Source organism: Colletotrichum jinshuiense, chromosome 5, assembly GCF_051148585.1.
Source record: "Colletotrichum jinshuiense chromosome 5, complete sequence".
NCBI lineage: Eukaryota > Fungi > Ascomycota > Sordariomycetes > Glomerellales > Glomerellaceae > Colletotrichum > Colletotrichum jinshuiense.
The window spans coordinates 4193893-4252924 of record NC_139312.1 but is presented as its reverse complement, the minus strand read 5'-3'; the positions used below and the strand labels follow the sequence as shown (position 1 = coordinate 4252924).

At 51.8% G+C, this 59032-nt stretch overlaps 15 protein-coding genes across 15 annotated transcripts; 8 read left to right on the top strand and 7 right to left on the bottom strand.

The window, feature by feature from the left end:
* Nucleotides 1–3431: 3431 nt before the first annotated feature.
* EsH8_V_001020 (quinone oxidoreductase family protein) lies at nucleotides 3432–4947 on the bottom strand (the record flags this gene model as incomplete). Its single annotated transcript, XM_083273536.1, has 3 exons — nucleotides 3432–4501; nucleotides 4781–4848; nucleotides 4910–4947. The coding sequence occupies 3 exons, from the start codon at nucleotides 4945–4947 to the stop codon at nucleotides 3432–3434; spliced, it is 1176 nt and encodes a 391-aa protein (XP_083126251.1).
* Nucleotides 4948–5942: 995 nt separating this feature from the next.
* Nucleotides 5943–7076, top strand: EsH8_V_001019 (uncharacterized protein; the record flags this gene model as incomplete). Its single annotated transcript, XM_083273535.1, has 1 exon — nucleotides 5943–7076. One exon carries the CDS (start codon nucleotides 5943–5945, stop codon nucleotides 7074–7076), a length of 1134 nt encoding a protein of 377 aa, XP_083126250.1.
* A 777-nt stretch (nucleotides 7077–7853) lies between these two features.
* Nucleotides 7854–9407, bottom strand: EsH8_V_001018 (tyrosinase family protein; the record flags this gene model as incomplete). Its single annotated transcript, XM_083273534.1, has 1 exon — nucleotides 7854–9407. The coding sequence occupies one exon, from the start codon at nucleotides 9405–9407 to the stop codon at nucleotides 7854–7856; it is 1554 nt and encodes a 517-aa protein (XP_083126249.1).
* Nucleotides 9408–10505: 1098 nt separating this feature from the next.
* EsH8_V_001017 (uncharacterized protein) lies at nucleotides 10506–14417 on the bottom strand (the record flags this gene model as incomplete). Its single annotated transcript, XM_083273533.1, has 3 exons — nucleotides 10506–12680; nucleotides 12743–14283; nucleotides 14339–14417. The coding sequence occupies 3 exons, from the start codon at nucleotides 14415–14417 to the stop codon at nucleotides 10506–10508; spliced, it is 3795 nt and encodes a 1264-aa protein (XP_083126248.1).
* A 776-nt stretch (nucleotides 14418–15193) lies between these two features.
* On the bottom strand, nucleotides 15194–16165 carry EsH8_V_001016 (uncharacterized protein; the record flags this gene model as incomplete). The annotated part of the gene is made up of 1 exon (XM_083273532.1): nucleotides 15194–16165. One exon carries the CDS (start codon nucleotides 16163–16165, stop codon nucleotides 15194–15196), a length of 972 nt encoding a protein of 323 aa, XP_083126247.1.
* Nucleotides 16166–17266: 1101 nt separating this feature from the next.
* Nucleotides 17267–21030, top strand: EsH8_V_001015 (uncharacterized protein; the record flags this gene model as incomplete). Its single annotated transcript, XM_083273531.1, has 3 exons — nucleotides 17267–17471; nucleotides 17520–19054; nucleotides 19108–21030. The coding sequence occupies 3 exons, from the start codon at nucleotides 17267–17269 to the stop codon at nucleotides 21028–21030; spliced, it is 3663 nt and encodes a 1220-aa protein (XP_083126246.1).
* Nucleotides 21031–21788: 758 nt separating this feature from the next.
* On the top strand, nucleotides 21789–22779 carry EsH8_V_001014 (uncharacterized protein; the record flags this gene model as incomplete). Its single annotated transcript, XM_083273530.1, has 3 exons — nucleotides 21789–22027; nucleotides 22185–22410; nucleotides 22516–22779. The coding sequence occupies 3 exons, from the start codon at nucleotides 21789–21791 to the stop codon at nucleotides 22777–22779; spliced, it is 729 nt and encodes a 242-aa protein (XP_083126245.1).
* An 810-nt stretch (nucleotides 22780–23589) lies between these two features.
* On the top strand, nucleotides 23590–25196 carry EsH8_V_001013 (cytochrome P450; the record flags this gene model as incomplete). The annotated part of the gene is made up of 3 exons (XM_083273529.1): nucleotides 23590–24001; nucleotides 24066–24128; nucleotides 24181–25196. The coding sequence occupies 3 exons, from the start codon at nucleotides 23590–23592 to the stop codon at nucleotides 25194–25196; spliced, it is 1491 nt and encodes a 496-aa protein (XP_083126244.1).
* Nucleotides 25197–25976: 780 nt separating this feature from the next.
* EsH8_V_001012 (uncharacterized protein) lies at nucleotides 25977–29298 on the bottom strand (the record flags this gene model as incomplete). Its single annotated transcript, XM_083273528.1, has 3 exons — nucleotides 25977–27756; nucleotides 27809–28893; nucleotides 28969–29298. 3 exons carry the CDS (start codon nucleotides 29296–29298, stop codon nucleotides 25977–25979), a joined length of 3195 nt encoding a protein of 1064 aa, XP_083126243.1.
* A 912-nt stretch (nucleotides 29299–30210) lies between these two features.
* On the top strand, nucleotides 30211–34515 carry EsH8_V_001011 (tetratricopeptide repeat protein; the record flags this gene model as incomplete). Its single annotated transcript, XM_083273527.1, has 4 exons — nucleotides 30211–30499; nucleotides 30587–32981; nucleotides 33043–34095; nucleotides 34200–34515. 4 exons carry the CDS (start codon nucleotides 30211–30213, stop codon nucleotides 34513–34515), a joined length of 4053 nt encoding a protein of 1350 aa, XP_083126242.1.
* A 586-nt stretch (nucleotides 34516–35101) lies between these two features.
* Nucleotides 35102–35437, bottom strand: EsH8_V_001010 (uncharacterized protein; the record flags this gene model as incomplete). The annotated part of the gene is made up of 1 exon (XM_083273526.1): nucleotides 35102–35437. The coding sequence occupies one exon, from the start codon at nucleotides 35435–35437 to the stop codon at nucleotides 35102–35104; it is 336 nt and encodes a 111-aa protein (XP_083126241.1).
* A 346-nt stretch (nucleotides 35438–35783) lies between these two features.
* On the top strand, nucleotides 35784–36970 carry EsH8_V_001009 (uncharacterized protein; the record flags this gene model as incomplete). The annotated part of the gene is made up of 5 exons (XM_083273525.1): nucleotides 35784–36149; nucleotides 36215–36311; nucleotides 36379–36469; nucleotides 36537–36772; nucleotides 36840–36970. The coding sequence occupies 5 exons, from the start codon at nucleotides 35784–35786 to the stop codon at nucleotides 36968–36970; spliced, it is 921 nt and encodes a 306-aa protein (XP_083126240.1).
* Nucleotides 36971–43113: 6143 nt separating this feature from the next.
* Nucleotides 43114–46455, bottom strand: EsH8_V_001008 (uncharacterized protein; the record flags this gene model as incomplete). Its single annotated transcript, XM_083273524.1, has 5 exons — nucleotides 43114–43224; nucleotides 43286–44800; nucleotides 44852–44913; nucleotides 45751–45948; nucleotides 45999–46455. 5 exons carry the CDS (start codon nucleotides 46453–46455, stop codon nucleotides 43114–43116), a joined length of 2343 nt encoding a protein of 780 aa, XP_083126239.1.
* Nucleotides 46456–49904: 3449 nt separating this feature from the next.
* EsH8_V_001007 (uncharacterized protein) lies at nucleotides 49905–50498 on the top strand (the record flags this gene model as incomplete). Its single annotated transcript, XM_083273523.1, has 2 exons — nucleotides 49905–49981; nucleotides 50036–50498. 2 exons carry the CDS (start codon nucleotides 49905–49907, stop codon nucleotides 50496–50498), a joined length of 540 nt encoding a protein of 179 aa, XP_083126238.1.
* Nucleotides 50499–54341: 3843 nt separating this feature from the next.
* Nucleotides 54342–55064, top strand: EsH8_V_001006 (uncharacterized protein; the record flags this gene model as incomplete). Its single annotated transcript, XM_083273522.1, has 1 exon — nucleotides 54342–55064. One exon carries the CDS (start codon nucleotides 54342–54344, stop codon nucleotides 55062–55064), a length of 723 nt encoding a protein of 240 aa, XP_083126237.1.
* Nucleotides 55065–59032: the final 3968 nt, after the last annotated feature.

Here is a 59032-nt window from a genome sequence, read left to right as displayed (position 1 = left end):
GTGATCTGACCCCATTCGTATCCGACCAGATATTCATAAAAGAGCCTCGCAACTTGAGCCGAGGTATCATCGTCGGCCGACCACAACGACCCTATCACGTGTCCGAACCCAGCCACCTGGAAGGCGCTGACAATGTGGAGGGCTTCGTCGGCGAATGGCCCGGCCCTGACCTCTGCTGTTGAGCAAGCCGAAAGGTAGGCAATCCGCGCATTTCCAAGATACTGAGTATCGGAGACTTCTTGGAGTGTCAGCCTGTCCACAGCTAAGCCTGAAGGGGTCGCCGTTTGGAGTAGGAGATGACTGTTGGAGGGGTCTGCGCGATCCGACGAGCCGTGGCAGGCAAAGTGGACAATATCAGACTGGCTCATTTTCCCCATCACCTGCTCTACCGATGATTGTATGAGCTGGTTGGCGGAAAAAGACATCCCCAACAGTCCGCCGAATGGACTCCATTTCCGCGGCTACCCCGGGCAGCGATGTTTGGCCAGGCGTCTCCGAAGACCCAGAGAGCTCCAAACCGAGACCTGCGAGGATTGGTTTCACACAGCTCATCCAGAGCCACGACAAGAACGCGGTGCTGTACTTTGTCGTTGCCTCCGTCTCGCTCGAAACGTCGCGGACTTGCTTCCCGTCATGCTCTAGAGTGCTGACGCCGAGGTCAGTGATGGGGCAAGTCCGAGATATTTCGGCCCGGACTTCGGCATCCGTTTGGGACGCACGAGGGGAAGTTGCCTTACTAGGTAGCCGCGAGCGCGGTAAGCACCCTGGGGGAAGCTGAACCGCGGCTGCCCGATCCATTGGCCGCGAGCACAGCTGGACCCAAGGTAGCTTACTGCCAAGGTCCTACGATGCTTGCCACACACGAGAGATCGGACTGGCGAAACGATTAAAGCCCGCCCCACTGCCCCGCCTGCCACCAGAAGGCCGTGGGACCTGTCACTCAAGGTAGGTACCTAGGTACATACCTTACAGCACTGACCCACTCTTCTCACTTCTTTCCGCCTCTTCTACCTGAGTGTAGACCAACGTTTCCTTCTTCTTCTTCTTCTTCTTCTTCTTCTTTAACAACCCGAAAAATGGACAGCAGCACTCCTGCCGCCTTCTTCACCCAGCCTTGGCCAGTAGGCTGGACGTGTCGCCTCAGTGCTTGGCGCATCCCGATATCACGGCCAGATGACGCCAATCTAGGTGGAAGGGACGTCCGTCTGCGAGCTGATCACCTTTGATCCGTTGAACGTACGGTAGGCAAGGTGCGATTTCTTTCACTTTCCCACCTCCCGCGGGAGTTCTATCTGGTTTTCTTCTTTCCTTCAGTTTCTGTTTCAGTGTGTGTGTTGGCTCTGCCTGATTCGCTTCCAAGGCAGGAGCGGTGCGGCGAGGTCGCGCCAGTCCAGTCCTGTCACGTTTTCCTTCCTTTCTGTCTGCCTGCTCAGTGCATCTGGCGGGCAGATGACTTCATACGGGCGATGATGGTTTTCCAGCACAAAGTCGATGGAGACTCCATTGGGGTCACGCCACGGCTGCTCATGGACATGGCTGAGCCTGGGATCGCTGGGGCACATTTCACAAGGGGGTCCAGGTTTGGGACTGGGGGTTTCACTGGCATTGGGCATCACCTGGAAATTGGGACGGGAAAATGTACCAAACAACTCTGTGCGTGGAAGGCAATCGGGTCACGACGGTACCATGCTGCCAACCACATATCCATCTCATCAAGGACCACCGGTAGTTTAAAGCGGGGACACATGGAAAGACGGCGAGCGATTGAGATCGATCTGCCCCCCATTGGTACCAGACAACCATGGGTAGGGTTGCTCGTAGACATGAGGGGCTCTGGGGCGTTCGAGACTGTGATGAAGACCGACTCCTGCAAGTCAATGATCTGAGTCTCGGGGAACGGGAATAAATATGCTGGGGGTACATGAGCGAATGCATGATGGGACACATGAAGGATGGGAACAGGGCATGACAGGCATACATGAAATGGGAAACAGGATGCAGGAGGAAGAATGGAGATGCAGAGTGATGTCGATGAAGAGAAGAAATGGAGGTGGAGGGTCGAGGGGGGGGCTTTTATAGTCGACGGCCCAGGGGGGGATGGGGTCGCCAACGTTCCGCCTAAGGAAGGAAAGGAACACTGTGAGGGCAGATCCGACATCACGGCTACCTACCTAAGAGCAGGTGCAGTTAGGTTCCTTCTCCAAGGAGGTGGGTTTCTTGAAGCAGTAGGAAGGAAGTCTCCGGGCCAGAGCAGGTGCGGGCGCACAGGTCGGGGCAGCTACACAGGTCGGAAGGAGGCTCTGGGATTAGGTCACGGTAGATGATGGAATTGAACGTCATCGACATTGGAGACATATTGATCAAAGTGATAGTGCGACATGTCACGATTCCGGTCCGTCTGTATCGAATCTTGGCATCTTTTCTGTGTCTGTACCGCGCCTGGACTAATGGGATGGGCCCTTCGCAGTGTCCATGCAGCCAGAACCAGCAACGCCGTTGCTTCGTACGCCTTCTTTCCTTGAGCCTCCATGTGAATCTGTGCCAAGACCAAGACCTTGACCTCTTCGCTTCTTCCACCTAGGAAGATGGAAGAGCGTATTCCATGTGTGCCTGCCTGATCTTAAGGCATCCCCGTCAACGGGCCGTGCTTGCGGAAGGAAGTTGCGACATCCGCCCCTGGTCACTGGCGCGAGGCACCTTGCATTTACATTAGAGAGAGCGTTCTCAGATTTCGTGACTAGGTCCCTGCTAAAAGAACACTTTGAGAAATTCTACGCAACTGGCCATGTTGATATTTGGGAGATGCACATGTGCATTATGGAAGTGGCATCTGTGCGTGTCTTGGTACAAACCGGTGCTCTCGGCCTCTGAAACCAGATGGTTGTGATATTCTTCAATCCCAGCCATGATAGAAATAAAACTCGGTCCAGTCCCATAACATATCCATGTTGAGTTACTCACAAAAAGGGTATTTACTACGATATGTGCAAGGGCCAACTGTTGGAGAGGGCTATGGGCCGAGGCGGAAAGGCTCGCCCGGCCGGGCTCTTCACCACTGCGCCGCGAGAGGTTGAGAGTTCGTCCGTCGACGACATCACCCATAAGAAGACGGACGTGTCATGGTGTCGGCTGAATGTGATTTTCCATTCTGTTCAATGGTCCTTCATCTTCGAGGTCCTGTCAGGTACCGGGAAAACGACAACTGATCGAAAGGTGGGACGGCTATACTACGACATGGGCCTACTGCCAACGGGCAAGATTGTGACCTGCTTGGTTACTGATCTCGTTGGAGATTACCTGCAATCACCAACACTCTCGAGAATGACTTGGGAAAAGTCCTCTGCTTTGCGGCTCTCCGCGAGCCGGAGGAAAGTACAAGGACGGTATTCCAGCGGGACTATTAGCAGTATAATATGCTCTAATTAGTTTATTCAAAAGTCCTTGGCAACCTGAGCGGCCAATTCTTCATCCACAATAAACAGCATCTTACCCTTGACGTTTTCCCCCGACACCAGATCCCGATGTGCTTCCACAGCTTCGCTAAGCCGGAACAGCTTCGCAATAACTGGCTGCAGCTTTCCGCTCCGAACAAGTTCCAGGATGGTGTTGAAATCGGGAAGAAAAGCGCCTGGCGCCCATTTGCCGTCTTGGTAATGATCCTGACCAACAGCAAAGAATCTCGTACGCTCTTTAAGCCGCAGTGCAAGCGTTTCTTCCACGCTGCGTGCGATTCCGCTACCGTCTGCCGCGATTTCTGACATGATGCCAATCACGACAACCTGCCCGACGTCTGCCTTTGTCGCAGCGAGACTCTTTTGGATGCTCTCCTTACTGCATACGGCATCATATGCGACGTCCACGCCTTGACCGTTCGTGAGCGCCCTGACCTGCTCCACGAGATCGGGAGCGTTGCGGTCGATTGGCGTTACGTTTAGGGACCTGACGTAGTCGAACTTGGAGGGAGAGCAGGTTCCAATCATCGTAAGCCCCATTTCGAGGGACGTGGCCAGCTGCGCAACAGCGGTGCCGACGCCGCCGCTCACGGAGCCGATTAGGATGGTCGAACCGGGGGTGAGTTGCACACCACTTTGCATGAGCATACCGTATGCCGTCAGGTAGTTGAGGGGAAGAGCGGCCACCTTGACTGGGTCATCGGTAGGTTCCAGAGGAAGTAGCTCCGTGTGCGATAGAATGGCATGAGTGGCATGCGATCGGGTGACGCATAGGGCGGCAACAAGATCCCCGACCTTTACATGACTCTCTTGCTGCACCGCATCGCCGAGCGCTACAACTTCGCCGACGCAGTCATAGCCCGGTGTAAAGCCTGGTTTCAGTGTTTGGGGAACGGGGTAGCCGCCTGTTCGTTGGATGTTGTCTGCGCCGGCGAGGCCGGCGACGATGATGCGGATCAGAACGCTGTCGTTGGAAAGCTCGGCGGCCGGGTCCCAGGTCTCCCACTTCAACACAGAGGGGGCGCCAAATTCAGTGACAACCCAGCGACCTGGTTTACGAGGTGTGCTGCTGGTATTGTGGGTTGACGTGGCGAAAGCCATGGTTAGGGTTCAAAATTGCACGATGTACAAGACTCTAAGCTGAGTAAAATGACCAAGGCTTACAGAAAGAGTTTGTATGAGGCCAACGGAGGTATAATGTGTTGAATTCTTTGCCAACATTTGGGACCAAGATCAGCTGTTATATAAGTCGGGAACTTGTCGTGCTTGCCACAATTACAAAGCACATCATGACCAATCTTTTGCCTGCTCTGTTTAAGGCACCTTACCGGACAATTCGGCTTGCTCCAAGAGAGTATCCACTCCAATAGAAGCAGGGTAGTTGACACTAGATGGGCTGTCGTCTCGTTAGAATCAGCGTGAATGATTCTACTGTGCCTGCTGTGTGTTTAACTTACCGCTCCCTCCTGGTCATGCAAGTGTCATCAAGTTGCATTAGTATAAAGTCGCTACATTTCTCAAGAGAGGTGATTGGATGTTGACCCCAGATGTATGGGGCCGAACGTGCCGAACGCCTTGCAACTAAATTCAAGCAGCAACAATTCATATGGCAGTGCAAGGTTAAGGTCGGAAGATATTAGACTAACTAGTCATCATGCCATGTGAGAGAACAAAGTATCTTTGCAGTTTCATCAGGTTGTAGGGGATATGATTGGGCATTGTTGGCGATTGATTGTCCCGAATGAAGTGGAGATCAAATGCATCGTTTCATCCCCGGATTCGAAGAAGCTTCTACAAAGGTCAAAACGGCAAGACTGCGAAGATTGAGGCATGGAGCATAGACCAATTGACATAATCCTTCTCCTGTGCCATATTCTTCATCGTGTGTGTCTCTTTCTCGACTCGTGTGCAAGCTGTGTTTTGTCTACAAATTGCCGTTGCCTCCTGCCGGGTCCTCTAATGGTCGTGTGTTTCTTTCTAGGAGGCTTCGTTATGTTTAACTCACAAAAACCACCTTTTTGTTCGAGCATCTTGGGGGCCAGACATAGGTGAATGAGTTTGGTTGTATTTCGTCTGCTAACCACAACCAATAGCCCGCCTGCAAGGACGATATCTATGCCAATTGGCTATCTGAGCCTTGGCCCCACACTATTCTGAACAATCAAAAGTCCTGAAGTTTACCCCCACGCTGCGCTACACCCCCCTGTCAGCTTTTAGTGCAAGGGGACCGCTGCTGCACGCTATTCACTGCATTTTTAACCCACCCAAAGGGTAAGCACATATAGTACGTAAGCGTACATTTTAATTTCACGGCCCGAACCCACCATTGAGTGATAGTTGTACGAATCCTAGATCTTCACGATAGCGAAAACTGTCGTTGACCACTGGACGGGCTCGCTGCCAATCAAACCCATCGCCAGTTCTTCCCTTGTCTCCACCCCGTATCTTTAAGAACAAAAAGCACTCAATCAATTCCCAAACAATTTCAAAATGGGCGCAGATCCAGCGCAATGCGGCTTAAAGAATCTTATACAAGACCTGGACCCAGAACGGGTGCCATCGGCCGAGCCGCAAGCCCAGCGCAAAAGGCTCGTCATCGTGGGCGACGTCCACGGACGCCTCGCGCAGCTCCAGAAGCTCCTGCAAAAGATCAACTTCGACCGCAGCGCCGGGGACCACCTCGTCTTCACGGGTGATCTCGTCAACAAGGGACCCGACATTCCCGGCGTCGTGCAGCTGGCCATCGACCTCGGCGCCAGCGCCGTGAGGGGGAACAACGAGGACCGCGTGCTGGCCGCGCACGGGTTCCTCAAGAGCGGCCGCGTCTCCGCCGCCGTCGACGACAATGGAGGCCCCGGCTTCGAAGACAGCAGCAAGAAAATGCCGGAAGATATCCCCTTTGCGATATCGAGCGACTATATCACCGCGACTCAGCTCTCGGACGAGCACATCTCATGGCTGTCGTCTCTGCCGTTGATCCTGCGCCTAGGGTCGCTGAAAGGGGCTACCAGCCCGCCATGGAACGCGGGATCAATCGTCGTCGCCCACGGCGGCCTTGTCCCCTTGGTGCCGCTGGAGGAGCAAGATCCATGGGCGGTCATGAACATGCGCAGCCTCGTATACCCGTCCGAAGATCCTCGCCCAGAGGCCATCCAGAAGGCGCTGGCCAAGAGGACTCGGGTCCGCCTGTGTCGGCGTGCGGCGTTCCGGGGCACTAAAGACGAGGAACTCGATGCCGAACTGTCGCGAGTCCTGGGCCTCCCGGACGATGATCAGACCTTTGAGATTCCTCAAGATAATAAGAATGTCCCTGTTCCGATAGAAGCCAAGGACGGCAAGCTCTGGAGGGATGCCTGGAACGAAGCCCAGAACTTGATCGAGGCGCCAGAGCAACGTACGGTTGCGGTGTACGGGCATGACGCCCGGGCGGGGCTGCAGGTGCAAATGGAGGTGGAAATCCCGGATAGACTGAAGGAAACGGGGGTCAAAGGTACATGGACGAGGTATGCCTTTGGTATGGATTCTGGCGCCACCTACGGAAACGAGCTGTCTGCAATGGTCATCGAGCCCAGCCCCGACATGAAGGATATCGTGCATAGAATAGAGCAAGTAAAGGAGACATGAGTTAAGGCAGAACAGTACAATTTAGAGATTTCTTAGGAGTGTTGGTTTAACTCAACTAGAAACAACACGACGGCATTCGACAACCTTGGTAAAATGGTCATGATAGCAGCAAGAATCGCTTTACTTTATTGATTCGTCATTCAAACAACACAGCGGCCATAAATTAAATAACGAATACGCCAACTGACAGGCTAAGCCTGACATCTTTAGGCCCTTTGAAAACCAACAACTCAATTAGCCCTTGACAGTCTAGAACGCCCCATGTTTTGTTGTGGCAAATGAGAGAAGAGGGAAGAAATAGAAACTGGAAATAGTAAGTTGTCTCAGCCGTAGGTTTTTATCTTATCTGTTAGTTATGATCGTAGAGCTGAGTATGATATAAACTCATTCTGTCGAAGCTGATAACCAGAGGTGTTGATTTTACTTAATGGCGGCTAGGACCCATTGACAGCCAGTCAACAGGCTCAGAATGAATGCATCATGCCAGGGTTCCACCACAGTATACGCAACTACTTCTTTGGCCATTCCAACACCACTCGTCGGGTCTCAGCTAATTGTCCCTCTCTGGTTATTCATTCCTCAAGAGTCAGATTTAATATGCCCAGCTAGAGCACCATTTCGCACAGGACATTGCCAACTCCTAGAATCTGAATAACATTAAGCTATGTTTGGGAACCTAAAATTGGGAACCTATTTAGAAGTGAAGAAGACAAATGAAATAACTTTTGAGCAGTGTGGTAACCGGAAACCAGAAGGCCATCATCGGTTGGAATTAAATCATCGCAGATGATCGGTCTCGAGCTTGAAGGTAGGCTTCTGAGCCCCCAGCTGCGGGCCGTCCTTGAGGCCGCCCTTAGCGTCGCGCGTGTGCAACCCAATCTCGAACGTCATCTTCTCGGCCTCCTCCTTGCTCCAGCCCTCGACCGGGATGTGCGCCCGCACCTCCAGGTGGTTCTGGCAGTTCTGGCACCCCGAGACGTGCCAGCGGCTCAGCACGGCCTCCGTGCCGACCAGCACCTTCTTGCCGTCCTTCAGGTTGGCCCACGCCGAGACGACAAATGAGCCCCCGATGGCCCCGCGGTTGATGTTGCCGACGTTCAGGATGGGCGACGGCTTCTTGTGCGGCGGGGCTGCCTTGGGCGGGTTGGCGTTGTCGTAGATGTAGCCCAGCTTGGTGATGTTGACGACGTCGTTGGACGTGTACGCCGTGTGCGGGGCGTTGGGCTTCTTGAAGGGCTCGAGCGGGCTGTCGAGCGTCAGCCAGGTGCCGCCGGCGACTCCGGGCGTCGGGCCCTGGCTGTCGACCGAGTTGGTGCCGGGGTAGCCCTGGATGATCTCGAGCGAGTCGCGCTGGTTGTTCTTGACCTGCCAGCGCCAGAACATGAGGTCGATGAAGCAGTGGTGGAAGTAGAAGATGGGGTCGAACGCGGCCGTGTCGTTCTCGCCCATGTCGCCGTTGGCGCCGGCGATCCGGTCGAAGTTGCTGTTGGGCACCTGGAAGCCGCCGACGGCGAGATGCATCGAGTCGTGGGGCGACTCGAGCGGCACCACCTTCTGGAAGCCGGCGTTGCTCAGGTGGTCGTCGTTCCAGCGCTGGGCCGAGGTGTTGTTGGAGAAGACGGTGTAGTTGGGCGCGTCGAGGCAGTGGTTGTACTTGTCCTTGATGCCGGCGTTCACCACCTTTCCGTCGCTGTTGATGAAGGAGGAGTAGTTGAGCCACGTGACGACGTTGTCGTTGAGCATCTGGTTCGTCGCGGCCTCTCCCTTTTGGCGCAGCGCCTCGTTGTGGATGGAGGTGCTCTCGATATCATCTGGGGTGCCTACGAGCCCCGAGAAGGGGTAGCGGACGGTTTCGTAGCCTACGGGCTTGGTGTAGTTGGCATCCTGGATGGGGTCCAGTCTGTCCGTGATCTTTGCCTGGAACTTGTACGAGAACAGCGGGTTCGGGATCGAGGTGCCGTCGGCAAAGGTATAAATCTTGGCGAGGAAGATGGGGGGGATGCCCCTCGTCAGGGTAGCCTCTTCGGTCTCGTCCCAGTAGGGCAGGGCCACGCCGGGCACCTGGCTCTGGAGGGCCTTCTCGAGCCTCAGGAGGTAGGTCCGGTGCCAGGTCGGGAAGAGGACGTTGCCATGGTTGCAGTACCCTCCCCACCACGAAGGGTTTCCGTAGCCCGCACCGCGGAACGGCTCTCCGTGGTAGCCGGCGATGGTGAAGAAAGAGTTGGGGTCGTCGGCGGGGAGCTTCTGGATGCCAGCAAAGGCCCTGACGAGGTTGTCCAGCTCCGCGGGGGAGAGGTTGCGGATGTTCTTTCTTGTGATGACTCCACCCATGATGGCTGTGATAAAGAGGCAAGGGTAAAAGGGAGAATGAAGAAATATGTTAATTAAGTAAGGAAGAGAAAAGGTGGATGGAAATGCCTGATGGGAGTTTTCATTCGAATTTCCCGCGGATCATCGCACACTTATATAGGCTCCAGGACCGCCTCGCTACGAACTTTTGGAGTTCTCTGCAACTTAAGGTAATGTTGGTTTCAGGGCCAACAGTAGGTAAATGGACGCAAACCCATTCGCGCGTGTCTTAACCACCAAAAGTGGTTACCCAGTTGAAGCTGATTCCTGAATGCATGCACACACCGAAACGCATTCCTGGGCTAGAGTTCAGCCTGAATCAACCGTGCATCTTGTTCGCGGTTATCTCGGTCCCTCGATCGACGCATTTGGATGCCCAGCTCGCATAGCTGGAGCCCAAAGGGTCCTGATCAGGAAGCTTAAGGAAATTGTCTCACCGTTGGGGAGCATGTGCTGGGCCGTTCCGCCGTTCTGCCGGCCGCTAGCGCTCGCCGTTTCCGTTTCCACTGGTACGCGATGCCATGGCACCGGGGATTCCTCGCTGCAAACGTTGGGGTCCACTGAGGGGTAATGCTAACCTACGAGGACGTGGTGAGACATTGTTGTGCTCTCTTGTCGCTTATGGCAATGGAAATGTACACTTTTTGAAGAATGCGAGTAGGTAGTTCAGACTGGTCCCATCTCCCAAGTTGGACCCTCAAACGGGCCGGAAACAGTGGGCCATAGCCTTATCCCATTTAGTGCCAACTGACCTCATTCGTGTCAAGGGCGGGTGAAGCCAATGTTTATTCATTACATGGAAACGCCTACAGCTTTTTTCCCTTTTTTCCAAAATGGGGTCAGTTGGCACTCAATGTGATACACTCCATTGAGCATGGGGTAGCCGTAGCAAATATGGCGGCCGATGTACAGAGGCAGCATAGTCTTGACCTGTTATCAATGCGTCTTCTTCGGAGCACCTTTAATCAAGGCATCGTGGCGCGACCATAAGTGGACTCAATAGCATATTGATGGAAGTTTCGGTCTAGATATTGGTGGCCGATGTGCTCTTTTTCTTTACCTAGGTAGCACTGCCAAGACCTACAAACCTATGCTTTCCGTCGATAACTGTATAAATACCACCCGTCCTGTTTTGCAACCTATAGCTACAATGTTTCCGACGACTGCCAATGCCTCTGACCGGTACTCTAATGGAAGCCAGAGTATTTCGTTATCTCCTCTCATTACCCAACCTCCATCAAGGCTTATACCATAGCCCAACGAAGACACTCTTGCCTGATAAGGGAACCATGATTGTGAACCAGCACCTGAGCGGGAATTCAAGACAACTACGTCTGTGTCGGTGAGAAGTTGTGAGCTATTAATGTGTGCAATAGCTTTCGGTATAGCTATTCCAAGGCCTACCGGAACTGTCGACATGCAGGCGCCTGTGGCAGGGTCCCAAATGGCGACCCCGCCCAGCGACTCATTTAACGGTTGCTGGCCGAGAAACTCGTTATATCTAAAGTCGTTCATACCGAATGTTGATATGCATGTGCCTGCGACCAGCTCCCACATCTTAATGGTCATGTCTCCGGATCCAGAAGCGAGTCGCTGATCGTCGGCCGTAAACATAACGAACCAGACACTTTGATGATGACCCTTGAGTGTCAAGACACATATACCTAGAGTTAGATCCCAAATGTTGATAGTCCCGTTAACAAATCCCAACGCCAGTTGCCGGCCGTCTGTTGTAAAGGCAGCCGATACGATGGGAATGGCATAGCTTTCAAGCGTCAATACGCATGCAACTGTCGTCATATCCCAAATCTTGACGGTTCCATTTCTAAAACCCATTGCAAATTTCTGACTGTCTGCTGAAAATGCATGTGGAAAGGTCGAAAAGTTCTCGTCTGTAAGACTTAACACGCACACGCCTTCAGCTAGATCCCACAACTTAAAGAATCCATCCCGAGACGTTGAAGTCAACCGCTGGCCATCAGGTGCATACTTGAGCGATTTGACTACACTGCCGTGGCGGAGAGTCAATGCGCAAACACTTGTGGCCGGGTCCCAGATCTTAATAGTCCCATCCATAGACCCTGATGCTAGCTGCTTGCTGTCGGTGGTAAAGGCAATACACTTGACTTCCTTAGTGTGTCCCTCAACTATCGGCACACACGGTAATATAGCCAGGTCCCATATCTTAATGATTCCTCTAGCAGACCCTGAAGCTAGCCGACGACCGTCTGGAGTAAAGGCGATAGACGTGACCGGTTCAACGTGGCCCTCAAGCGTCAACACGCATGCACCTGTAGCCAGGTCCCAGATCTTAACAGTTTGATCCTCAGACCCTGACGCTAGCCGCGTTCCATCTGCTGTAAATGCGACACAATCCACTCCATCGCTGTGACCCTTAAGCTTTGAAATGCGTGCCCCTGTAGCCGCGTTCCATATCTGAATGGTCCTATCAGTAGATCCAGATGCCAGCCGCCGACCGTCTGGAGTAAAGGCGATAGACATGGCCAGTGCACCGTTGCCCTTAAGCGTCAACACGCATGCACCTGTGGCCAGGTCCCAGATCTTAACAGTTCGATCCCCAGACCCTGATGCTAGCCGCGTTCCATCTGCTGTAAAGGCAACACAAAAGACTATCTTGCTGTGACCCTTAAGCGTTGAAATACATGCGCCATGAATCAAATCCCATGTTTCAATGGTTCCAAGCTCACGTCCCCTTGCAGCCCGCTGCAAGTCCGTTGTGAAAGCAGTAACCGAGTAGCCATTGAAGTAGCCCCCGACTGGTGACTCGTACGTGCCAGTGGCTATGTCCCAGATCATAATGGATCCATCTTTGAAACCTGACGCCAACCGTTGGCCATCTGTTGAAAAAGTGACGGAGTGAACTGGGATATTCAAATGTCGAAAAAGCGTTGATAAGCACGCGCCTGTAGCTGGATCCCTTATCTGGATATTCCCGTTAACAAACCCCGCCGCCAGCCGGCGGCCGTCTACCGCAAATGTGACAGAGGCGATGATGCTGAAGTGGGCTTGAAGCGTCATTAGGCATGCATCCCAGTCGGCTGATACGACAGGTTGCATAGTAATCCACTTCGGTATCTCTGCTTTGAAGGTCTCTCTCACTAGGCTACGCGTAGGGCTGAAGACGAGCGCTGATGCGTACACTTGCAATGGGGCAGCCTCGATTGCAGACCTTTGCGAGAGGGTGAATCGATGGGCGTCTTGGGCGAAATCCGAGAGGCGTTTAGAACTTGTAACCTGAACAGAATTAGTTCCGAGTAAGAGACCGCATCGATAGCCTTCTTTCTCGTAATAAATACCTTTATAGCCCATTCCATGAGATTTTGTATGGCGATCACTCCCTCGGACAAGCTCCGTAATAAGGAGAGAGCTTCTAGCCAGTAGATAAATTTCTTTTGGAGGAAATCGTAGACAGTTTCTTCGTCCAGCTTTTCGTTCCGGCCGTCTACACCTGATGATCGGACGTTGCACAAATGATCAACCCAGTGAATACAAGAGTACCGTAACGAGGCTAACGGGTCAGGAACAGGCGGACGGACTTGGTCTATTGCAGTCCCTGGAGCTTGTAGATTATATATGTCGCGCTGTAGTCTCTTATGTAAGACTTCAAGCGACCTTGAGAAGATGGCATGGTGTGTGCGTTCGATACCTAAATCCAGTGTCTTCTTGTTGGGTACCTTTTGAAGGAGAAAATCCTTGGCCGATTGGTGTAGAAAGTACACGATGTTGTCTTTGACTGTCAGAAAGGAGCCACAGGAACTGACAATCTCCTCTAAGCTTGAGAGATAATCTTGGTATTCCTCAAAGGGGCGAACGAAAATGCTCAATTCCGTCAACGTGATGGGGCGATACACTGCGGAGCTGACAGCAAGGACCTGCTTGCAATATTCCGCGTCCCCCGACTTGTCGATGAGATCCATCATTCTGGTGTACAAAGCATCAAGCCCCGGCGGGAATGTTTTAATCTTTTGAAGGGCGTGTCGTTTCCGCACGTCAAGACTCATAAGTTCTTGACAAACTAAGGCCACCCACAGAAACGTGTCGTTGGCATTGCGAAGCAGGTACTCCTGAACCGCGGCCCTCGTCTCCTTGTCGTAATTCTTTGGCTTCAGCGCCAGTTGATCTACCTTGTATTGGATGTACGCACACACAGCAGCAGAAATGGCGTCTTCGTTTAGCTCGAGACATAGCCTGACCCTTTGTGTGATGCTATCCAAAGTCTGCTCAACAACAAGCAAGTTGCGACTTGACACGAGCCATTTGGCACGAGAAGAAGAAGAAGACTTTGAAATAAAGTTGAGAAGACGCTGCAGATCTGTGACGCACTCGTCAAGCGCATCGATGATCAAGATCTGATCTTTCAAGAGAGGGTCTTCCAACATATGGGTAAGCATCTGTGACAGCGCGTACCATGCGTTGAAGTCTTCAAACAAACGCTTGCCTGCATGCTCATATTCGGCTCGAAGGTACATCATAAGAGCAGGCTGCTGCTTGACGAGGATGTAGATAAGTCCGCGCAGTACGGCCGTCCCGCTGTTGAGATCCGCATTGGTGGCCTGGCAGAAAAAATAGACTGGCCTGCTGGCTTCGTCGGCTGTTTTGTTCAGCTCGTTGATGATACCGCAGAGCAGCATGGTTTTACCCTTCCCGGGGTCGCCCTTGATCCAGAGCAGACGGCTCTGAGGGTCGTTGCGCCATTGTAGAAAATCCGTATGTCCAAGAACCCAGCGGTAGCAGTCGGCCAGCAGGCCACCTTTGGTGTCCTCGATTCTTTCTTTGTCGCGGCGTGGGTCAGTGACGCGTAGATCTTTCAGGCATTGCCCATTATGATCGGGGGAACCTGGTTGGTGCTTAGTTAGAAGAGCGCCTCAATAAGAGTAGACCGGATATCTCACCATGATAATGGTTGTCACCTTGGTGTATGCGAGCGCCGTCTCTGAAGGTGCTGCCGGAAATGGTGCGGTTGTATTCCATTCTTTATGATCCGTGGTCGATCAAAGCGGGAAAATGCCTGCGTAAGCACGCCCGAGGGATATTTTATGTCTTAGGACCAGTAGATCACGAGACCTGCGCCCTTGTCCGTAATGGCACGAAGGGCAAGGCAAGGGTTCGCACTCTTCCAACACAGCAAATCAGGCTGCGTACACATCAGGCGGCATCTGCCCTGCAATTATTACCGGTAAAGAGGGGTCAACGGATCAACACGGGCGCAGGCAAAGTCGGCTAGATGGCACGGCATCCGTTGCAAAGTGGCATCGAAAGCCGCGAGAGAAAAGTCGGCAGATATTCGTTTGCACATCGACCGTAATGTCCAAGTAGTATTATGTAAGATCGTTCGCGCTGTTCCACAGAGCCGGGTGAAATGAACGGATGACAGCCATCAGCTGAACCCAGCTGAACATTGAGGACTCAGTGGCCGTGCCCCTTTTTCGACAGCCAATTAGCAGCTTGGCGGAGAGGCTGCACGCCGAATTCCCCGCACGCGATGAGTACGAAGGTGTATGCCTCCCTGCGCAGGTTGATAAGGGTCCTACGGGAGCTTAATTAGCAGCGGATTTCATACTTCACGTTGTTTAGCACTAGCTTTGAGTTGATTCTTTACTACTGGTATCGGAACGTGCTCACGCTACTTAGCGCAGACACAGAGTACATTAAAATTGAGGCTGAATTAGGACAGAACCATCAGTTACTAAAATCAATTCCATACGATGTTACCCAAAGTCTCATAATTATTGCAGTGCTAATCATGCTTATTCAAACCTCAAATTCCCGTAGACATCGCCTTGAGTGATGTGGGTATTGTTCCCGAACGAGCTGTTTGAAATAGTGCGACTGCCTCCGCCTCTCTGTTCCTGACCTACGCCTTGCGCCGGGGTACCAGAGCCATCACTCACGGCATACCGCTCGAGCACCGCCTTGGCCACGGACGCCGCCGTTGCCGCTGCAAAGTCTTGCCAATTCTTGTTCTTGTGACTGTCGGCGTAGTCGCAGACCCCTTTGACGACGATGCACGGGACCTCGTCCCAGGCCCCGGCACCCTCCATCTCGAACGCGATGACGTTGTGCTCGGCTGCAACTCGGTCGCGATGCTTCCCCGACTTCATCACCATGTTGCCCGAAGCCACGCGTCCGATGAAGATCTGAGGGACTTGGGCGTCAGCCGCGGCCATGCCTTGCTTATCCTGCAGGCGTTCCCTGGGCACCAGCTCGCTCCTGTCGCATCCAAGGTCGGCGCAAGACGCGTCTGCGGCCGACTTGCAGAACACTGTCCCTTCACTCGCGCACGCGGTGCATGACCCCCGATGCTGGTGGGCATATTCAAGCGGGAACAGCTTGTCTTCGGCGGGGCCCAGGTACTGATAGGTTGCTCGGCGTCTCTTGCGCGCTGCGGTGTTCTGCAGGAGTTGGAGGTGCTTCGCAGCCTTGTCCAGTAGGCGCTCTCGCCCGAGCTCGGTCTCAAAGATCGCAATTAGACCGCGGATGTCCCTGTTTGCTCTGCCGATGCTGTCCTCGACGGTGTCCTTGGGCACAAAGTTCTCGGGGTAGAGTCTGCCAAAGTCGTACTGAAGCAGTAATTTGCTGATGACCACGTCGCCCAGCAGGACCTCCTCGCCTCCGACCTTGGGAACACCGCCGCAGATCCCAACAAGCAGGGCCAGCTTCAGGCTGCCGTAGCTCGATCGGAAGCTCGCGGCCGCTCCCGCCGCGCTGTTGTTGCCCATGTTGGGGAGGACCACGAGGACCACGTTATGCTTCCCGATGCGACCTGTTGTGTAGGTGTTCGAGTCCCGGGAGCTCGACCGTATTGGTCGCCGTCTTCATCCCAGAATTCATCAAACAGGAGAGCGACGGCGTCGGACTCCCGTGGCAAGGCGCATATTATTGCGACCTTGAAGTCGTCGCGGCAAGCGGGTCGGGATGGAGTAGACATTGGGGTACGGCAAGAAGGCTACGGGTGCGTGGTGGATCAGGCAAACACGATGCAGGGGATGCGTGAGAAGAAGGGGTTTACCTCGCCAATGCTAGATCAGCTGATTGCTTGGTCCAGCCGTATCGCAGTCACCCCGAGGGGCAGTGCAGCGTGAACATGACCCAAAAACCGGAATCCATAATTTCCCTCCCATCTTTCGAATTAAGCATTTCTTTGGTCTGAGCTGGCCTGGACCGGCCTGGGCCGAGGGTGAGCAAGCCTGAGCTTGTACGATGGAGCCTGAGCGGGGGTATCGATTTAGTCTCCCAAGACTGGATTTTAGTTCAAATGTTCCGGTCAGCTTCACCTGTAGAAGCACCGATATACATACCCAACTGCATTGGATTATCCTTGATGTTGTCTACTTATTGGCATGCCGACTTCTGGCATTGTGCGCCGTGAGGGGTTAGATGCACGTGGCGATGGATGTGACCATTTAGGTGACTAATTTCTTATGCAGTCCGCCAGAGCTGTGGTGCTCTAAGGAACTAGAAATGTATGGTCATACAAACGCGGGCAATGAGTAAATGAACTTTGAAAACACCAGAATCACTACAGGACAACGCAACATTGATCAAAATGGTTGGTTTAGTAGTGGTAACAGATAAGAAAACATAGGGTAACATAACGTACCAGTTGAAAGACAGAGTACGGATAAGCGTGGGTAGTGGGCACTTGGCAGACAGGGTGTCAGTCATCACTAGATGGGATGGATATGCATGTGTGGGCCAACCCCTCTTTAGCTGCCAACCGTCGTTCGCTCAGCCTGATCGTGCGAGCGCAAACTCAACGACAACTTCAGACCTAGCTCTTTCCGTTCTACAGAGCTCATAAATTCAAGGCATACCATGCGATGGAGCGCAGAGCAAAAAGGCCACGGCCTGGACAAGTCTCCGACCTGGGTGATAACCCTGAAAAGCGACGGGTCGCATCTCAGAAGGACGATGTTCGTAGGGCCTCCCAGATCTCACAGGAGCCTGGCGCTCGGGCGGAGTTTTATGGTACTGGCATCCAACACTCGGGATCAGGCAGCTTCAATGCTCGCGATATCTACATTGGTATGTCCTTTCGCGAGCGTCATGTGACTTAACTGACCAACGAGGAAGGATCAACGCCAGAAAGTGAACGCGAGCGCGAGTTCTTGAGGGATTTACGTGTCAGCGATCCCCGAGATGATAAGGAACGCATCGAGCGCACCAAAGGCGGCCTGTTGCGAGAATCGTTCGATTGGATTCTTGATCATGATGACTTCCGCCGATGGCACGAGCACGGACAGAGCCGTCTGCTCTGGATCAAGGGCGATCCTGGCAAGGGCAAAACGATGCTAGCATGCGGGATCATCAGTGAGCTGGAAAAACGACCTGAAGACATAGTCCTGTCATACTTCTTCTGCCAAGCGACAGACGTCAGTTTAAATAGCGCAACATGCGTAGTACGCGGCCTTCTCTACCTACTGCTCGACCAACAACCGACTCTTATCAAGCATTTGCAAAAGAAATACGACCATACGGGAAAGCAATTGTTCGAAGACACAAACAGTTGGGATGCCTTATCAAAAATGCTTATTACCACCTTGCAACAATTAAGTACACAAAACACCTACCTCGTTGTCGACGGACTTGACGAGTGCGTAATGGGCCTCAGCCAGCTACTACACCTAATCGTCCAAGTTTCTTCTTCATCTAAAGCAAAATGGCTGCTTTCTAGCCGTAACAGATCCGACATTGAGAAGATTTTACGACCTACCGAGTCTCGGACGAGATTGAGTCTGGAGCTAAGAGAAAACGCGGAACTTGTTTCCCAGGCCGTCAACGCATACATCGCTCAGTGTATTTCAGATCTGGCCCTGCTGCAAGGAAACAAAAAGCTCCAAGACGAAGTCCAGCACGAATTGCAACTAAAGGCCAACGGAACTTTCTTATGGGTCGCCCTAGTGGTTCAGGAGCTTCACAATGCAGAGATTTTCGAAGTTATCGACATCATTCATGATATTCCAACCGGTTTAGACGAGTTATACGAACGGATGATACGACAAATCCAAGAGCAAGGTCGTCAGAGACCTGAATTTTGCCGGAAACTTCTTTCAACAATTACTGCCACATATCGTCCACTTCACCTAGAAGAACTGCAGGTTCTTGTCGATTTGCCGCCTGAAGTTTCCAACACACCTCAAAATATCGTAGCGATAGCGAGCTGGAGCGGATCATTCCTTACAATCAGAGACGATATTGTTTACATTATTCATCAGTCGGCAAAGGATTTCTTAGCTAAACATGTGTTTCTTTTCCCATCTGGATTAGCACAGGAGCATCATGCTATCGCCTCAAGATCAATCCACGCCATGTCGAGAACACTTAGACGAAACGTGTATGGCATATGTAGACCGGGATTTCCCATCAACCAAATCAAGCCACCCGACCCAGATCCGCTAGCGCCATCCCGGTATTCCTTTATCTACTGGGTCAACCATTTGGCAGATAGTTCAACCGGACAGAACCAGCGCTACCAAGGACTACATGACGGCGGACTGGTTCAATCTTTCTTAGAAAAGCACTTCCTCCACTGGTTGGAGGCGCTTAGTCTTCTTAGGAGCCTGCCAGAGGGTATGCTTCAGATGTCTAAGCTAGCGTATTTAGCTCGGGTACGTCTCTACAAATGTGTCAAGTTCTGAAGTAATGCTAATGGAACAAAAAGGTATTACCAGAGAAATCTAAGCTTACAGATCTGTTTCAGGACGGATTACGGTTTATTCGAGCTAACCTAGCGATCATCGAGAACAGCCCCCTTCAGGTTTATACTTCAGCACTTATATTCTGTCCAGAACGGAGTATTATTAGAGAGTCTTTTCGTTGCGAAGAACCTCAATGGCTAGCTATTAAACCGGATATGGATGATCAGTGGAATGCATGCCTTCAGACGCTTGAGGGCCATTACCGGGGTGTTTCCTCGGTTGCCTTCTCTGGTGATAGCACGCGCCTGGCATCAGGATCACGGGACTGTACTGTCAAAGTATGGGACTTTAACACAGGTCAGTGTCTCCAGACACTTGAAGGTCATAATGATCATGTCCGGTCAGTCACCTTCTCAGGCGACAACATGCGGCTAGCATCAGGATCAGCCGACAAGACTATCAAGGTCTGGGACAGCATCACAGGCCAAAATCTCCAGACACTTAAGGCCCATACTGGTAGCGTCTCTTCAGTAGCCTTTTCAAGAGATAGCAAACACCTAGTCTCAGCGTCATCAGACAGCACTATTAGAACCTGGGACAGCGTAACAGGCCAGTGTCTCCGAACACTCAAGGGACATACTGGCGGCATCCACTCAATAGCCTTTTCAAGCGATAGCAAACAGCTAGCATCAGCGTCAGCAGACAGTACTATCAAAGTCTGGGACATTAGCACAGGCCAGTGTCTTCAGACGTTAAAAGGCCATAGTGGTCATGTTGTCTCAGTAGCTTTCTCAGGCGATAACACGCAGCTAGCATCAGCATCAGACGAGGGTCCTATTAAGGTCTGGGAAAGCGCAACAGGTAGGTGTCTCCAGACAATTAACGACCTACATTTCAGCGTTACATCAGTAGCCTTCTCAGGCAATTGCACTGAGATAGTATCAACTTCAACCCACCAAGACATCAAGGTCTGGGACAGTGTAACAGGCCAATGTCTCTATACATTAAAGGGCCATTCCAGCAGCAATACCTCAGTAGCCTTCTCAGGTGATAGCAAACTGCTAGCATCAACATCAGAGGACGGCACTATTAAGATCTGGGACTATACTCTTAAAAAGTGTCACCAGACCTTTGAAGGCCATAATGATTGTGTCTGGTCAGTCACCTTCTCAGGTGATAGTACGCGGTTAGCGTCAGCATCATACGACGACACTATTAAGATCTGGAGCACTGTTACAGGCCAGTGTCTCCAGACACTTAAGGGCCATAGTAAGTGTGTCTGGTCAGCCACATTTTCAGGTGATAGTACGCAGATTGCGTCAGAATCGTTCGGTAATACCGTAAAGATCTGGGAAAGTAGAACAGGCCAGTGTCTCCAGACGCTAAAGGGTCATACTGACGCGATTGAGTCTGTGGCCTTTTCAAGCGACAACAAGCATGTTGCATCAGGTTCAAGGGACAGCACTATCAAGATCTGGGATAGCGCAACAGGCCAGTGTCTCCAGACACTTAAGGATCACAATGGTCACGTTACTTCTGTAGCCTTCTCGAGCAATAGCACACAGATAGCATCGGCGTCAGACGACAAAACCGTCAAGGTCTGGAACAGCGCCACCGGCCAGTGTTTCCGGACGTTTTACGTCGGCCGAGAGCTTTCATGTGTTTCGTTTTCAGAAACTAGCCAGCTGCTCTACACGGAAATGGGCGCCCTTGATTTAAGAACGACTGCATCACCACCGTCAACCAGTGCTTTCGGAAGGCCTCACTTCTACGGGTACGGAATTAGCGCCGACAACATGTGGATTACAAGAAATTCTGTAAACCTGGTATGGCTACCGCCGGAGTACCGGCCGAAGTCATGTGCTGTGGAAGGGTCTATGCTAGCTATCGGGTGTGCTACAGGCCGGGTTTTGATTTTTCATTTTTCGGAGAACGATTTAGTCTAGTCGTCCCTTTCCGTTTTTGCTTCTTTATGCGATTACTTTGAACTACATCTTTCCCCCCAGCATAGTGTGCCATCATAAGGACGTGTAAGGTGTCGATTCTCAGCGACAGTGCCGTGTGCATTTGCAAACAGTTCTGTCGTTTCATCTGGGCGAGTATTGCTATAGGTTTTAGCCTTGGAGCTATGACTAGTGGCGGACAACCACCATTGTAATTTGTTAGCGGATCTCTATGATGTTCTACTGCAAATCCTCCCAGTGATACGGGATTGATTGGTCGATGCACATCACTGTGAGAGCGAAAGGCACTCTTCCGCTGCTGTCTCGCGCCATAACCGTACCACTCGACGACAAACACCCAATCACATGGTTCACCCATTCTGAGGGTGTGTCCATTCGGAGATAGTAGTTAATGCCGCTCGCGCTTGGCTATTGCACGAACCTTTTTAGTGCTTAGCACTTCGCAAAATTGGACTTTGGTTAGTTATCAAAAGTAAGGATAGGAACCGAATCCCTGCTGACTAAAAATGACCGCTGCTGCCTACTACTCTGCTACTTAACGTTATCCCCTCCCGCCACGGTACCAACTCGACCGAGACCAGCTTCGCTCTCAAAAGCACATGCTAGACGTGGTGCTCTTCCTTGTCACACCCTTCTCCGACTTTATGTAGCATTCATTACATTTCCCTAGTCGATGCAATAACTCACTCTGTGTCAATTAATTGAACTCCATTGATTTCTCTCCATCAACTTAATACACCATGAAAGTCATTATTGCCGGAGCCACCGGCTTCGTTGGAACCGAGCTACTCCGCCAAAGCCTTCGCATGCCTAGTATCACCTCTGTCGTCGCTTTTTCTCGGCGACCCATCGACACTTCGGGCAGCATAGGGCAGCCCGGTGCTGATTTATCGAAATTGAAAAGCATTACTATCGACGCCTACGACAAGTACTCTGACGAGGCGAAGGCAGAGTTTGGGTCTGCTGATGCTTGTATTTGGTATGCCATATTTGTAGACACGTTGTCCACGGGGAACCTACAACCAACAAAATACATATGACCTTTTTCTTTTCTTTGAAAAGAATCCACTCATAGACTCAGGGTCTACTTTAGCCATGGACATACTGTGCTGACAACTATGCTCCTTTGAAATCAGGACCGTCGCTATAACGCCATCCAAGTCATCTTTGTACGACTGGGATGAAGTTCGTCGCATATGCCACGAGTCACCACTGGCTTGTCTTCAGGCCGCATTGGAATCGCGTTCTTCGGGAGAAAATGCATCTAGGGAGCCTCTTCGTTTTATCTACATGAGTGGCGCGACGGCTGAGCGCGACCAGACAAAGACACCTTCCTACAAGCCGAAGTATACTCTCTTGCGGGTATGCACTCCTCCGTCTTGTTTCCCTGCCCCCTATGTGTCCTCTCTGTGTTGTGGCCTTGCAAACCAAGATCAAGAGCTAATATTTATGGAATTTGTTCTACAGGGAGAAACGGAGAATGCCATTCTGGCACTTACCAAGCAACACCATGCCAATATTCAAGCCTGTATCGTCAAGTCGGGATTCATTGTGGCCCCGAACGACCTGTTGAAGATAGCCTTCGGCTTTGCTTTGAAGTGGGTGGCTTCTGTACCCACTATTGATGTTCGAGAGATCTCTGCCGCTATGCTAGACCAGGCCACGACTGGTTTCGACAAAGATACATTGGATAACGGCGACCTTATTAGGCTGGGGCATGGGAAGGTCTGAGACGAGGGTGTGCAGCTGTTCAAGTCCGAATATCTTCTAGTTGAACCAATCCAAATTCTCACGGCGCTTGCGTAGCCTTACTTTTGTCTATAAATTGTCGTGCTTGGAGCCTTCGCAATGCGCAGCGTCTTTTATCCATTCTCCGTGGAGGTGGCCGTGATACGTCCAAGGGTTGTTTACGCAGCAGATTTCATTGCTCAAGACCGATTGTGAATACTGGGCGGGACAATATCGGAGAGGTCTCCAGCTTTGTGAGTTGTAAACCTTTGTCGTTGTAGACGCTGTAACTGTTTTTAGAAGAGTGGGGGGCGGGGGTTATTGTAAGAGTCGAGCTACTCCTCCGATCCACAAAAAGAATTCTACTAAAAAGGCCAATGTCATGGCAGCGAAAGGTCAAATCTTTTGGTGGGTAGAAGTTCGGCGCCGGCCGGTGCTCCCGCGCGGGGTGGGGCCAGGACCTTTGTGCCAATGAGACAGGCGATACCTGGTAGTAAAGTGGAGGCTGCCGGGATGACCAAACAATGCCGCGAAACTAACACCACGCCGAACCCATTTCGAGAAGACATTGTCACGCATTGACTGCGTTTCCACTAATAACCGCCCGTGTAACGATGAGTCCGGATGATTCATCGTCGTCTAACCTTTCTCGGCAAGCTTGTATTGCAAAGTTGACGTCCAACTCCACAACAGCAAATGTTAAACACTCGCGTCACAGATATTAAACAGAAGCTTGTGAACTGGAAGAGCTCGAGATTCCACATACCAAATATCAATTTCTACTTCTATTACAATACTCTCTACTCTCTTACAATGGATGAGAGACAACGCCTCATTCTGGGCTCTGTAATCATACCCGGGCTTCTTCTTGTTGCAGCGTGGCGTTGGTTACGAGTGTCAGAAATCCCAACCATTAACGCTTACCGTGGCGACTTCACCCTCAAAAGGGCGCATGCACAATATTTGCAAAATGCGAAGGGTCTTATTGCCGAAGGAATTGCCAAGTTCAATGGGCCGTTTCGCGTCGTAACCACCCTGGGGTCCAGGGTGATACTCCCTTCGTCGTTTACGGAGTGGGTCAGAACATGCGATGATCTCGACCATCCCAAGCTTGTCGCCGACGAGTATTTCGCGTACTACCCAGGGTTTGAGGGGAACAAGGTCGTTGTCGATCCAAGTCGCATGATGATCAACGTTACCAAGACGAAGCTGGCTCAGAGCTCCCGTGAGTTACCCAGACCCAGCTGTTACATTATCCACGAGTGCGGTTCACTAATATTTTTTTACAGAATGTGAGCTATTCAATGAAACCATTTCAGAGATGCTCGAGGAAGAATGGGCTGATGCAAAAGGTACGTGGAAACACCATGCTGGACCACATCTACTTGAAGCTGACATGTTTAGACTGGAAAACCGTCAAATGGGGCGAAGATGCCCCTCGTTTCGTCGGCCGCATGTCTGCAGCAGTCTTTGTGGGCCCTCAACTGGCTCGAGACCCCGAGTGGCAGAAACTCACTCTGACTTACACCCTCAACTTGTTCAACAGCATTCGAGCGCTTCGTGGATGGCCCTGGCTGCTGAGACCCATTGTTCACTGGTTCTTGTCAGAGTGCCGAACATGCCGAGATCAGGTCAAAGTTGCTCGCAACATCCTGACCTCGGTCTTGGAGAAGAGAGCGCGCGACAAGAAAGAAGCGCTAGATGCCGGACGAACGCCCGTTGTGCACCAAGACACCATCACCTGGATGCAAGAGCAGGCAAAGGGGCGCCCATTCGACCCGGCCGCGACTCAGCTCGCATTCGCTATCTCCGCCATGCACACCACCTCGGAGCTGCTTAGGCAGGTCTTGCTGGACATTTGCATGCACCCGGAACTCATCCAGCCCCTGAAAGACGAGATTGCGACGGCAGTGGAAGAGAGCGGATGGACAACGGCGGGCGTGTTCAAGATGCAGCTTCTGGACAGCGTGATCAAGGAGACCCAGCGCCTGAAGCCCGGATCCTTGGTAAATCTGGAACGCAAAGCTCTCCGAGACATCCGCATGCCAAACGGGATGTTGCTACCCAAAGGAACAAACATTGCCGTGGACACGTCTGAGATGTGGAACCCGAGCACCTACGAGAATCCCGAAAAGTACGATGGGTACCGGTTTTTCAACATGCGCCAGAAGGGGGGTCCCACGGCGAGCACCGCTCAGCTTGTCTCAGCAACTTCGGACCATATTGCGTTCGGGCTGGGCAAGCCAGTCTGCCCAGGGCGGTTTTTCGTGGCTCACGAGGTCAAGGTTGCGCTGGCGAACATTTTGACAAAATACGACGTGCGGCTCCCGAAAGGCAGAAGCCCAAAAGTCATTCATTATGGATTCGAGATGCTCTCGGACCCGACGGCCGAGATTGAAGTGCGAAAACAGAAATCATAGATTGTTCGAAACAAATGCTCCGAGAAACCATCTTCACATTGTGAAATTGCTACATTCCAAGTAGCCTTGAGCGAAATCGGAATCTAGTTCTCAAAGTTATATGAGTGTGAGAAATGCAGCTGATGATTATAGAGTGGGCAGGGCCGGAGCTGGGGCTAGGCATAATTTTGGCGCCAGCGGTCCCCTCTGGTAATCTCTGCCGATTTGGAGTTCCCTCTAACGGCGGCTTCTTCAACACTTTCCAGCTATTACTGCAGCCACATCTCAGCATAAGAAATTGGTTCCTACTGTCCCGTTCATCAAGCCTGCCCCTATCCCCAAAGAAAAACTCTCCCCGTGTCTGCGCTGTCGTTGTCACACGAACCGGGGCGCAGAAAGCTGGCAAGGAGTGGCAGCGTGCAAGCCGTCATAAAAACTAGACCTGCAGACTACTGATACCAGGTATTAGCAAATGGTGACCAGACCATACTTTTGACGGGGGCGACTGACACTGCCAAAAAAAAAAAAAAGCACGGCAATCTAAGCCTTTTCCATGTCTGACCCAAAAGCTGCTGGTATACAGACTTAGGGATTTTCATGGCGACGACCCCGAATGGGAATGCTGACTCTTGTTTCATAATATGTCTCGATTCAGAATTCTTCAACAGGAGAGATTTGAGATCCCTATGAAATTTTGTGGAAATTCGAGTTTCGTCTTATGTTCCCGGCGGTTAGAACCGGCAGCGTAACTGAGGCAACGTTGGTGGAGATTCTGAGCGATGATCTGTAGGTCAACTATGCCTAACTGCCTCCATAGTGTTCCCCCTGTCCCCCATGCTGTTGCCAACCCAGAGGATTATCCGGATGAGGACCCTCAGAGACGATCTTCTGTATCTGGCTCACGTCGTCCTCTCCCAGGATGTCCAGCACGCCCCAGTCGAAAACGGAATCGTGCTGGTGGCTCCCATACGACCACCAAGGCTCAGGTTGGTTATGCACGTACTCAGAAGAGTCTACAATGGACGAGTTGGTTCCGGTTTGGACGGCGGAAACCGAGCTGGCCGCATCCGCGTCCATCGCAGAGCCGGGATAATTTGATGAGCCCTCGGTGTCCGCCACCCCGAGAAGCCCGCCCTCGCTCGACGATGGGATCCCTGTGTGGGAATTTTCTGCGGCCGATGACGAGGGAGCCCCTGCGCGGGCCCACTCGTCAGAGATGGCCGCCAGACCCTCGCCCAGGATCTGTCGTCGGAAAATATTGAGGTCCTGGCCGACGGGCACATTCCAGCTGACAGCGCCGCCAGCTTCTAGGACGTGACGGAGAATGTCGATCCCGCGGACCTCCACGAACTTCTGGAACGCCATAGCGTCCCCCAAAAGATTGGTGTCGATGTACGCCGAGTGCGGCCGGGGGTCGCCCGGGAAGAGTACGGCATAGATGGCGTACCATTGCTCTGCTTCCGAAAGCTGTCTCGGCGCTCTCTTGCACAGCTCAGCTTGCTGTTTCTGGCTGATACCTACCGGCCGTGGACGGCTTCCTCTCTCGCAAGTCCTCTCATATGTGTGGTTGTCCCTGGTCATCTCATCCAAGAAGGACAGGTGGCAGATCGGACAGTAGATGGGCATATAATGTCTCCTCTTTAAATGCTGCTTGACGTCGCGGATCCGGGTCAGCCTCTTGCCGCAGCAACTCCCGTTAACACGGCTGTCCTTCATCCAAAATGGACAGGCCAGTGTCTTTTTGGACTCGTCAGCTCGTTGCCGCTTCCGGGCTCCGGGCTCTTCCATCTCTTCATCGTCGTCGTCGTCGTTGTCGTCATCGTCATCCGGCCCGCCGCCGCCTCGCCTGGGCTGGCCTCTTCCTCGTTTTTTTGGCTGCCTGCTCTCGGTTGGGGCAGGCCCTCTCGCAGTTCCATGGACCGGCCCGGGGCTCTGCTCGTTCCAGGCTTGAAAATTGTGGAGGACGACACGGAGGACAAGGTGCCTGATGCGGGATAGAACAGGATGGCCCGCACCCTCTAGCTCAGGCGGATCGTTCAGGGCGTTCGACGCCCATGCGTGTGCGGAGTCTGTCGTCTCCGTAGCCGAGCCGTACGCCCATTCTGAGTCCTCCAGGGATTCATTACTCGGCGAGGGCAAGCGTAGGCCGTAACGCTCGCTACCGGGTCCGGCGCCAAGGGTCTGCGCTCTGCCCTCCGACTGTTCAGTGCCAGCAGGCCGAACTGCGAGTGGAAATGAATTCAAGGCGTCACCTGCCACACAGCATGCCACGGCAGGCGTTCTGTCGGTTAAGATAGGCTCCAAGAGGCGGGGCACTATGTGCGTACTTCGAAGTCGAGCTTCTGCTTCAGCAGCTACCTTATTATTTTGGTCAACCTGTAAGTAAGACGCCTGTGCTTTATGGAATTCCGGTTCCTCAATGAGAGGCTTGTCCTTGTTCTGGATGTGAGTTTCCAGTCTCAACGGCTCAGCAACACCTTGGTAACTAACCAGCTTGAGGTGCTCTTTACGAGCAGTCAACCCCTCAACATGAGCCTTGTGATGGGGTTTCCTAGCCGGTACTGTGTCATGGTGTTCAGCTCTAATAAAAAGTCAGCAAAGCGTGGCATCTCTCTTTTCTATTCATTACACACCGGATATATCTGTCCAGTTGTGACCAAAGAGGTGAGATGATTGAGAGCGTCGCATTCTGCAGGAATGACGGGTCTTGCTGGTTCAGCTCAAAGACAACGCCAGTCTTCTCAACCCTGAATTGCTGATGAATGCAAGCCCTGACCGCATCCTCGAACGGTTCTCCAAGCTGATGCCGGATTCTCTGAGAGGAGAGAAGCTGTTTGGCCGTGATGAAGTCTAGCAAGTCGGCGTCGAACTCATTGTCGCTCCCAGCTCCTTCGCCAAGGTGGTGCTTTGCAGCGCTTTCGCGTCGGATCTCCGAAAGACGCTGGCCAAACGCCAGCTCCACGAGGCAGAGCCCGAGCCGCGCAAGAACAGGTCCCCGGGACAGGATGGACCACACCGTCGACGATGGGGGTTGAGTTTCGCTCGGTGCACCGGAAGAGTTGAAACGACGGCAAAAAAGCAGCGGCATTCCTGATCGATGCGAGTTCCGGCCGGCAGCAATGGCCCAGCTGTCCCAAGTCCACGAGTCGTCGATCCAAGGGGTCGACGCCAGCTGGATGACGGCAAGACTAAGTTGCAGAGCCAGCTCCATGCGTCGTTTCCGATCGAGGTTGGCCCCCTGCAAACTCATCCAGCCTTGCAAGGTTAAGATGGACCCGGTGTCCTGCTCGGATGCCAAGGCCTTGAATGAACAGGCCGTGTCCTGTACGGGAGCTGCTTCCTGGGGTTGAATGATGAACTTGAGCGGCTGGACGTAGTCCGTTTCCATCGACTGTTCCGACGAGAAACCTTCGCCGGTCATTGAGCACTGGAGAAACACGACGTGGGATTCATGGTGGCGGCATATGGATTCTCTATCAAGCATATCGAAGGTAACTGCTGCTCTCCGGGAAATATTGTCGAGAAACTTGCAGATGCTGTTTATGTTTGGCGACTGAAACGCACGGGAGAGCAGGGTGTGCCCGAACAACAATCGGGAGGCCAGAAGTCGGTTTGTCTCGGAAACCATATCCAGCCGCACCTGGAGCTGCGTCCTGGAGTTTTTAACGGGCCCTCTAACCAACCCTAGAGGTTTCCCTCTGATCTTGTCCAGCACCTCCTACATTCAAGTCAGCGTAGGAAACCGGGGCGTTGTCTGGGCGGCAGTTGCGCAGCCCACGGCATGCATCTTTACCTTTGCTCGACCGGCGTTGACAAGCTCGACCCTGACAGCTTGAAGCTGCCCTGTCAGCGTTTCGAGGTCTCGAAGCACTCCGGCGGCATTTTCCGCATCGAGCTCTTTCTCCAGCTGTTGCAACCAGGCATTATCGTCGTAGGGCGAGGGCGGTTGCGAGATGAGCAGAAGCCTCTGTGCGGTCTGGTCGAATAGAGTCTTTTCGTTGGCGATGCCGCGCGCCAGTCCGCGGGATTCACGGTCGGGCTCCGCAATCTTGTACTTCTCGGCAGCCTCGGTGACCTGGGGAAACACGCTTAGCACAGCGCTGATGCGGTTATGGTCGGACATGTCGACAAGCGCGATCCACAAGGAAGTAGAAGGATAAGAATGCGTCCTTGATCATTGAGGTTGTGGGTCTGGAAAAGTGGACGGGATGCGGAGAAGAAAGGCGGGGGAAGACGAGGGATTTGGAGTCCCCAGTGAGAATCTGCCTAGGCAATGATGACGTCTCGTTGGGAAAAGGCGTTGGACACGTCGAGCCGGGCATGATCGAAAATGATAAGAAGCCTCGCTGCGGGAAAGGGACCATGGCGAAGCCTTGCCACCAGTCATTTTATCTGGGGCTAGAGCTTTGCAAGAAATGTGCATTTTCAACGACTATCCCTTGGCAGCAAAGGCCTGTTAGAGCCGCTTAGGTGTGTGGGTGGGTGAAGTGTTCTGTTTGATTTGATGCATAGCGAGTTGGGCAATCTTTCCAAGCTGCCAGGCTAGGCTCAACTGGGTAAGCCATTTGTCCTGGTGATAGATTGTGCTTATCCCTGGAGAACCACTCCCAATCGTGTCTGGTCTGGAGACTCGCCTTGTAGGTTGGAAAGTGCAAAAATTCTAGGCTTCCAGCCGAGTGCTGACGGCCTGCATTGCGTGAGGGAAATATGTCAATCACCATTGGTTCATCTGTCAAGGGTGTGCCAGGGTTAGGGTCAGATGACTAGTCACCCTGGCAGAGCGGCAACCCTGAGCTTGTGGGGGGCCGGCGCGGGGGCGTCGTTCGGCTCGCCGGATTACCAAATATCCACTGCCGGATGGGAGCCGCAACCGTCATTCCTTTTCAAGCTTTGAAAGCTTGCAGCAAGTCTCTCCAGTCGACTCTGCTTTGCAACACTTGGATACACTGCCCACGGGCAAACTTATCTCTTTCTTCTTAGCGGTCTGTAGCTCGCCCGCCGTCTAGGCGCGTACTGAGAACCGAGAACCGAGAATATGCCCGAAGCCACAGACAGCAAGGCTCAGAGGCTTCACAGGAACCGCGCTCTCCGAGCGAGGGGTCCCATCGCGGCCGAGTTCGAAGACTGCCAGCAGTCGTTCTTTCGGCTGTCGAACGCCTTTCAGAACAGCCAGCTCGTCGAGAAATGCTGGCGCCGGTTCAACGTGTGGAACGACGACAGCGGCGCGTCGTCGCGGACTCTTGACTATGCCTTGAAGAGCTCGCCGCCGCTCGTGAAGCAAACGATAAGTCTCCTGCGCAATCTGGCATGGACGCTTGACCAGGGTAAGTGTGGAAACGTGCCTCTCCATGCCCTTTTCTTTGTGTAGGGTGGTTTGGAATTGAGCTGGGAACTTTCTAACCGCGGACCAGCAATCATGGCCGTCCCTTTGGAAGAGCCGGAGGACGACGAAGAAGCTGCTGGCCTGGCATCGACAAAACCGTCCAACGATTTCGAAACGGCACCCCTAGCTATCGAGGCCGTCCAAGATAACGTCGACGCTGACGCAGACTTTGGCCCAGGGCCATGGCTCCTGGAGGCGGTTGACATTGTCGACAACCTGGCGCACCTCCTGCCGGCTCTTCAAACTCCTTTTGAGGAGTCAGCGTCCGAGGAATTCACGGCCCTGAACGCGATGCATTACGATCCTGATTGCTATTCGCTTCAATTTTACCATGAAACAGCCAAAGAAATGTTTCCGTATGCCAATGCTGACCTTGTGAAGCGTCTGGCTCGGGCACAGTGGCTTACCAGATATGTTCTCTCGGGCCCGCACGATAGCTCAGGCGCTAAGCTCAACTCCGATTCAACAGCTTTTACGCCCCGAGCTCCCCCGCGTCGACATGATTGGCCTTCACGCCGAAAATCCCAGACGGTCTACGCAGTAAATCCACCGGAATCTGATATTGGAAGCTCCACCGTCCGCTCGAACCCCGAGACGGTTCTGTCGCGCAACACAACAACCGACCACCACTCGAACACATCGTTCGGAGTGTCGTCCCAGGCTTTACCGGTGCACCGCGTGCCCAGTCCTCCGGAGGACCTCAGCCAGCTCGGCGATGGCCACTTTGTTTGCCCTTACTGTCATTGCGAACTGCCGCTCGCCGTTGGGGCTGGCATGACCGACGATGAGTGGGTAACTCACTTTTACCAGGATATGAAGCCGTACATCTGCATGTATGGCAATTGTCAATGTCGCTACGTCTCTTTTGCTTCCAGGGAAGAATGGTTCCGCCACGAGCTTGATTTCCATCGGTCGTCGCCGGTTTGGATGTGCGGCTCCTGTGCAACCGAGTTCCCCAGTGCGGACGGCTTTGAAAACCACTTGCGGTCCGCCCACGCCAACTTGTCTTTGCCACGGGACATTTCTGGGTTGACAGAGAGCTGCAGAAGCTTGTCACACCCCGCAGATGCCACTTGGGCGTGCAATTTATGTCTCAGAGTCTGTGTGAGCCCAGAAGAGCTCGAGGTCCACCTCGGGAGCCACATGGAAGCCTTTGTATTCGAAACTGCTGAACATGAACCTCCAACTGAAGATGATCCAGAAAGCCAGGGAATTCTCGGCATGGTTTTCACCGATTTCCTCTCGGATCAAGACGACTTACATCTGCAAGCAGCCGGGCCCTTCGGTGTCCACAACAACAACGACAGGGACAGCCGGACCCATGTGGTTGCCGAAGCTAATAACACAGCCGGCACTGTGCATCCAGCCGACGCAAACATCGCATTGTACGACGACGAGGCCAGCGGACCAGGTCCCGGGCATGTGGGTGGTAAATGGACCGAAAAGATTAGCAGATTCTTGGACGGGCAACAGGACAGCCCCGAGGTCGTGAGGCACAATCTGCCTACCCAGTACATGAACTTTGCCGGCAGAGAACAAGACCTCCAGCGCATCCACGAGTCACTGTCCTCGCCAGGCCGGATATGCGTTCTCACCGGCGTTTCGGGTATCGGCAAGACGGCCACGGCAGTGCAATTCGCCTATCGCCCGGGCAGCAGTGCCGAGTATCCGTACGTCTTTTGGGTGGAGGCCGAACCCGCGGGGTTGCTTGCCGACAGATACGCCTCGATAGCCGATGCTCTGGACCTCGGTCGCGACGGCTCCCAGGACGACAACAGCCTCCTCTTCCGGGTGAGGGAGAGCCTGTTGAAGCTGGACAAGAGATGGCTGCTCATCTTTGACAATGTCGAATCCTGGACGGATATCAGCCCTTACGTCACCAAAGCCTTGAAGTTCAGCAAAGGCTCCGTGCTCATCACCACCAGGGAGGATCCCCGTCGTTCTAAGCAGCCGTGGCTTCACCAACGCAGCATCAAATTGGGACCCTTGTGCACCGAGCACGGGCGGGAGCTCCTTCTCACATCCATAAACTCGCGCGGCCGCAGGGAAAATGTCCACAAAGAAGAAGACTTTGAGCTCGCAGGAAGGATCGTCGAAATCTTAGGGGGCCTCCCGCTAGCTATTAGCTTGGTGGTCGGGTATGTGAAGGAGTCCGGGTGCACGCTCGGCGATTTCCTCGAGATGTGGGACGAGAAGGAGTCAAGAAGCAGGAAACCCAGTAAGACGAGCACAGTCGGTTCTGACAGCGTCGACACCACCGTCGACTCGTTGTGGGATATCGGCATCCGCGAGGTTCCGAGCAACAGCCGAAAGCTGCTCAACATCATGTCCTTCCTGAACCCGGACCGGATACCAAAGAGTTTGCTGGTTGGGGATCACGAAGAGGACTATCTGGACTTGCTCAATGCTTCCGAGATGCTCAGGTTTGTTTTGGCGATGGTAAACTACGTCGTAGACGCCAGGTTCTGACTCTTGCCTCTCTAGTTACAATCGAATGATCAACAAACTGTCCAGCCGGAGACTCATCTCCGTCAAGGAAGTGTCCAAAGCTGAGGTCGAATACTCCATCCACAGGTTACTGAAGCACAAGATTATGCTAGACATGGACGACTACAGCATCGCCGACGCCTTCCGTAAGACGTTCCGCCTCATAAGGAAGAAGTTACCACGGGCGAACCACCATCAGGTCCCAGACCCATCGACCTGGTCGATATGCCAGGAGTACATGCCCCACATCCATAGCTTCCACCGGATCTCCTGCCGGGAGTCGGCCAGGATCGAGCCCCTCGCCTCCGTGAAGGCGCTTGAGCTGGCAGAGCTATTCTACGACGCGGGTTTCCACGTCTGGTCCAGGCGCGGCACCGCCTACGATGGGGTGGAACTGCTAACGACTGCTATCCATCTCCTGGACAAGATGCAGTACGAACACGACTCAAAACTCCGCGCGGACATCAACTGCATGCTCGGGCTACTGCTGCTAGAGATGGGCTGCGAGGAGCGCGTGGAAGGCTCCCGGTGCTTATTGGAGGCCCGCCGCATCCGCGAAGTCATCTACCAGCGACACCCCGAGAGCCACGACTCCGACGTGCTGTTTACGAACGCTAACTCCGACTACGCTTTGAGCCTCCTGAACAACCACCGGTTCGATGAGGCGGGAGAGGAGATGGTGAGGTGTTTCGGCCGCTACCAGGTCTGGGGTGGCGAGTCGGAAAACCTGTTTGAGAATTCAAAGTACTACGGCAACTACAGTGTCGTGCTAATGTTCCAGGGGAAAATGGACGAGGCCATACGCTCGGTGGAGAGGTGTCTCGAGCTGACGGAGCGGTTCTCCGGGAAGAAGGCCCAGTGGTACCGGCGGATCTTCCTGCTCGCGAGCATCCTTCTCCAGGCGGGCGACCTCCAGAAGGCCCTGGACCTACACCTCGAGACCCTGGCGGCCAGGTTGGAGCTCGGCGGGAAACACGACACCGGCTTCATCCTCAGTCTCTATGCGGTTGGGGCAATGTACCACCACCAGAACAATCTAGAACAAGCAACGTGAGTGCAAATCATACCCCTGCTCGGCAGACGGGAGTCCAAGCCATGGTTGCTCGCATGCCCCCAAGAAGTCTACTAACCACGTCTCCGCGCCCCTTGTTCAGTCAGTACATGCATCAGTGCGTCGAGTGCGCGATGAACGCCAAATGGTCCGAGGTGGGCCTCGGCAGGGCGAAGTTCCATCTCGCGACGCTTTACGAAGCACAGGGGCTCGAAGCCGAGAGGGCGGCGGCGCTCAAGGCGGAGGCGAAGAAGGTTTTGGACAAGTACAGGATTTACGCGGCGGAGTGCCTGCAGGGCACAAACGACGAGCTGATGATCTTTGACGACCTGCAACCCACCTTGCTTGGTCGGTACACCGGAACAGCGCTCCTCAAGCAACTGCAGGCTCACCTCCCGCGCCGTCTCTCTATGAATTGAGTGTCAATGTAGTGCCGCACTACATGTATATGTTCTGTTCGTGAGGGGAATTGTAGTACTGTGCTTGTCTCTATTAGGCCGGGTACAGATATGAGGTTGAAAGTTTTAGTACGCCTGTTCTAATTAACGCCGTTTTCAAAGTCACCCATCAAGTTTCAGCTAGTTTGCCAAACATGGCCCCTTGGTCTAAATACCGGTGACACATCACACCAGGTAATTCCTCTTCGCACTGCTGGACTACCACCAACGGCATCAAGGGCGGCTCCGGTGAATGGAAAGAGCCCTTGAGCACGCACTCAGCGGTCCGCAAAACTAAACTCATTAGATGTCTCCTCCTGTTGAAACGGCGGTGATCAAGGCTGAACAAGCAGAGTAGGGTTCTTGGCGTGCTCGAGAGACCCGAGGTCCAAACGGCGCTTTTCGCAGAACGAGAATCGTCCTTGATTGACGGGAACACCGAGTTGAAAGTAGAAGAGACCGCCTGTAGGCTAGAACAGCGGTCTATTTTGTAAGCCCCTATTCTCATCTGAGTCGCGTGGGTAGGGCAGGGAAGTGTAGTGACAGGACTGCATACATTTCCCACATGCTATGCGGCCATTGACCCCTCGCTGTAGCAGACTTTGATTTTACGGTCGTAGTACACGACTGTGTCCTTCTCGGCGGCGAAGTTGGGGTCGTCGGGCTCCGACGCGTAGTGAGCTTTCCACGGCTGAGAGAGGTGCTTGGTGTTCGCCGTCGCAGAGAGCGCCCAAGCCGGCAGGGAGACGGGCTTGTCGCCATGCCGGGGCAGCCCCGTGCCCGAAAGCCGGGACGGAGAGCTGTTGCTCTGCGTAGGAACTTCTCCCATAGTGATGATGACGTGGAAGGCAGACAAGAAGGTGTGGGCAGGCAGGCTTGGGCAAAGGACAATGATGATGGTCATGCTTTTTCCTTCCACAAAGAAGTCGCAGACAGCAAGAATATATGGAATGGATTGATGCCTGACCTGGTGCGACCCGAGTGAATTGGAACTAATGTGCGTTAGTGGTGCGCCTGCAGCTATCCTTAATTTGGTTGGCAGGCTGCGGCTTTGCCTCACCTGCAGTAGCATTGGTCGCAAAGTACCTCCAGGTACCTTCCAAGGACACACAGCAACTATCTTTCTAGTCGTGTGATTTCTCGCGCATATTCATGGTCGAGATAAAGTGTCTGCGGGCTCGCTCTGGATCCGTTTGTTCTGGGACCGGCGCTAATAGCTCCTTCTTTTGTTTTCCACACCGTAGGAAACCATGTCTGCGTCAGAAATGGCTTGCGGCACCGTCGACGCAGATGTCGAATACCTTCAGAGGCTCCCGCTCTACCAACAAGAAAAGCCTTTCCAGCTCTTCGTCCCCATCGACGAGCGCGACCGAGATGCGCGCTCGACGAACCTTTCGTTCGAGAAGAAGACGCAAACGTTCGTCGACATTCGGGAGCGGGTCGGTGAGTTCTCGCTGGACTCTCATGGGTTCCAGGTAGAGACAGTCCCGAGCAAGGTCCATCCGCAGTCCTTCAGAAAACGGGAGCTGGTCGAGAGGGAATATCTACCAGAGGTCGAGAGGCTCCTGAAGGGCGCGGGGAATCCCTGCGACAGAATCTTCATCTTTGATTGGCGGGTAAGATTTTGCTAATTTCCCCAAGTCGGCCGATGCTACATGCTAACGGTGTCAACCTATGCAAGTTACGTGATGCGGGTGCACCCCGAGAAAACGAGGATGGCGAGCTGGACATGAATGACTTAACCACCTGGCTGCGACCTTCACCAACGGTGCATGTGGGTGAGTGACGCGCGGATGCATCCATCCTTAAAGTAGTCATAAGGGAGTGCTCAACGACTTCTTCTAGATCAAAGCCCAGAAGGGGTGCTCCACAGGGTGCTACTTCACCTTCCTGACGAAGCATCCTCCTTGCTGCAAGGGAGGGTGAGAGTTATCAAGTGCGTCCACCGTTGTCGACCTCGAGGCCGTCCGTGTTTCTGCTAAGCTGACCGAAACAAAAACTAGTGTCTGGCGGCCGATCGAGAATCCCGTTCAAGATTACCCGCTGGCATGCTGCGACTCCACGTCGGTTCTCGACGAGGACCTCGTCGAATGCGACCACGTCCGGAGACGGTTCAAGGGCTCCAACCTTTACACGCACCACCGCGAAGGACACAAATGGTACTACCTCGGCGAGCAGCGTCCAGAGGAGGTGTTGTTGATCAAGATGTTCGATTCCGACTCGAGCGTGAGCGCCCAACGTGAGACCCACCGACGCTCGAAATTTCCCCTGTTGCAAAGTTGTCGTCGGACTGAAATACGCTCCAGGATGCCCGCACGTCTCCTTCCGTCATCCCCTGGCGCCGCCAGATGCGAAGCCCCGAAAAAGCATCGAAGTCCGCGCCCTGGTCTTCGACGGCGCTCACGACACGGGCCAGCCACTAACGCCTGGGGCGTGAAGTTGAGCGCCTCGCTCGCGGATCAAGCCATCTCAACATCGTCTGTGCCACGGCTTTTGCACAGGTGGCTGAATTATGGTTACTGCCGTCGCATGGCATCTTGTAAGACAGTTGCTGGTCGTTATGTGCCACACCAGGATCGTGAATCGTGGAGTCAGAAGGATATGCATGGAAATTCTCAGCGATGGAAGACATCAGAGTACCCAGAAGATAGTCCGTTACCTCCTCGAAAGACAACATGGATACATGTGTTAATGCCTCCATCTCAACACACCTCGTCAACACACCGCTGTGTGATCAATACGATTGAATCTTACTGGCCGAGCCGTGTTCCACTTCTTACCGGCAAAGGGAAACGCGGTGACCAGTGGACGGGCCCGGCGCCGGGCGGGCCCGGTCCAGCGGCTCGTCACAATCCGCCCGGCCACATGGCGCTTTCGACCTCACTGCAAATGGTTCACCGCTTCAAATGTCTCACCGTCGCAATCAACTCACCGTAACATCAGTTGAAGATCACGGTCACATTTGCAACAGTGCAGCCAGCACGAGGCGGCAGGATGCCTAGTGTTACAGGTAACAGGGTCACACCGCCCCGCCAGCAAACTTATTTCTATTGAGCATGGTGTCGTTTCCTCCGCAGTCGCAATCGTAGCTGGAACATTGGTTCAAAATCACCACCGCTTGCAATCTTTTTGCACTGCATACTCTAGAACATGCCGCCGAAGTCGGCCGCAATCGCACACCGCAACTGTACTGTTGCGCTGCGGGCGCAGTGTGTGAGCCGAAGGTGCTCGCGTGCTCAATGCGAAGAGCACAGCTGTGCTCTTTCGTGTCAGGAACACCAAGCACAACGACATGGATTGGTCCACAATTTAGATTGGGTCCATGTACTCCTAAGTAATGCCTGGGTGAAGGTCATCGAGGGTGAGCTTCGTCTGATTAGAGGGGAGGAGGGCCAAGGGGCTGGGGGGTACCCCTGGCGCCACCCAGCAGCCCATCAGCCCATCGTTAACCTTCTCACCGGCTCATTCCCACAGCCAACCCTGCTGCAACCACCTACAGCGTCTTTCTAAACGGGAGACCTTGCTTCGCAGGCGGTTTGCTCGCCGATCCGCAGTAACGTAGAAATCGACTAACAAGTAACGATTTCCAAAGGACGAATTAGCAGCCTAGGATTGGGCTTCAGTAGACAAGCGGTAAAGTAACAGTGGCTGACAGTGATCAACTTTGGCAATGAAGCAAAAGATCCGCCAATGCGGGCAAACATGCCCCGCTGTTGTCAACGCTGCAAGAGACCACGTAAGCTAAGCCCCGCGTCCTATGACACTAACCGTATACTCCCTCTTTACTCTTAAGTGCTGGCGTGCCATTTACATTGTATTATAGCAAAACAATATTAGAATAATTATATTACCGGTCCAAAAGGTTTAAGTAATGGTACTTATTGAATCGATCAATCTCACAAATACAACCTCTACTGGCTGGTCGATCACTAGATCCTGTACGGAGTAGAGTGGTCCGCTTATCTTACCTTATCTGGACGTGACCTAAAACATAATTCTTCCGTTCCCTGTGAGATCTTTGCGGCCGCATTGGCCCTAGCGTTCAGGGGGTTTGGAAGGCTAGTGATAAATGATAGCCGACTTTTCATCAGCAACGGTTTCCTTGTTGTAAGACGGATAGATCGGCTTCAGTCCGGGCTTCCGGAAAAACTTCACTCACTTTTGTTTTACCACACTTGGATTTAATCTGTGGGCTAAAACCTGGCCGCAGCCTGACACCAGGAGTAAGGTACAACGAACAGTCCATGTGCTTCTCAGTCCGAGAGGCAAATGGCACTCGTCTACAGCAACCGGGTTGCTGCCGAAGGCAAGGTGCTCGTACTCGAAGAAGTCGGCGACCAAGACCACCTTCCAGCTTCTTAACATGCGTAATGAATTTGATCTACTGTCTACTGGCCGAAATGGTTATGGTTTCCGCGGCAAAGTCGGCACCAACAACAAACCCATGCTTGCAACGCCTCAGAGGCTGTCTAAGAGCAAATATTCGGTTACGTTTTCCGCTGGCATGTGTTTTCGACACCCTGGAGCGTGAACTTGAGCGTCTCGCTCACGGATCAAGTCGTGACAACATTATCTTAGGTGATAGGTTTCCGCAGGGACGGCTGGACTTTGGCTACCGCCCCCGTCTGCTTTTTCCTGCTGTAGCATGGTAACTTTTAAGCCAGTTGTTGTTGGTTGCTGTGCTACATCGTAATGTCGAGTCTTGGAATCGTATCAATACTTACGAAGATTGAAAACAATGAAAACATCACAGTGCCCAGAAGATAATGCGTTTGCTCCTCGAAAAACAACGTGGATCCACGGTTTGATGTCTTCATCTCAACCGAACCACGTAGACACCACTGTGTCATGACCAATGAAATCGTACTTTGCTGGCAGAGCCGCCTTCCAATTTATTACTGACTGAGGGAAATGCGGTGAGCAGTTATTTTCGCCGAACCCTAGAAGTTTGATTAGACTGCGGAGTACGCTTCCTGTAAAGTGTCCACAAGCCAGTCCAATGAGTACCTCCAGGGAAGCACTACCAGTGTGCCACCGACCTCAGGCTGCTACTTTTCCCTTCGCCGCCTGTCTTCTGTGTTTGATTCTCCTTGACAGACTGCTGCGCTATTCTCAGAATCTCCATGACCTCCTCGAGTGGCCCTTCAATGTCACCGAAGGACATGCGCCCGAAGAATCCAGCGGCCATCGCAAGGTAGGAAAGATCGCTTCGATCGCTAGGATTTCGGATCGTGGAAGCTACGAGGCTGCAGGTAGCCATGCACATCAGCCTGTAGAGGGTTCTGTGTGGAATATCAGAACAGCCCGAATCCTCCGACTCTCAGAGCATAAAGGAAGAGACGTGTGGGAACTCACGGATCGGAACGCACATCCGACGCAGTAAGCTGCCCACCAACGACCAGAATCTTCCTGACTAACCACCCGCGTTTCTGGTCACTGCTTGAGTAGGGGTTGGGAACGTCAGATGAGCAGTGGGACCACCGCCGGCTGTGGATGGTTAGAAGCGCTTCGTGGTATTGAAAGAAGATTCGGAGCCGAATCCTGCGCTCCTGCGGACTTGTCACGGCCAATTCGGCGGCTGAGCATTCCGTGGGCTGCAGCCCGGGGGGAAGCAACCAGACCCAGTCCTGCAGCTGCTCTTCCAGGTTTGCCACAGAACTGGGGTTGGGACGCTGGAGCGATCGTTGGCTGTAGCACTCTCGTAAGATGGACGAACAGAGACTGCCGTACTGACAGCGAACCAGCAACCAGCTGGTCTCATTTGGCGCGTCCTCGGGCTCTGGCGGTGAGTAATCCACGAAGTCTTCATCGAGAGCCTTTCAATTTATTTTCGGTCAATATAACACCGACCACAACAATATCCGAAGAGGTAAGGGGGAACGGCTGAGGGACTTTACCGGGAATGTCTCTGCACGCAGACAGAATATCTTTTCCAAAGAAGAGAGAAACCAGAAGGCTCTCCGACCCTGCTGCCGACTGTTTGCTGTCTCGCATAACTCGTCCATGGCACAACTTCTGTTCAGGCGCATCGTCTGGGCGTAGTGAACACACTGGGAAAGGACACTAGCGGCCTCGTCCAGTCCAAGAAGCGTTGCAAAATAAGCCTAAGATCATGTCACGGAATGTCAGTCAGTGTCTGCACCACATGTACAAGATTGCAAGGATGTGTACCATTGTGACGAGAACCTTGAATGATTATTAACTGTAAGATTCTTTGGTACTACATTAGTATTAAACTTGCCTGAAAATTACATAGTGAAAAGGTTTTCCCCAACAGCTTCGTCCTTGATCTTAGAATGTCGTTAAACCGAACCAGAGGGTTGGAAGCGGACGCCGCAGATAGTGCATCTCGACCAGCCTCGGAGTTGAGAAGATGCATACCCAGTGCCAGGGTCATGGCCGCCAAGGGATGTTGAGAACAGGACGGTGTTGGGTGTTCCAACATCTTGCGCATAGCGTGCTCCAGGGTGACTCGGTCAAGAAAAGTAGAGACGCTGAAAATAGCATTAGCAATTAATACAGGATCCTTGTACATGTAAACTTACCCTTGCGGATCTTTCAAACATGCTTCGACAAGTCAGTCGTGTTGCTCCGTCTAACAAGGGGCGGAAGTACGAAAGAAGGACTATTCTTACCATCAACGCAGTCGAACGCGAACAACCGATTTACCTTGAGGTTGCATTGGTTCTCGGTAACAGTCTCCTGGTTGACTTCAGGATAGATCCGGATGGGTTCTAACATCAGACTCTTAAAAGTCCGGTGTAAGTCTGGGCTACGCGGACCACGCCGTCGACTGCAATGGTCTTGGATATCTAAGATTATACCATCCTTTATCAAGCTGTTTTGCCTGGTTCTATCTACAGATTCTTAGACACAGTCAGGATTTCAGCCAAGACATTTTCACGTACCTCTTCTGATGTGCTTTCTTGTATCGTGTGAATGGAATTCATCATCAGAAAAACGGCACGTAGGCTGACTCGCTGAGCTGGTAGAGCCAAATGGCGCGGATGAGGTCTCCCCGAAGCCTAGAGGCGAATGGAGAAGAGCACCCAGTTGGTGCATGGTGTTGAGAGACTCGTTTGTCAATGGCGTATAATCAGAAGGTGGCAATTCAGGGCTGACAGCTGCCGCATGTGCGGGCCACTGGATAACAGTATCGGAGCTATAATACCCGTTGAAGACTGCATCAAAGTCTAACTCTAAATCGGGAAAGTTTTCAGATTGGCCAGACGAAAGGAGTCGATTATCATCCTCCGCATGAATAGCGGCTGTGGCTATCGCTGTACTGGAGACGGTTATGGTGTTTTGTAGTTTGAGGTCGAGATTAGGCGCGGACTTTCCCAAATCCGATAGTTGTGGTGAATACGGATTATCATCGTTCGAACTTCGTGGCTGTGTTACGGAGACGGGGGTTGGAAGATCGGGGCCATTTGTAGACGCCCGCCGGTGCTGGGCATCTAGACGGTATTCGCACTTGTAGCCAAGTCGCTTGAGTTCTAGTTAGTGCTCGTTAACTTTGCCAAAGTTATGGGTTAAAGAGACCTCGCATTCCCTGCATGAACGGTTTCCGTCACCTGTAAACAGTCAGCTCGTCACCTAGTGGGATGCATCGGGCCAGCAGAAGACAGACAGCGTACTTTGCGAGCACGACAACGACCACAGGCACCTCTGCGACGGGTTATGGCTTTGCGCATTTTTCCAGCCCTATTCCAGCGCCCTGACCAGGATTCTGGCGGAGTTCGCCTGACTGGGTTTGAAGTTGTCGTACTAAGAGACTCAATTAAAAGATAGTCTGTAGCAATGCCCAGGGTACCCGGAAGCCAAGAGATTTGCAACGAGGATCTAGATGCCAAGAAAACGATCGCAGCAAGCGAAACTGCCACTTGTATTAGGCCGACTAAAATAGAGGCTAAGGACAATAAGCGCGCGGGGTCGTGGTTCTTTACCGTGCGATGACCGTGGTCTAGGGTAAATAGGTCCAATCGGTTTGACAGAGGGGTTCCGAGCAGAAAGGAGTGGAGTTACAACCGGGCTTTCAACCTACTTGGGATCGCCCGTCCGGTGTTCCAACAAGACAATCGGCGACATTGATGATAAATATGCAAGACACTGAGTCATACAGCTAAAGACTTGTTGGTTGCAAGAAATTCCATCCTACCAGATGCGATGATTGCAGTAAATAGTATGCACGGACCCAACCAGCCAAAAGTATATTTTCCTACTTCCGTGTCATAGATAGTCTCCTTGCTCAATTAGCCAGTGCCTACTTCTCCGCACTGCAACTGTCGATGATGCAATTCTTTCCTGGTTTCTTGGTGGGAAAGATCACCTTCCTAATAAACCACCTTCCTAAAAGATCACCCGTCATCGTCGCAATATCAAGACTTGTTAGCTCAATCTCCGCCATGGGGCAAGGTTCGCAACATGCAGTGATGCCTGAATCCTTCGTCTATCGGAACCCAGGGTGATACCATCATAAGCCGAGGAAAAGATTCACCAGTTGAGGGAACATGGGTGTTCTGTGAGTCTTTAGCAAGCCAATGTCGATGACAGGCTGTTGGCGAGGGGTGGGTAAATAACTCACCCAAGACCACTGACAGGGTCCCATCCTTTAGACGCGAGGAAGCCGGATGAATTGCATCCGGGATTGGATCCCTCAGTGATGTCGGTGAACACCTCTGGATGGGCGTACTGAAAACACGATTTAGCATTATACATATACTCCATTCTTAGGCCAACGAGTAGTTCATACCAAGATTGGATGAACAAAACCAACAGTGCTCTTGTTAGCGGCGAGACGTCGCTCATTGATAAGCGTCAGTACGGCGGCCCAGATGGGCGCAGAAAGTGATGTCCCGCTCGTGCGGGTCCAGCGGCCCCCAGCGAAAGTCAAATAGTGCCGGCCAATGGCGGACACGTCCGGATACCCGCGACCGCCGGTCCTGTAGACCCCGTTGCCCACGTCGCTGAAGTTGGCACCCGGGTTCTCATATCCCGTGAAGTTGAGGTTGGTGACCTCGTCGAAGTATGTGGAGACGGCGCGCTTCTGCCACCAGGGGGCGTCGAAGTAGTTGGAGAAGCCCCCACCGCTGGAGGAGCTGGACGACTCGTAATAAGTGTCATTCCCGATGTGATTGAGTTGCGTCGAGCCGACAGCCAGGACATAGGGACACGTCGCATCGGTGGACGGGTAGAAGACGGTGCCATCGGGACCCGCGCAGCCACTCTCATGGCCGAAATCCCCCGGGTAGGAAGCAACCCCGTAATCGCCAGTTGACTGGACCACTGTGACGCCCTGCAGGGCCAGCTTCATGATCTCGTGGCACTGGCGTTTCAGGTAGGAGGCAGGAAGATCCGATTCGCCTCCGCTGTATGATATGGATATCACTTTAGTAGGCTGGTATACACCGCATTGCAACTGGCCTTTGTATCCGCCCGGATTGGGATCTGGGTAGACGGGGTCCAGACAATCCGGCTCGGTGCAGTCACCCGTCTCGTTGTAGGCCGAGAGGCTACAATATGAGCCGTCAATGGCGTCGAAGAAAGTGTTCCAAAAACCGAGGTAGGGCGTATCGGCAGCGGTTTGGTTGGCTTCATAGTACTCATCGTCGGTTTGGAAAAGCACAGTCTTCTGCGGCCAAATCAAGGGCCAGGCCGCCTCGATGTCCATGTCCGACTCGGTCCCCGCATCTGACTGACTACGGCCTGGAATGGCCTCCACAGCGCCAATGGCTCCGTCGATCAATCGTTCCTCGGGATACGTGCCGGGTGGGATGTACGGGTGAAGGGTGGAGAAGAAGGTATCGAGATCCTTCTGGCTATAGTGGATACCCACCCCTTCAAAAATACCGAGTTCATTCCCGGCTGCAGCGAGCGTGTTGTTAGGGATGCCATATTGTGCCCTGATGCAGGCGGTGGTAAGGTATGCATCACAGGTGCTAGCGTTCAAGGGGTCTGGAAGGCTAGTGATAGCCGACCTCTCATCACCAACGGTTTCCTTGTTGGAGCGCGGATAGATCGGCTTCAACCCTGGCTTCCGGAGAGACTCCACTCGTGTTTTGCTACGCTTGCTTTTCTTCCGTCGGCTAGAATCTGGCCGCAGTCTGACACCGGGAGTAATGTAATCAATGTACTCTCTCAGTCCGAGAGGCACATGGTACCCGTCAACAGCGACCGTCTTGCTACCGGAGGCGAGGTGCTCGTACTCGAAGAAGTCGGCGAGTAAGAGATCCTCCACCTTCTCAGCATGCGCATCGAATTGGATCCACTGTTTATTGGCCGAAAGGGTTATGGATTCCGCGGCAAATCCGGCACCTACAAGCCATCCTTGCACAGCCTCTACGGCCGTTTTAGAAGGAGCAAACATCTCAATGACCTGTTCTGCAGTCATGTGTTTTCCGTAATCTGGCGACGATGGGTCCGAGCTGAAGTTTTTTTCGGTTATAATTAGGACGTTTTGAGGATGTGTTGCGGGACTGCTTACATGGTCTGTAGATGACGTGCTCCGACCTCTAAGTTGCTTTGCATGAGACCAATTCGTACCGGAAACAGTGTTTGAGCTGGAACTCTGCCTCCTTTCGCCCACCGCGTTTCCCAGTGGGCATTCTGGCGTTCATGAAGTACATGAGTGGCGGGAACTTTGCGTCTGCCCTTCAGGCTCATGCCATCGTGACCTGAGTTGGCAGTGGCAATGGATGTGGCCTCCAAGGCAAAAACACAAAGAGTCGCGACGAGAAGATGTCTGAGCTGCATCGCGTGATAATGGCTTAGGGTCGGCATGCAAAGCTTTTGTAGTGTGCACCAGCTGATCGGTCGCCATGGTTTATATATAACTTGTTTAATCAATAACGCGCACCAAAGATGCATTCTGGATCGCGGTAACTAGTTGAAGCGGAGACGTCCGCAACCATTCTTATCAAAAGGAATCGGAATCGGAAAGATACTGTTTCATAAACGGCTTACTGTTATACGCAATCTAAAATGCATTTCAATTCAGGCTGTGGGTGAACAAGCTTAAATCCCAGACTTCCTCCTGTGTATAGAAAGCGGTTGCCTGCTTTGATGAGGGAAGACATAAATGCTGGCCTAGACCGCTTGAGAAATATGCCACTTCAACTTTGGAATGTGTACAGTACTGCATGTTTCTATTCTATAAAGGTAGTTCGGGTTTGACTTTCTGTCTGTACACCATAAGCGCGGTATAGACTTCGCCATTACCACCATACTTGGTATCGTCCTGGAAGAATTCCTTTTCAACATTGAACCCAAGCCGCTTATACACCCCAACCCCGGCTTGCATGGCATGAATGAAGATATCCAATCCCAATTCTTCAGCCTGTCTCATGCCAGCCTGTACTAATGCAGTGCCGATTCCCTTACCTTGATTGTTTGGATGGACAGCCAGGTAATCTAGGCCTGTTAAGGATTATTAGAAAGGATTAGCTGGAGGAATAATTCTGACATACGCATATAAGGCTGCTTCCCTAGAATTCCCTCTTTTGCCTCGCGGATGGGGATAAGTAGCTCATCCGATTCCTCGTTCGGGTCCCAGTGAGTTGTCTTGGCCACACGCTGAATCTCGGCTTCTTTCTCTGCGCTAACGGCCGGGACCACGGCGTCAGGCCACACCGGTGCGCCGTCGGCTTTCTTCGCGTGTGAGGCGGGGAGATACCAGCGGGCGAAGCCCACGATACGCCCGGTATCAGGATCAACGGCTTTCTGTTGTCGTTTTGTTTCCGGATCGCCCAATAGGTTCCGCGGTGTGCGCTTGGCCACCTGGGAAATGTGGTACTCGAGGGTCCGATGGCGCCAAGCCAATCTCCAGTGCGGATCTGCCCAGAAGGCGGGGATGTTGTTGCGGGTCAGCTCATCGCTGTCAGCAACGGTGCAGCCTTTAATGAGGTAATTGGTTGCAGGAGCCATGACTTGGAAGGAAAACGAAGGATAGTTTTCGAGTTTATTTCTGTACGACTGGGGAACAGAAACGGTGAAGTAGAGCACAAGCTGCTGATGAGAGTGAGTAAGTTTACTCGTGTTCCGAAAAGTTGGTACTTTTAAAATAGTCCCACTCTCGGAATCCAATCTCTCAGCTGCGCCTAACATCACCCCGTTTTATTGGTTAGTGGCTTATCCGTGCCAATCTGCCAACATCCCCCCAGTCTTCACGATCCGATGATCCGATTCCGGTCCCACAAGCTCCATGCACCTGGGATCATATTAGCCACGGTTCAATACCGACAATTTATTACCCTCTTGGTGGTCGATGCGGCGGGTTACCATAGCTGTAACCCCAGTGAAGATATTCGTAGCGGTTATCGAATGTTGCGTTGGGCGATGTTAGCCAAGAGGTGGAAATTGGTAATGACATGGCCAGTTTTGTATAGTTATTATGTCTTCGTTTGATCTAGATTGAGGTGTTGTGTGTGTGCATGTAAAGTTTTGTACATTGCCAGCTACCAATCATACTCCAAACATACGACATCTTTGTTCTACCTCTGCCTTTTGCAGATGGAGCCGAGCAATGAATTTAGTTCTCGCCGGTCAATGCAGATGGTTTGGCACCTCAGGCTAGTCGATTTCATCCCTTATCCATCGAACTTGCACGTCTCACCAACTGAAGCTTTCGTTGTGAAACCAAACATCCCTTCCCAATTCGACCCAGATGTTGACGGCTTGCCTCAAGTCCCGAGCCATTTGTACAGGCCCACAAACGACCACAGCGACCCGATCATTTTCGTGCTGTTGGAACACCTCGTTTACGATGCTTTGTAAATCTGGCCGGCCAAAATTTTCTGCAGGACTATTGTTAGAGAGATTGATTGCTGTCTACGCCCACGGTGAAGAGCTTACGCGAGGAATTCATCGCCATACTGGAAGACTCTCTTCCGCCACATGTGAGGAACAGGCGAATCTTGCCGTCGTTGTGAACCTTTTCCCCGCTTCTCAGAACGGGCCAGGCCGCCTCACTAGGGTGCTTAACAGCCCAGACCATTTGGACTTGTGCCGATGGATTTTCGCTTAGAATGTGCTCGTACAATGGCATTATGAAGGTTGCACCAACGCCTCCTGCCACGAGAAGGACCTTGTGAAATTGACTTCCGGCCAGATTGGGGAAATATGCTGCCGTGCCATAAGGCCCATCAATATTGACAGCAACCTGCGTGTCTAGAGATTGTAGGCTGGCGAGCCTGTTGGTTACAAGTCCCGTCATCCGACGTGCTACAAGTGTTAATGTCCCTGTCTCCTCACTTACCGAGGCTACCGTAAAGGGGTTGTGCATAAAGTTGAAACGGATATAGGACCATGAAAGAGGACTTCGGCTTGGTCGTGATGCAGGTGGAAGGCTTAAATATACGTGTGGAGCGGGGAATGTCGTGAAGGGTGTTAACTTATTAACAGGAACCTTGAGCACTATTTTTATGAGATCTGTGCCAGGAACCATGTCGATATTTGCTGTAGCTGTGAAGATATTTAACCGCCGCGCCGCCAAATTGGCGATAAGCATCAAGAAGACCTCTATCGTGAAGGTCCTGCCGTGCGGCGTATGAAACCAAATGATTAGAGGCAAGGTATAGGCAACGAAGATATGTGTGAAGATAAAGATGCGGTAGGAAAAGCGCCGGATCATCGACGAGGTCGTGGCGCTGAGAAGCGTCATGCCCAACAATCCCAGCATGCCAAGAACCGGCACAGGACGGGTGAATGCGTGACCAAGGCCACCGACTTGAATATAATAATTGATGTAAAAAACACCATGCAGAGCAAGGATGCCGTAGATGATGTATCCCAACATTCGATGCCATCCATTGATGCCTTCATGGGATGTACGAAAGGCCCATGCCACAGGGTTGAGGCGTTTCGACGCCAGAAGATATTGCAAGGGCAGCTGCGAGGTACCTACAGCGCCTAATCTCCTGGTAAGGTGAGAGTAGTCTAATCGTTTTTAGCGAGAAGATCCATAGCGTTGATGATCAGCGGCATTTTGTGGGGAGACGGGGTGAAATGACAGTTGCTCAATAACGTCTTAACCTATTCAGATAATTCTTACTCACCATTACCAGTCTCGTTCACACACAAAACCAAAAGCCAGATTGTCCAAATGGTACCAAAAGTCCACTGGTACCTCCGACCTATATTATGGCCAGCAAGCTTAATATCATCGCGCAGCCACCAGAGACCCTGGCGAACTGTCGCCGACCGTGAGTTGGGAGCAAGCCCGCTCTTCTTTTTCAACTTTTCTGCAAATTCCACCGCAGAATGGATACCAGTTCTGCTCCTCGTCTTCAAGACGATTAGCTGTGCGAGTCTTAATAGAAGAAAAATGACAATCGGTAAAAGGCTTGAAATTTGTGCATAAACTCCGTATCGGTCAAGCAGTATGCGGCGTTCATGCTTTTGGGCGGGAGTGAGCTTCGTGAGCCGGTATGGCCAGTCATCCAGTGAAGTACCCTGCGTGAACTGTCTGCCAGCAGGGACAGTTACCCAGCTGTTCATGGTTGTCTGGCAGGCTATGGGACCTTTAACACAGCGATGTCGAATTTGAGACCCAATATGCGTCTCTCACAATATGATTAGGCGGTTGTAAAGTGCCTTCTGTGTGATCTGTGCAATGAAACAAATATGTTAAGGATTTGGGCATCAAATGTAGAACAAAATTAATTAAAAAAAAAAAAAAAAGGACATAGGATCGGTATGGCTTTGTTCCATATTCATACCTTGGTGTGTACGTAGATTTCGAGCGGAGCGCCAGGAGTACAATTCCGTTAACCGTATGATCTTGATCAACAGTAAGGAGATAGGCTGTGTGCTGATTCCGCCTGGAGTTTGAGCCTGGGAGAGAAAAGTCAATTATCCGTATGGGTAAAATAAACGAAAGATGTTGAATTGTTTGTCAATGGTACCAAGCTCTGGGGTTTAATCCCTTCGCCTGCATCCACAAACAATAACCGGTCTCTCTTCGGAATTCAGTTCGGAAAATTGACCTGTAATCCGAGCGGCATTGATCAAACCGGCTATGGATTGGAAATCTACCTGCTTTCAAGGCCGGTCCGAGTGCGCCTGTCCCGGTATTTGACTGCTTATCACATTCCGAGTCCGACGAAATCAAGTTAGACAGGGTAGTATGCTGTTTAGCACGGGACCTCTATTTCGGGAACATGCCACTGGTGTAATCGGATCAAGTACTCGCATACATGTGCTGTATCAAAATACGGAGGCTGGATATATAGATCTTCAATGGAGCAAGTAACATTTTGATTTGTATAAAAAACGATCACTCGCTTCTCAACTGAGCAGGATACGGATCACACCGCAACCGCAATCAAAACACATACATCATTTTAAAAACGAAAAATAATTTCTCCGATTCCACCATGCATTTCTCCAGGATCTTTGTTGTCACCGCTTTAGCCACCACTGCCGTGTCTGTAGCTCTTCCAGTCAATCACCTGTAAGTCCTTGGGGTAATATGGTCTTCATCAGGGGCTTATGAAACTTTTTCTAGCAATACGGTTGTCCCTGGACAAAGCAAACGCCATGAAGAGATAGACACCGTGATCCCCGATAAGGAGAAGTACGACAAGCGTTTCGAGGTCGATACTGTCATCCCCGACAAGGAGAAGTACGACAAGCGTTTTGAGGTCGATACTGTCATCCCCGACAAAGAGAAGTACGACAAGCGTTTCGATGTCGATACCGTAATTCCCGACAAGGAGAAGTACGACAAGCGTTTTGAGGTCGATACTGTCATCCCCGACAAGGAGAAGTACGACAAGCGTTTTGAGGTCGATACTGTCATCCCCGACAAAGAGAAGTACGACAAGCGTTTCGATGTCGATACCGTAATTCCCGACAAGGAGAAGTACGACAAGCGTTTTGAGGTCGATACTGTCATCCCTGACAAGGAGAAGTACGACAAGCGGGCCAGTCTTGACATCGTGATCCCTGACAAGGAGAAGTACGATTAAACGCTGGTTCAGTTGCTTTCGTAGGATACCGATTGGTTCACCACTTCCAACGGACGCAGAAGCTCTCAAGTCTTGAGTCAGCAGAATAAACTGGTATTGTTACTCGTCTTAGTTCGCATTCGCACGGTTACGCGGAGGTATTGCGGTGGTGTTGAGGGTGGCTGTGTCCATTCCAAGCGGACAGCCTTGTAGGGTTTGAGAAGTTCTGCGCTATATGTAGAGCAGTCGGTAGCTGGAATCGAGAGAAAATTCACAGAATTTGATTTTGATTTCCGACCATTTCGGAACTTTTACATTTTGAACAGAAATTTCAGTAAGGAAAACAGCAATGAGAGCGCTGAAGGCATGTGTAATGACATCGGGGCTCTCCGTAGTTGCAAACCCACATTTAATGGATTGGATCCAAAAGAAATCTAATATGGATGAGAAAAGTATTGTTGTATAGAATCAATAAACGCATGATTGGCCTATTTGTTTGACGTTGTTCGCTGGATGGCTTGTTTCAGTATCGAACCTCATCGGTTGAAGATTAGCGCACTGTTTACGTGGTGAAAATGGAATACGAAAAGAGGTAAATTATTATCACAGAACACAAAAGTTGGCATAGATGAGCTGTTGATACGTGGTACTTTTTGGCGTTTTAGTTTGAGCCGCGCTCGCGCTCTGACAATGCAATCGAAAGAGAAGTCCAGACATTGTCTTTCTAATAGTTGATTCGTTCACGGTATGTTTGTGTAATATGCCTACCTCGATAAGTTAGGAAAGGTTTCTGTTCTTGATTATATCCCTTTTATCACAGAGCAGCACAACTAAAATACGATTCCGTGTGAATGACGCAAGGCTTGACGTTTGCCTGCTACGTCCAATCTCGATCATGGCTGAAATATGCAACTGGTTTCCGAATGTAGTGTGCATGAGACCCCTGCGATAGTATGCACGTCGGTTAATTATCATACAGGACCACCTTGCACCTCTCATCCTGGATCAAATCCGACGCTTCCGAAGACTAAACCATTATGGGATCTCTGCCTTTCAGAATCAATCGCTTCCTCGGATCTACTGATCTGGGGCGTATCTTGACTATTGTATCCCGCGCAATAGAAACATATTTTATTTTCTTTAACTGGCCAACCTTCAGACGCCGGACTTGCAACCCGGAAGGTTCGATGGGGTCCGGCAAAGCTTACATATTTCAGTTCTCAAGTCAATTGTGGGTCTTAGTATACCTATATCAAATACATGATTAGCCTGCGGCGCTCAGATGCTGCAGACAACAAGAATTTGACGATTTCCCTGCCAGCCTTTGCATCATGGAGGACTCAAAGAGGTTCCCTATTGAAACCCGCCACTCGAGCCTCGAAGCCAATCATAAGACTCTTCTTGGCTATGAAGATCTAAGCGAAGACGAAAGTGAACCGGCGTCGATAGCCCGAGAGTTTCCTCAACGATCAAAGCAACGAATCTCGAAACCAATGAGTGTCCGGGAGCGGATCATATTCGGACTAGTCGCCATCATTGTTTCCATGTTAAGTGGCGCGGTAGGTTATTGGTCAAAACAAGGATGTACTGAGAAACAATGCATCCGGATGACTTCCAGCTATTGTGAGTGCTCCGTTGTTATTGTCAAGTTTAAGATGCTGTAACTTACTCGACCGTTGAAGCTCCTCTCCTGGACGAAGTCGAGTATTACGACTATCAGTTCGTAGCGGAGCTAGGCACTGAGAATGTGTACAAGGGGCATCCGCGCCCCGAGCTCGATGAGGCATGGGAGCGAATTGGACGAAGTCAGTGGTCATTGGCTCATACCTTGCTGTCGAGATTCTTACGCTCATGAAATTTGACTAGTCCACCCAATTTCCATGCCTGAAAAATACCGGGGGGTCTTAAATAAGACGCACTCGGGCATACCGTACCCCGAAGAACAGGGCGGAGGTATCATGGTCGAGATTGAGGTTTTCCATCAGCTTCACTGCCTAGTAAGGAGTGACCTGCTAATCTGAAGTGATGCTCTTACTGATTGTGCAAGCAGGACTTTCTCCGAAAAGTAATCTATGCCGACTACTACTCACGTCCGGAAAACCTACCGAGAACATTCGAGGTGTCAGATAAGATGATGTTCAACCATGTTGGTAAGTCTGGGATTTAATACTGATTGAAAGACCTACATAGTCGCCTGAAACTTACAATCTTACTTTAGATCACTGTGTCGATTACCTCCGACAAGTCATGATGTGTGCGAGCGATGTCACGCCCGTCACGTCCAACTGGGTACTCACCCACCACAGCCCGCATCCTGACTTTAACACAATGCACAAATGTAGAAATTTCGACAAACTGCTCGAATGGGCAGAGACTCACGACAATGGTGGAGTTCCCAAGCAATCTCCTAACCCTAGCTGGTGGCCTGCGCCGAAATTGGCTGATACTATTCTGGACTATGAGCCAGATTTTCCGGTTCCACCACATGGACCTCCTATAAATAGCACAAGAGATATGAAATAGGTCAGATCATGTAATAGAGTTGCCAAAAAACATTTTAAGCCTACACTTGTTTCAATGTATACCACTGCAGCCTTAGTAGAGATTCCTACCGGCTTAAATTCGCCTGCTCTGCCTATTGATGCTTACCCTTTTCACGATAGTTCAGGCCAATCCAGTCCTGCTTAAATAATAGAAGCACCCAAAAAGTGCTAAAGGTGGAAGATTAAATTTTGCATGTCGGTTAAGCACTCGTTTTCAGTCACCATCAACAAGAATATACGCCATCTGCCACAAGTTTGGTTTCCAAGAAAGCGGAATATGCGTAAGATAGGCATTAGTCACTTGTTTCTCTTCTATACCCATTGCTCCGGGACAAGCTTGAAATTTACCTGTTATCAGCAGCTGCCTCCGAGTGAGTGAGCTCAAATCATCCAACATTGCGAAGGGCGACGGTAGCTGTTACTTTACTACCTGTAGCTCAAGACGGCAGGCATTTCACTCCTAGTCCATTCCCACCCAAGCTGAGTGAGGTTTGTCATCATCTGTCGCCTGGCCCAATTACTGCGGTGTGTCCATAGCGGACACGACCTCGGAGACTTGAATACCGGGAAATTGAATATTTATGCACCACTTAATCCTCACAGGGATACATTAGACAGGCGGTTCACAAAGTATGGCATTCGAATGACCTTGGGATTGCGAAAAGTTGCTCGATATTTACGGTTACTCGGTTCATAGGGTTGAAGCTGGCCATGGTATGCGTATTGTGCTAGCTGCTTTTCCTATAGCCAATCTACAGTGGAAATTTATCGTTAAGAAGTGGAAAGGGGATGGGTTATTTACTACTGCTAAGAGAGCTAGTGGATGCAATACAACCGTTAGTACCTCATGTTCTGGCATATGTTTCATTGGTTAATGAAGTTTGAAGTAGAGGACTAAAGCGAGGTATACATGCATGTAGTTTTAAATTCTTTAACTATACAAAGACAGCGCAAACACTCTAGTCCAGAATGAGGGTAGATGCTAGATATCCGACGTGCATAACCAATATTCCGCAACCCCACCGCAAGCTTTACCGAGGCCGAGCGCATGTAACCTCGCCGGACCGAGAGTATATGGAACTCTATCCGCACCGAATCCGAGGTGCATAGAAGAACTTCTAAGGCAGGACAGAAGGACAAATACTGGGAGTTGACACTCAACCCAATCACCATCAATATGACTGGCTCTCTGTCCTCCAGTCCAAGCTCCAGTCCCTGAAGCGTTCAAATCCCATTTTCATCAATTCATACATTACGAATTTCACCTGACTGACTTCTAAATTATGTTTTGATGGCGATCGGAGATATGTGGCCACGCACAATGAGTCTAGCCTACAGTCGCCTACGAGGGGCCGACGTCGACTCTGAATGTCGATCACTCACAGAGGAGGAGATGGAGAAACAGGAGGCGATGTTGCTGACGAATACTCCTTGTCCCTCACGATTTCATACGATCCGCGAAGCCGTTCTTTTCGCCGTCGCCGCAGTGTGCCTTTGGATCACCGTCATCACGGCTTGGCGCACCACGCTGCACCCGGTGCCACGCGCCGTGCGTTACGAGAAGCAAACATTGACCTGTGGCAACACGACAGCACAGGCCGAGATGCGCGGCTGCGCCTTCGACCTGCTGTCGCACAACTGGGTTCCGCCGCCGTGCCTGGATCCGCTGACTGAGGCCGAGTACCGCGCATATGTCAGCAGTCCGAATCGCAGCTACGGCGCCTACCCGTACTTCCTGGACGTCGAGGGCCAACACCGCGTTGGTGACGAGACCGCCTTCGCCCTGCTCGCCAACGGCCCGACCTTGGCCGAGCAGCATGTCTATACCACCCGCGAGGAGCACCTCGCCCACTGCAGCTTCCTCCTGCGCCGCACCCATCGCGCCGCCGAGGGCAAAGTGCGCCTAAACGACGAAAATTCCCAGTTTTGGCACACGAATCACTGTCTCGAGGAGCTTCGTCACGCTGAAAGAAAGCCGATGGACGAACTGAACGAGGGGTTTTACGTTGGCTTCGCACCCTGTACAATTGAGGTGGCGGTATGAGAAGGGACAACACGGGATTACGCTCGACCCTGCATCATCATCTACGGGCTCTGCAAATGGTTGAGGGCCTAGGATTACCGCGGTGGCTACGCGTATACACGTTGAAGCAAGTATTTTACTGCTTCAATTGTCTGGCACTTGGGCACCGTTTCTGCCAGGCTTCCTATGTTGATAGCTAGCGACTCGATGATGCTATATTCATTGACCTACGAACCATATCTGTGTCATTGATATAAGAAAATGACAGGCGCAATCAGAACAAAAACTCAAGTTGATGTGGCACAATTGAGAAGATGCATTGAGAATACGCAGGATGAACCGGAAAGGACCTAACACATAGAACTGAAGCCCGCTTATGCATTGTAGCCTGTTGTGCGCGTTCTCTAGCGAATAAGAATCCAACGGCTATATGCCGGTTGCTCTGATCCTCCCCACCTCTCTGATCCTATCCTCCCTCCATTCTCCCATCCTCTCCCATTCATCAAGTGCTTATCAGGTGCCTCGGGGTGCAGCTTGCCTGCAGTATGAGGCATATAGAGAAGGTGGGCCAAAGAGCTGTGCCTGCAGCAGGGAATTTACTGCAGCTGAACACAATACACGCACCCTTAACAGCAGCCTGCAATTCCACATCTACACACGTGCAATTCACAACTTAAGGCAAAATGAACCCAAATTTTGTTGCACAGGTTGCCTTCCTCTAACCCCTAAATAATACAATTGAAAATTGATGAACTTAGGGCTAGCAAGGTAACTGCCACTGGTTTTATTAATAGAGAAGCTCAATTTTGTTGTCCTCACGAAAAGGATGTAAGGAATCCGGCATTTAGAGGAGGCAACCCAATGTAGCATATTCAACACCACAACCGCGACACTGCCCCAGTGCCCTTCGTTACGGGCCATTTTCCACTTAATACCTTCTTATCACACCCTGTTCAAGACCCCTGTTCTAGACCCCTCCATTCTACTGGTATTAGTACAGTTTCCCTTACCCTCCTTTCTATCCTCCTGCTTGTCTGTTTGTTCCTCACCACCTACCTATTGGGCCACACGTAAGCGTAAGGATTCCATCCCAAATAGAAATACGGAGTACACAGCCTATTGATTATACGCCACGTAGTCTGCATCCAATCGTCGGTGCCCCTCAACCAACGCCACAAGTCTGGGTACATAAGAAAACCGGTGGCCTGATTTCGTTCCTTTTCACCACATTCCCTTTTCCCAGCTTCGGAAAAGAAGATGGAGTATACCGCGCAGAATGACATTCATTACCAAACTGACCTTCCATCCACAGGATGGTTTCGATTGATTATAATGGAACCGTCGATTAGACGTCAAGATCCTATAGTCTGCCGCCTCGTACCCCAAAAAATGGATCAAACCGTCGCATATGACGCATTGTCGTACGTCTGGGGCGACGTGAGGACGTACAAGTCCATTACGATCAACGAAAAGCCATTTCAGATTCGAGAAAGTCTGTACTATGCGTTAGTCTCACTACGGAGCGTGTCCGAACGCAAGGTCCTCTGGGTGGATGCGATTTGTATCAATCAGGGCAGCGTCGCCGAACGGAACCTTCAGGTCCGGCAAATGAACCGCATCTACGCCGATGCCAAGGTCGTCGACGTTTGGCTTGGGGAGCCGACACCGGGTTCCGATCGCGGTATCTATTTCATACGAAGTTTCGAAAATACCTCGCCAGACGGATGGGGTCCCCGAGATGCAGACCGTAAATCCATCGAAGGATATAGGACCTTGTACAGTCCCATCCTAGCTGCTCTTGAAGAGAGTACATGGACATCCGGTCTCCATGAGGCCCTACAGCTCCTGCAAAGGCCGTGGTGGTCCAGAATGTGGACTTTGCAAGAAAGCGTACTGTGTCGCAACGTCCTATGCTGGTGCGGTCAAGATTCGCTACCCGTTTCCTGTTTTTGGGAGTTCGCATGGTTCATCTTTCTCTCAATCAACTATGGCGTTTGGAAAGGACCGACCATTGATCCTTCTCTATCCTTCCGAACGACAATATGGATCGGGAGACTCGGATGGATGATTGCCAGGGAGGGCAAAATAAGCCTACTTATAGCAGTGAATGTGTCATGGAACAGGGCGGCGACAGATCCAAAAGATAAGATTATTGGACTTCTTGGTCTAATTGATCAGTCTTCGGGCCTGGTTACAGAGTATGATTGGCCGGTAGAAAAGCTCTATCGAAAAGCTTTTACCGCCGTTTTAAGAGAAGCCAAAGACATAAATCCCTTGGGCCTCATCAAAGAGTTGCCGGAAAAGAGAAATCCCGGATTGCCCTCGTGGGTTCCTGATTTCGAAGTCCACTCCGAAGCTAGGAGCGATGACTTTGATTCGTTGTCAAAACCGATCTGGGCCAGAACAAGAAGGTGTTTCAGCGCGTCTACAACGACATTAGTCGATCACCTTCAGTTTGAAACTAGGGCCGATGACTCAATTCTCGTTGTGGAAGGAATAGAGTTCGATCGAGTCAAAGTCATTGGCGACAAAGCCCCAGGATGGGACTCGTATAATCCCGCCCGAGTCGATAGGCCATGGAAAGATGCGATGCGGACGTGCTTGGGTCAATGGCGCACAATGATAGAGTCGGAAGAAGGACATTATCTGACTGGCGAGGCTCGAGTGGACGCTTTCTGGAGAACTGTCTTGGCCGACCTTAAACAAGGAAGTGCAGTTGGATATCATCGTCTCGAAACTGATGATTTAAAGCTGTTGTCGAAACTTGAAACCGAACAAGGCATAGAAGACTTAATTTTGGCATGGGACGACCCAAAGAAGCCCGATTTTCGACACTTGCGACTTATCGAACAGTTGAACCGAAGGTTTTTCATCACTGAGAAGGGTTATTTCGGGCTGGGACATCCTTCTTTGAAGCCTGATGACGCAGTATGTATTATATACGGAGGAGATGTGGTTTATGGCCTTCGGGAAATTTCAAGCGGACGCTGGAGCTACGTTGGAGAATGGTGAGTCAAAAAAGAGATATTCGGGTGTTGTGGGAGTGAGAACTACGGCATATGCCGCTCATTCCTTCTGTCCCAATACCAAGCCGATACTAACAAGTCTTATAGTTATGTGCACGGCGCAATGGACGGTGAAATTGCCAGAGCGGCTGCGCTCGACAGATTTTCTTGCCAGAAGTTCGAAATTGAATAACGGAAAACCTTGATTAATAAATTTGCTCGACACTCAGTTAAATGTCGTAGGTAGCATAACGAATTTGACGCAATAGAAACAACGGTTCATCAGAAACTTTACGCAGAGGTCACACCAATCAATAGATTGCCACGAGGCTTCATCCACTCTTTGCAAGCCGTACTCGTTTGTATATTATGCTTCTACTTCTTCATCGCCTTGAATCTGTAAACTGATTCCTTATTTAAACGTCTCGGCAAACTGGAATATCGTTACAGCGGTTTGAAATATTAATGGTGTTGTCAAGCGGTTCACCTCATGTGTGTCAGCTTCCCCAGCCCTCGTGACAGGCGGCTGGGAGGCGCCTTCCCTCAACAGCTCATCACTAGCAAGGCTGGCGTCAGCGAAGGAGCTCGAGAGTAAAACCAGAGGTTAACAAATGGATCCGCAAAAAATAAATAATACTTAACAAACTTGTTTTAGATCTTAGTCATTTGGTTATACCGCAATTCAGCTGCAGCTACCTCAGCCCTTGGACGGGCTTCAGGACTTGACTTCTTCGACCCCTTTCCGCGTGTGGCGGCTGCCTTTCATGCGAGTGACCCGAGTGACTATTTTAAAGACGGGAATGTTATGTTTGACCTCTAAACCATCTGCGAAAGTGAGTGTCTGCTCTGGGATGCCGAGTAGGTACAAGAAGAGCAACAGCGAAAGGGATGTGCTGGGATAAGGCAAGGGAAACTGGGTTTTTAGACGTTCCCAAACCACGGAGAGTGATGAGCATGCCATGCGATCCGAAACGCCGAGAAATC